Raw genomic sequence first — 68,678 nt, 5'->3', positions numbered from 1 at the left:
GAGTTTACGGCAGTTTTGGGAGATGAACCGGTGCTCGCAGGTAACGTGGTGTTCGCCCCGCTTTCTCTCCGGGACAGAGAGGGAGTTCCCGACGTTTAGGGGTCCCGCGGGTCCGTGCCAGGTTCCGCTGCTTTATTAGGACTGCGCGTTCCGGGAGGCGGACCCTGTAGGTTACCGGGGCGTGGGGGCGCGGACCCTCCAGTTCATGAGGTCTGGGGGGGCGCGAACTCCATAATATAGTTTACGGTGTCGGGGTGGGGGGCGCAGGCCTTGTTATTTATGGGATCGGGCGGGCATGAACCCTGTGGGGTGGGGCTGGGGGCGCGCGGACCCTGTCGTTTACGGCAGCGGTCCCCAGCCTTTTTGGCACCAGGAACCGGTTTCGTGGAAGATTATTTTTCCACGGGGTGGGGGGAGGGGATGGTTCAGGCAGTAATGCGAGCGATGGGGGGGGATGCGGAGCGACAGGTGAAGCTTCGTTCACTTTCCCGCCTCTCGCCTCCTGCTGTGCGGCCCGGTTCCTAACAAGCCGCGGACCAGTATCGGTCCTCGGCCCGGGGATTGGTGCTCCCTGGTTTACCGGGTTGGGGGGAAGGGAATGCTGCGCCCAGACCTCCCCTATGAGGGTTACGAGCTTCACTACTTTAGATCTCTTTTTTATTTTGTGCTCGCCACAAGCTCCTTAAGTACTGAGCCTTTTTGTGTGTATGTCATTGCTTTATTGCCAGTTAGAATTTTATATCTTTAGGTGTTGAACAAGTATTTATTGAGAAGCCTGTTAAGAGTCTTTGAAGTTGAATTAAGTTTCTTTTGACTATATTTGCTTCGTCCTATTTGTATTTCAGTTATTTGAGACACATCTTCTCCCCCACGGTTTGTGAGTTGCTTTTGTCTGAGGTCTTGTTTTTTTCTTTTAATCCCATAAGGCTCAGTGCTGTGCAGCGCATACCTAGATCTGAACAAAATTTTTTGAAAGAAAAAAAGTCTCACAGCCATGTAGGTGATATAATTGTGACCAATGTGTTTTGTTTTTTGTGTGTGTTTAATGGTTTTATTATTTACTTCAAGGTGTATCTCCATGAATAACTTAAATGACCCCCCAAATTGGAATATCCGGCCCAGTTCCAGGGCTGATGGGGGTGATGGAAGCAGATGGAATTATGCCCTGTTGGTTCCAATGCTGGGATTGGCTGCTTTTCGTAAGTCATCGTTTTCCTAATGTGTGTTTTCTGGGCTGAAAGTGTGGCGCTCTAAGATCTTGGGCTTTGGAACCTGACAGATGTTGACTGTAAAAAAAAATGTACAATGTGAGAGCTATGAAGACTGTAGCCCAGGATACAGTCTCTCAGATAGCTGTTAGGAACTGCTCTGAAGAGGCAGGGGAGGAACCAGGAAATACATGTGGTCCAGCATACGTCTGGGTAAAAGATTAGTACTTGTCACAGAAACCCAGGTGTGTCAAGTTAGTGACTTTCGTGCTTACCTATGTATGGGAAGATGCAGGAATTTGGGGTCACTGAAATTCTTTCTTAGTCATGTATCTTAACGCTGTAGGGTCCCATGTATCCAAAACACAGAGTGCATTCACCCTGAATCCCTTTCCGGGTGAACTTGTAGGTCAGTGACTGTGGCTAATGACTTAATCATAAATGGCGGGCAGCAGTCTTTGTTTACAGAGATGCATGTGTGCACCCTAGTTTTTTCGCATATGGTACATTGTGCGCAAATTATTTACCTCTGAGCCTCAGTTTCTCTGACCATCATAACTGCCTCAATGCAAGTGAGGGTTAAATAAGAAGATATTTAGAGGCATTTTGTGTGGAGTGAGTTCAGTAACTGTTAGCTCCCTTCAAGGCTGTACAGCTCTGAGGGGGGCTCCCTTGCTTCAGTTGCCCTCATAAGCACTGATGAGGCAGAATAAAACAGGCATAAAAGAAAACTGGTTTTGTATGTCTGTGTAATGTTTAGGAAATCAGTCTTTGGGAGGCTTCATCCATGAAACCTCTGCTCAGGCTGGCCAGAAATTCTCTCTACTTTGAATCGACTTTGTAATTGGGGAAATTACCAGTCACCAGTCAATTGTAATTATTCCAGCTCTTAGCTTATATGCCTACTACATGATGAATTTCCTGATGTTTAGGGGTTGGTTTTATGTTTTGTCACTGTTGCAGAAGAAGAAACTTTCCTCTACCCTTTTAAGTTCTTCTGGCTGGTCTAAGAATTAAATTGATATGAGACAGATTAACAGGAGAGAATCAAACAAGTTTTTAACATGTATCCATAGGAGAGACTCAGGAAAATTGAGAATGGCATAATCCCTCACCTTAAATACCATCCCAAGCTTAAGACAAAAGAGGATGTTGAGGTTGGGGAGAGTTAGTTACCAGAGGAGACTAGGAAAAGTGCAATCATCAAGGGTAAGGTTGTTATGCAGATATAAGCTCTAGCCTTTTCCTATGATAAGAGTTTCCAGAAATTTGGTCAGCCTCTTCCTGGTACAGCCAGGGAGACACCCTTACAAATGCAGAACTCCCTTATAAATGTAAGTGTTTCTTACAAAAGGGTAACTCCTACTTGGCTTTCAAAGTTTCTCCCATGTCTGCTGTTTCTTAGAAAATAACTAGTTGAAAATAATCCCTATGCCAAAGAGACATGTTATTTCTTTTTTTGATAGGTAGGAAGTGGATTTATTTAGAGAGAAACACACTCCACAGACAGATTATGGGCCATCTCAGAAGGCGAGAGAGGCCCCGAAATATGGAGTGGTTAGTTTTTATGGGCTGGGTAATTTCATAGGCTAATGAGGGGGAGGGTTATTCCAATTATTTTGGGGAAGGGGTGGGGATTTCCAGGAACTGGGCCACAGCCTACGTTTTGACCTTTTATGGTTGGCCTCAGAACTGTCCTAGCACTGGTGAGTGTGTCATTTAGCATATGCTAACGTATTACAATGAACGTATAATGAGGCTCAAGGTCTACTGAAAGTCAGCTCGTCTGCACTCTTGGACCTAGTTGGTTCTAACCAGTTTTTGTCACGTCCCATGGCTGTGTCATTCTTTTGAAGGTTGTGCCCTGCCCCCTTCCCTCCTGTTTCATCCCCCCGTCGGAGATTTTACTCCCATATTTTTGTGGGAAGCAGAGGGGTGATGGTCCATCTTCTGAAGTTGCTTTGAGGCTGAGTAGGGGCATCGACCCCGCCTGTCAGGGAGTAAAAATCTCTAGGATGCCTGATCTAGGGGCCCCAGGAGCAGGACAGCTCCTTGTTTTAAGTCGGTATGGGCTGGAATCCTTGCATAGCCATTGTCTTGATGTGGAAGTGTTGTAACTGTTTCCTTAGCCTTCCCATGAATCTTCTTGATGATGAAGCACTTTTTTGTAACAGCATCAGAGTACAACAATAACTATCTATAAATGACAAAAGACTTAAAAGGCGTGGTTAACCATCTGATTACATTTAATTTAACAAACGAAATAATCCTAGTTAAATGTTTTTCTTTGAGCTACCTCAGGGACCTTCTAAAGTATCCCAAAGTTAGCTGGAAATCCAAAGAACTTTGATTAAAATTTGATATTGGGAAGTTTGTCAAAAAGTTTTAAAAGACTTGGTCAAATAAGATCATAGGTCAGAGACAATACTTACTTCTTAACCAAAGTTAAAACAGATCTTGAAAGCAAATACAGATCCCTTTAAGGCGAAGTAACTCATGTTATTAAAAGCAGTCATTCAAGAAAACTTCGCAGGGAGAAACCAAATCCCGTCTTGCCCCAGCCCACTCCCAACAAAAGCCGTTTACCCAACTAAGTTTAATCCAATCTTAGAGAATCTTGATCATGTACAACTCTTTGTATTTATTATTTATTTATTTATTTTGGCTGCACTGGGCCCTTGTTGTGGCACGCGGGCTCTAGAGCGTGGGCTCAGTAGTTGAGGCGCGCAGGCTTAGTTGCGGCATGTGGGCTTAGTTGCAGTACGTGGGATCCTAGTTCCCCGACCAGGGATCGAACCCAGGCCCCCTGCATTGGGAGCTCGGAGTCCTAACCACTGGAACACCAGGGAAGTCCCAAGATCATGTACAACTCTTTTTTCCAGTATTTTTTTTCTCACTCTTTAACTTCTTTTACTGAAAACATACATCTTTCCTTAAAAGTTTTTTTTTTTTTCCCCACTTCAAGTTACTTTTCTTGCTGACAGATTTGCAACATACAATAAGGTCTTATTTGACCTCTAGTAAACCTAGGTACAGCAGAAGTACTATACTTAACATTGATGACTCTAAAGACATACCTGTATTAATCAAATCAACAAGTTTAAGCCTCCTTCAATACCAGATATTAATTTAATGTTGAATATTTCCTGGATTGCGTGAACCTGAAATTCATTCTGGCCAGTTTTATATTTCTATTTATATAAGCACTTAATTTTTTTAAGTCAATTAAGTAGAGCTTCTTTACAAATTAATTTTGGTAATACTATTCATCTACAACACACATAGATACATACAAAGACACAAACAAACACAGAGACCTTATAGTTCTCATTTGAAAATTTCAGCCCTCAGTCAGGTACAACAAGGTAAAACCCATCAGTTACAAGGGGTTGGATTCAAATTGGGCTTCTGGCAGATGGATCAAATCAAGGTCACCTGTCTAGATGGCTAAACCCTTTTTTCTAATGTTTACAGAAAAGACACTTAGGATTTCTTTTCGTCCTTGACAAGTCAAGTTCCAAATTACCTACCCCGTTTTTGAAATTTGCATTTTATTTTATTTTTTATTTTTTTAACCCAAATTCTTTTTTTTTTAATTTAATTTTATTTACTTTTGGCTGCGTTGGGTCTTCGTTGCTGCGTGCGGGCTTTCTCTAGTTGCGGCGAGCGGGGGCTACTCTTCGTTGTGGTGCGCCAGCTTCTCATCGTGGTGGCTTCTCTTGTGGAGCGCGGGCTTCAGGAGTTGCAGCACGGGTCCTCTGCATTGGCAGGTGGATTCTTAACCACTGCGCCACCTGGGAGGCCCGAAATTTGCATTTTATTTATTTATTTATTTATTTTTTGAAATTTGCATTTTAGAAGGATGCTGGAGATAAGGGTTCCTGGAGAAGATCTGGTAGACATTTGCATCTTAAAGGCATAGGCAAGTGAGGCAAATGCCTCCTAGGATGACTTTGTTCTCTTAAGGCCAGAAGAAACAAGGTTTTTCCCCCTAAGAATTGAGTAGCCGCCTCAATGATATCAAATGACTGACACACCCATTCACCTATGTGGCAAGGTTTTACCTTCCCTCATTTAGCTTAGGAGAGGAGAAGGCCTCCCCCCCAAACTCCTGTCAGGCCCCAAATGTCAGCTGTGGTTAGACCAGTGGCCCCCCATTTTGGTTACTGCTGTTTACGGGGATATTCCCATCCAGGTCTTAATTTAATCGTCACCAGTTGGATATTTCTGGCCAAGCCTAGAACCTTGATATTCTGCACTCCTACTAAGGCTTCTCTTGCAGCTCCAGATTTAATCTGTTACCTTCCGCTTCCGGTTAGAATCATTTGGTGATGAGGGTGGTTCCCTTGCCCCTTGAGAACCTTAGTAAGGCCCAAGGGGCCCATTTAAGGGTGGCATGTTGTGCTTCCCTACATCATACCCCATGGTTCTGGGTAGGCACTTAAGAATATGAGAAACGGGAAAAAGCTGCCCTCTGTCGCAGGGGTGCTTTTATTTTTAAATTATATGGAACACGTCACGAATTTGTGTGTCATCCTCCAGCAGGGGCTGTGCTAGTCTTCTGTGTGTTTTTCCAGTTTTTTGTTTTTTTTTAAGTATATGTGCTGCCAAAGTGAGCAGGCAGTGGTACTTTTTATGGAGTGGCCTTGTGTGCCTGGATTTCTTAGGTGAGCAGGTTTGAGTAGAGAAAGTGGAGGCTGACGAGTAGCATTTATCAGCTTCATTTGTCTGCCTTTACTTTTAGGCTATGCTAGGGGGCTACTTAACACCCATATGTTCGATATGATTTCTTAATCTTGCAATAACACATTTTTGGAGAATCCTTACAAGAAAGCAAAGTTAAAAGTTTCCTCTGATCGCATTACCTAAGCAAGATAACCAAAAAGAAGAAAATACAATATTCCTCAACCCTTCTCAGGGACAAAAAGCATCATTTCAAAAGTATAAGAAAGCAGGAACTTCAAGAATAAAAATTACTATGAAAAGCTGTAGAAGCCGGAGATGAGTCTGCAAAAACAAACGGAAAATGAAAGTCACCTCAGGGCCTCTCCCAGCCTCAACACTAATTAATTAATACGTCAGTCAGTGTAATACTTTTTTTTTGAATTTTATTTTTTATACAGCAGGTTCTTATTAGCTATCTATTTTATACATATTAGTGTATCCATGTCCATCCCAGTCTCCCAGTTCATTCCCCCACCCCTGCTGTCCCCCCTTGGTCCATACGTTTGTCCTCTACATCTGTGTCTCTATTTCTGCCCTGCAAACCAGTTCATCTGTACCATTTTTCTAGATTCCACATATATGTGTTAATATATGATATTTGTTTCTCTGACTTACTTTACTCTGTTTGACAGTCTCTAGGTCCATCCACATCTCTACAAATGACCCAGTTTCGTTCCTTTTTATGGCGAGTAATATTCCATTGTATATATGTGCCACATCTTCTTTATCCATTCGTCTGTCGGTGGGCATTTAGGTTGCTTCCATGTCCTGGCTATTGTAAATAGTGCTGCAGTGAACATTGGGATGCATGTGTCTTTTTGAATTATGGTTTTCTCTGGGTATATGCCCAGTAGTGGGATTGCTGGGTCTTACAGTGATTCTATTTTTAGTTTTTTAAGGAACCTCCATATTGTTCTCCATAGTGGCTGTATCAATTTACATTCCCACCAACAGTGCAAGAGGGTTCCCTTTTCTCCACACCCTCTCCAGCATTTGTTGTTGGTAGATTTTCTGATGATGCCCATTCTAACCGGTGTGAGGTGATACCTCATTGTAGTTTTGATTTGCATTCCTCTAATGATTAGTGATGTTGAGCATCCTTTCATGTGCCTCTTGGCCATCTGTATGTCTTCTTTGGAGAAATGTCTGTTTAGGTCTTTTGCCCATTTTTTGATTGGGTTGTTTGTTTTTTTAATATTGAGCTGCATGAGCTGTTTATATATTTTGGAGATTAGTCCTTTGTCCGTTGACTCATTTGCAAATATTTTCTCCCATTCTGAGTGTTGTCTTTTCGTCTTGTTTATGGTTTGCTTTGCTGTGCAAAAGATTTTAAGTTTCATTAGGTCCCATTTGTTTATTTTTGTTTTTATTTCCAAATCTTTTCAAAAAAGATCTTGCTGTGATTTATGTCAAAGAGTGTTCTTCCTATGTTTTCCTCTAAGAGTTTTATAGTGTCCGGTCTTACATTTAGGTCTTTAATTTATTTTGAGTTTATTTTTGTGTATGGTGTTAGGGAGTGTTCTAATTTCATTCTTTTACATGTAGCTGTCCAGTTATTGAAGAGCTGTCCACTTATTGAAGAGACTGTCTTTTCTCCACTGCATATCCTTGCCTCCTTTGTCATAGGTTAGTTGACCATATGTGCGTGGGTTTATCTCTGGGCTTTCTATCCTGTTCCATTGATCTACATTTCTGTTTTGTGCCAGTTCCATACTGTCTTGATTACTGTAGCTTTGTAGTATAGTCTGAAGTCAAGGAGCCTGATTCCTCCAGCTCCGTTTATTTCCCTCAAGATTGCTTTGACTTAGTGTAATTTTAAGCCTTCCACTTCACTCGCCAAGTTCATTGCCCTAGCCATAGGCAGCAGGCAGCCTTTCCGAGCATTCGGTAGGGGTTTTCAAGATGGCAGGCTAGTGAGTTTCTAAGTAGCAGCCCTTAGGGCTGCAATTGGGTCTTTCACTAAGACGCAGACACTGCAGGTCATTGAATCATAAAAACTACCTACTCTTGTCAGCCTCCTTGGGAGTTGATGTTCAGTTTTTGAAGAAAGTAAAAGGGTGGCGGTACCATTTTGCTTTCTGGCCAGCAGTGTATGAGGGATCCAGGTTCTTGGCATCCTCAACAGCATTTGGTGTGATCACTATTGTTTTTATTTTGCTTGTTCTTGCAGGTGTATAGTGATAACCCCATTTTGGTTTTAATTTGCATTTCCATAAGGGCTAATGATGTTGGGCATTTTTTCATATACTTATCTGCCATCGGTGTATCCGCTTCCTTGAATCCTGTCTTTCAGATTCAATCTATTTTCTAATTGGATTGTTTTTTTAATGTTGAGTTTTGAGAGGTTTTTGTTTTGTTTGTTTTGTGTTTTGTTTTGCGTTTTGTTTTGTTTTGTTGTCACCACACAGCTTGTGGGATTTTAGTTCCTTGACCAGGGATTGAACCCTCGCCCTGGCAGTGAAAACGTGGAGTCCTAAGCACTGGACCACCAGGGAATTCCCGAGTTTTGAGAGTTTTTACTGTGTTCTAGATTCTAGTACTTTGTTGGCTGTCTTGTTTGCAAATATCTTCTCCCAGTCTGTAGACTCTTACTGGAGTCTTTCATGGAGCAAAAGTTCTAATTTTGATGAAGTCCGTCTCATCAGTTTCTCCTTTTATGGGTCATGCTTTCATACCATGTCTGAAAACTCTTTGCCTGGCCCTTGATCCTAAAGATTCTCTCCTGTGTTTTTTCCTACAGTTTTAATTCTACATTTTACATGACAGTCCATGATCCATTTTGAGTTCATTTTTCTGTGAGGTACGAGACAGGTTTTGTCTCTTCCTTTCCAGTCTGTTGGCCTCTATTTCCTTTTCTTGCCTTCTCGCACTGGCCAGGAATTCTGGGACGTCGTTGGATAGTTCCTGATCTTGGAGGAAAAGCATTCAGTCTTTTCACCACTAAGTATATGTTAGCTGTGGCTTTCATAGAGTATCAAGACAAGGAAGGTCCCCTCTGTTCCTATTTTTCTGAGTTGCTATCATGAATGGGTGTTGTGTTTCTGTATCAGTCAATAGGATCATGTAGCTTTTCTCCTTTAGGCTGCTAATTTGTTGGATTACAGCGATGGGTGTTTGAATGTTGAACCAGTCTTACATTTTTGAAGTAATCCCCACTTGGTCATGCCATGTCATTCTTTTTATATATTTGCAGAACTGTATTTGCTAGTATTTTGTTCGCATCTTCATGTCCGTGTTCGCAGGAGCTGTACTGAGTATCTTGGTGGGGTCCTCTTCTCCACACCTGTTTCACATTATGTTTTTTATTTCAGTTCCTGCCTTTGTCAGTTTCAGAAGTTCCGTTTGCTTTCTTAAATATTTTCTATTTCTCCGCTGAGACTTTCTGTATCTTTGCTTAGACTTTATATTACAATGGCTGCCTTAAACTGTCAGATGACACTAACATCTCTGTCATCTTGGTATTGGCATCAACTGATTACCTTTTAAGTCACCTTGAGATCTTCCTGACTCTTGTTATGAAGAGTGATTCCCAGCTGAAACCTGGGCATTTGCGGTATTATGAGGCTGTTCTTCATTCATATCTTCTTAGGCTGGCTTCTTGGACAGGGAGAGGTAGCACTGCCTCCTCACTCCCAGGTGGGAGTGGACGCCCAGGCTCCCCACTCGTCCTCCAGCCTGTTGACACCAAGGAAGGGTCCCCTGTTACTGCTGGGCAAGAGTGGGAGGTCCAGCTCCCCTGCGATCTGCTGATGCTTCCACACGGGAGAATCCCCACATGGCTTCCTCTGCCACCATCACCGCCCCTCAGGCTTTGCCCACATGGATGGAGGTGGGTCACAGTGTTTTCTGTGCTACGTAGCAGGGGCAGAATGGTTATTGTTTAAAAGTTTTCTGTCTTGCTAAGCCCCTTTGCTAGTTGTTTGGCCAGAGAGAGCAGACTTTTGTTGGGGCTTTTAAAGGAAATCTGCATCATTGGCATTTCAGCTTTAAGTCTGGGATCTACAAGGCAAAATGAAGCCCTCAGGGACTCACCAGCACGGTGTTCCTTGGGTGCCAAGGCCCCTCAACAGTCTGCCTGCCGCTCTCCGCATTTCTGGGTCGTCTTGTGTTAGTTTTACATACGACGTCCAGGTTTTTTGTTGCTCTTAGCAGGGAGAATAGGAGAGAGTACTTCTATTCCATTTTCCCGAAAGCAGGAGCCCCAGCGCTTTCACAAGCCTTCTGAGACTGAGGCTCGAAAAAGTTGTGTCTGTGCAGAGTCATGAGGCGGGACGCCCCGAACGGACCAGAGCTGGGTGTCCAGACGTCCGGTCCACCAGGCTGCACTCTGGTCTCCGTACCCCCCGGCCACCTCCTCGCCCAGCCTGTCTCCACGTCCCTGTGCCACCTCTTCCAGGAGGCCTTCCTGATGAGAGGTGTTCTGTGGTCTGAGGGCCGGTGTGTGCCTGGGTGTGTATCGTGTGAGCAGTGTTGCCTTTGGGTTATTATAGCAGGACTGGCGCTCTGCTTCTGGCCTCCCGTCTGCCCCCTCCGCCCATGCCCCCTCATCTTCTCATCACAGCCAGGGCGCTGTCAGATCAGGTCAGTCCGCTTCCTGAGCGGAGTCTGGCTTTCCCAGCGTCTGCTCCAGCGTCTCCTTGGCATAAGCCCTGTGCCCCTGGACAGCAGCTCCTGGAAGCTCTCCTGTACCTGTTCATTCTGCCTAGAGGGACCTTTCCTGCCAACTCCTACTGGCCTTCCAGACTTTGTCCACATTCACCCAAAACTGAATTAGTCCTTCTCTCCTCTCTTCTCCATGCATACCTTTTGCCTGCCTCCAGGGCGTGTTGAGTCATACTATGGCCCCTTCTTTCCTGGTCAGCCCCAAGGAGGAGACAAAGATGGCATGTGCGTTGGAGTAGGAGTTGTCAGCTGGGATAGGACTAGGGGCTGCTTTAGTTGCGGGAGGACGAGTTTGGTCTCCTGGTTGTAGAATCGGGGCAGCAGCACCGCACGTGAAGAGGCTCTCAGGTGCGCGGGAACGCTGTCCTCGCGAGGTGATGGCTGACGTTGTGGACTAGATGGGCTTCCCTGGGACCTGGGGAAAGGCCACACAGCAAGCAAGGACAGCACCTCGGGTGTTGATGGGAAGGGACCAGAGAGCAGCAAGAGAACCGGAAGGGGGACGGACGCCGTAGGGAGTTAGAGAAGGCAGGAGAGAAACGCGTGCGCCGCCTTGGCTGTGTTTGGAGAGCTGGGCATAAGTGATGCTTTAAGTTGCTGCTCTTGGTAACTTTGCCAGTTAGACTTGTTGGGCAATCCTTCTGTTTTCCAGAGGACTTGGATCTGTGCTGCGTTTTGCACGTACAGGCTGGACAGGTTACCATTGTGAGAAACGAGGACTCGGCGTAGCTGCCCCAACGTTTATGAAGTTACTGAGCAGGAACGCCGGTACAGAACACGGTGGAGGTCCTGTAGCAGTGAAAGCCGCGCGCTGACGTTTATCTTGTTACCGGGACACACCGGCCTCTTATTGGCGGGACGGGGAAGGATTGGTGACGACACCCAGACCCAGGCACCTGCTGGCCGCAGGCTTTGTGGTCATCAGACTCCCTTTCTCTGTCCTTGGACTTCTCCGTGCAGCAGAGGCCGGAGGCCTGGTGGCTTCTCACTTTGTGGGGCAGAGCGGGGCATTACCCACCCCAGTTGCCTGCACCCTTCTGTCCCATGTTTGTTAGATTACAGTGGAGCCTCGTCTTAAGGCTGAACTTCCGACTCCTTATTTACATGACCCCCTATCAGAACAGAAGCAAACACGTTGGGCTTCAGCTGTTTACTAGTGATGACCAGGCAAAGCTGAACACGCTTTGAACTTTACTCAGTTCTTAATAGCCTAGCCAACACTCTGTGAAGCACACTCACCCATACTCATTTCTAACCCTTGCCAATAGTATGCTGGGGCACCGTAGCCAGAGTAGGCACAGGGTGGTAGGCTTGGGAACAAAGGAAGGCAGCGGTGACTTTACTCAGCCAGGTGACTTTACTCAGCCATCAGACGTTAGGAGGAGGCTGAAAGGGGTCTCTGCAGCCTTGTTGTGCTTGTCTTTGGGGAGCCCTTATCTGATTTTAAGATAAGAACTTTGCAGTTGTATAGCTTCATTCAAAATGTTGTCTTTTTTGTACCTCTTGGGACTTAAGATTTTATTGAAGTCCCGTCCTTAGCTGCTTTATGTTTTCTGTAAATAAATACTATAGAACTTGAGCTTTGACTTTTCATCGTGTGTGTTTTCCTCCTCCACTTTCTTTGTGTCAGGTTGGATTTGGTCTAGGGAGTCCCGAAAAGAGATAGAAAAAGAGAGGGAAGCATACCATCAGAGAACAGCTGCCTTCCAGCGGGACCTCGAAGCCAAGTACCGCGCCACGATCTCAGAAAGCCGGCGGGCCGTGGCACAGTTGTCCCTGGAACTTGAAAAGGAACAAAACAGAACGACTAGCTACCGAGAAGCCCTCATCTCTCAGGGGCGCAAGATGGTAGAAGAGAAGAAGCTTCTGGAACAGGAGCGGGCTCGGGCCCTGCAGGAGAAGGGGCAGCCCTTGCGGAGCGTGTACCTGAGCTACCTGGGCAAGGAGGAGGAGTGGCAGCGGAGGGCCAGGCTTCTGCTGAGAGACTTCGAGGACGCTCTCACGGAAAGACAGAGCGTCTACTGCAGTCTGCTTCTCCCTCGCCACAAGCGGCTGGAGATCGAGAAGAGCCTGCTGGGCCGAGCGTCCACCGACCCAGTTGCTGCTGACCTAGAGATGGCAGCTGGCCTGACCGACATATTCAAGCACGACACGTACTGTGGTGACATCTGGAACACCAACAAGCGCCGAAATGGGAGGCTTATGTGGCTGTATCTCAGATACTGGGAACTACTGGTCGAACTGAAAAAGTTTAAGAGCGTAGAGAGAGCCATACTGGAAAAGTAAGACGGGGGTGAATGGCTCAGCGTCAGACTGTTGTGTGTTCTGGGTTATCCGATGCTTTCCTTCTGCCAGCACTCCCTGTGTTGTGGCCACGCATGCACACGGCCACCTCTCAGCAGGGGCCTTCCACTCCCACCACCCTCCGAGCAGGACGGCGAGGCCTCAGGAGACTCTCCGTCCCCCTCAGCGGCTAAGGACACAGTCTCTCAGAAGCGTGTTCTAAGCCGTCAATATTTTATTCAGCGGAACAGGATAACCTCATAGCTTTAGGGAAAAATTGTTTCTAAGAATGTGAAATATAATACTCATCCTTACTGTAAGTCGTTTTTTGGTCTGTTTTTATCACTCCCTAAATAAATTCTTTTTTTCCTCAAATTATTGTTCTCTCTCCTAAAATTACAGTTAGAAGTTGTCAGGTAGTGGATAGAACTGCCTAATAGATGAGAAAGGAAGGTAGTGATACCGTCAAGGTTTTGTGGTGTTTTGACGCTCTTTCCCGCCAAAGGGGAAAAAGTGTTTCTTATTTCCAGTTGATACCCTTGTGTATATTTATAAGCAATGACATATGATTAAAACACCTCAATTTAAAAGCAACAGTGCCACTTTTTATGTGTGTAATTCCTTACTCTTCACATTTTTAAACAGATTATCTCAATTTTTACTGCAAACTTAGACCCATTTTCCATAAAGTTAATATGACTCGGCCTTTGCGCACTTTACGCACATCACTCACGTCACCTTGACCCCTAGTGCTGTGCCCTGAGCACTGTTCTTACCCTTGGGCTCCGGGTCCCCAAGGCCACCCCACACTTGCTCAGGACGCAGCACATGGTTGTACTCACAGCTGAGACTCAAGGGACAGGCACATGGGCAACGCGGGGAGACGAGGTGCAGCTTCCAGTTCCCTCCCAGGGGTCACACGGCCATGCGGACGCTCTTCAGAAACAGCGTCCAGGGTTTCTGCGGAGGGCCGGTCCCACAGGCACCCTCTGCCTGGCACAGGCCCAAATTCCAAACTCCCAGAGGAAAGCAGGTGTCCAAGCTGTTGGCAGGGTTTGGTCTCAGTGATCCACTCTTACCAGTTGATGGTGGAGGGAACCCTCCCAAATCCAGGTCCCAGATGCCAGCCGAGGGCCGACCTGTCAGCAGGCCTCTCAGGCCCACGGTCTCAGGCCTGTGGTGTGAGCCCTTCTCCGCAGCCCTCATTCTACAGGTGAGGGGTGGGAAGTCAACCTGCCCGAGGTCACACAGATGGTCCTGGAGCTAGTATGAACCCAGGCAGCTTGGCTTCAGAACTGCCCTGATCCATGTGAAACCAGGTCCTTTTCGAGTGACTGAGCGGGTTTTCTGGGCTGATGCCAAAAGTGCTCTTCCCCGCCTGGCATACGACAAAAATAGCTGTCCTGCTTCCCTAGACATCAGGGCTTTGGTAGCAAACAACAGGGGTCAGTTCTGCTACTTACACAGTTAGGGGGCATTTGTTTTAAGGCTACCTTGTGGCACCTCAGGGCAAGGATGGAGAGTGATGGCCGGACCTCAGAGGAGAGCCAGAAATGGCTAGAAACCAACACTGGGAACCTTGCAGTAATGACCTGGCCTCAGATGTCTGCGTGTCTGTTTAATCTTCTCTCCCTGCAAACCAGCTTTCTCTCCCCGGGCCCCATGGTGAGAACAGCTGCCTTGTTCTACTCCCGTGTGTGGCAAAGCCTGGGAACCACTGGGTTGTGCTGTGCCGTGGCTTGTGAGCGCGGTGGGAGCAGAGAACCGAGAAAGCGGGGCTCAGACGCCAGCCACTGGCTTGGGCGCTCCGAAGGAGGCGGCAGGCCCTCCAGCAGATCGAGGATTTGCGCTCACCCGTGGGATTGCCAGCGGCTGGTGGAGAGAGAAGGGGATTCCTGGGATGTAGCGGGTGGCAGCTGATGAGAGAGGGAGCTGCAGGCTGACGTCTCCGGGTCTCTGGACACGGCCACTGCACAGAGGGTCTGCTGGGCCTGCAGGTGTCTCCTAGTCTCTGAGTATATAATTGGAAAGAACCGTCTGGAACAAGAGTTGCTAAGGTAGGAAAGAAAAGTGGAAGTCCCTGAATCTGCATCCCCTCCTTGCCAGGATGGTCAACAGGAAGCACTGCTGAATTCCTGGAGGAAGTGCAATGATAAGTCCACCACAGGGGACGAGGGGAGGCGAAGACGGTGGTCCCAGAGTGTCCATCATGGTCCCCATCATGTCCCCATTCAATGCGACTTCTGGCCCCTGGGAAGACCAGGTAGGTTTGTGCAGATGATAGCCCGCCCAGGCTCACCGGGAGGAGCCCAGTCAAGTTTGCCGTGTGGCATATTCACGCCCTCCTGGCCCTTGGCACTCTGTTCTGCTCTTCACCTGCTGAGCGTGTTTCCTTTTCCCAGTTTGCCTTTGCGTGAGAGCCACGCCGTCTGCAGCACGAGAAGCACAGGAACGCTCCTGGGCCCTGACAGATGCCCACGACTGCATTCGCAGCCAACGTCACCTTGGGCATCCTCAGGGCCACCAGTCTCGGGCTGGGCAGGTACAGGTAAAACCCATCGTGGCTGCAAGTGGCACATTCAGTGTTGGGGCTGAGCGGGTCCACAGGAACAAGTGAATTACATGCACTGGGGTGAGTGGGAGGCGTGGTCCCACTTGGGCTGCTCCGTGTGCCTCAGAATTGCTCCGACGAGCCTCCCAGCCTCTCCAGCTTCACAAGAATGGGTTATTCCTCAGCGTGGGGCGGGGGCTGTCAGGGACATTCTCCACTAGTAGACACCTGTGTGCCCAGCCCTGCCCCAAATTTCAGGTCCTGGGTCACCGCAGCATCCCTGGGCTCTTCTCCACCACAGCTGCTGGGCCCAGCCATGCCCATGCTGGGTCCTTCCTGCTGACCACCCAGAGGCTGGGTCTCATCAAGAAAATTCCACAGACACAAACAGCAGAAGCTACTCTACTCTTTAGAGTTAAAATCAAACCATTTCCAAATTTTGCCCTGTGCCTACTCTCTTTCCAAGAGCTTCTTGCAATAGCAAAGTCCATGTGGCTGAAACAGGGTTCCAGCATAACACAGCTAAGGAGATATGCAGAGGTGAGCAAAGAAGGCAGAGCCCAAGAGCACAGGGAGGTAGAAGCCACCACGTCCCTCCTTGCTCCTGCCCACCTGGTGGCGTCTCTCCTCTCCTGAAGGCCCAGTAGGAAGGTTACTGCCTTCCTCAGCAGGCAGATCCTGAGAGGACTTTCACTCCATTGTGGGGGGAAAGGCACGGGCCATACCTGGGGGAGGGGCTGGCACAGGAGCACCTGCAACGGGGACGTACCTGCGGAGACGGCAGCATGGCGTTGGACCTGAGGGCAAAGCCCACTCACAGGGTGATGCAAACCCCCAATGACCACTTGGGTGGTTCTAGTGTGAGGAGCATTTGGCCACATCAAGCAGTAGCCACTCTCCTGAGAAAACGTTTTCTTCTCAGACACTTACATCCTTTTTAAAATTCTGAATTACATTAAAATGTCATTTGAGTAATCAAAAACCTTCCAACAAACAAAAGTCCAGGACCAGATGGCATCACTGGTGAATTCTACCAAACATTCAAAGAAGAATTAATACCAATCCTTCTCAAACTTCCAAAAGAGAGAAGAGGGAGTTTTCCAAACTCATTTTACGAGGTCAGCATTACCCTGATACCAAAACCAGATAAAGATGCCAAAAGAAAAGACAATTACAGGCCAATATCCCTGATGAACACAGATGCAGAAATCCTCAACAAAATACTAGCAAACCAAATTCAACAATACATTAAAAGCATCATATATCATGAGCAAGTGAGATTTATCCCAGGGATGCAAGGATGGCTCAATACCACAAATCAGTCAATGTGATATACCACATTAACAAATTGAAGAATTTGAAAATCATATGATCACTTCAATGAATGCAGAAAAGTCATTTGGCAAAATTCAACACCCATGTATAATAAAAACTCACGACAAAGTGGCTATAGAGGGAACGTACCTCAACATAATAAAGGCCATATATGACAATCCCCGAGCTAACATCACACTCAACCGTGAAAAGTGGAAAGCATCCCCTCTTAAGATCAGGAATAAGACAAGGATGCCCACTCTCGCCACTTTTATTCAACAGCATTGGAATTCCTAGCCACAGCAATCAGAAAAGAAAAAGAAATAAAAGGAATCCAAATTGGAAAGGAAGAAGTAAAACTGTCACTATTCGCAGATGACAATACTATATACAGAAAACTCTAAGGACTCCATCAAAAAACTGTTACAACTAATAAATTTAGTAAATTTGCAGGATACAAAATGAATACACAAAAATCTGTTGCATTTCTATACACTAGTAATGAAATATCAGAAAGAGAAATTAAGAAAACAATCCCATTTGCAACTGCATCAAAAATTCTGAATAAATTTAACCAAGGAGATGAAAGACCTGTATGTTGAAAAGTACAAGACATTAATGAAACAAACTGAAGAGGACACAAATAAGTGGAAAGTCATTCTGTGCTCATGGATTGTTAGAATTAATATTGTGAAAATGTCCATCCTACCCAAAGCAATATACAGAGTCAATGCAATCCCTATCAAAATTCTAATGGCATATTTCACAAAAATAGAACAAAAAAATCCTAAAATTTGTATGGAACCATAAAAGACCCTGAATGGCCAAAGCAATCTTGAGAAAGAAGAACAAAGCTGGAGGGCTTCCCTGGTGGCACAGTAGTTGGGAGTCTGCCTGCCGATGCAGGGGACGCGGGTTCGTGCCCCGGTCCGGGAAGATCCCACATGCCGTGGAGCGGCTGGGCCCATGCACCATGGCCGCTGAGCCTGCGCGTCCGGAGCCTGTGCTCCACAATGGGAGAGGCCACGGCAGTGAGAGGCCCACGTACCGCAAAAACAAAAACAAAACAAAAACAAAACAAACAAAAAAGAACAAAGCTGGAGGCATCATATTCCCTGATTTCAAACTATATTACAAAGCAGTAGTCATTAAAACATTATGGTACTGGCATAAAAACAGACACATAGATCAATGGAACAGAATAGAGAACCCAGAAATAAATCCATGCATAGATGGTCAATTAATTTACAGCAAAGGAGCCAAGAATATACCACGGGGAAAGGACCCTCTCGTCTATAAATGGTACTAGAAAAACTGGACAGCCACGTGCAAAAGGATGAAACCGGGCCACTATCTTATAACACACATAAAAAGTTAACTCAAAAATGGTGGCGCAGTGGTTGGGAGTCCGCCTGCCGATGCAGGGGACACAAGTTCGTGCCCCGGTCCAGGAAGATCCCACATGCCGTGGAGCGGCTGGGCCCGTGAGCCATGGCCGCTGAGCCTGCGCATCTGGAGCCTGTGCTCCACAACAGGAGAGGCCACAACAGTGAGAGGGCCGTGTACCGCAAAAAAAAAAAAAAAAAAAAATTAAAATGGATTAAAAACTTGAACGTTAAGACCTAGAAGAAAACATAGGTGGTAAACTCCCTGACATCAGTCTTGGCAATGATTTTTTAAAAATCTGACACCAAAAGCAAAAGCAACAAAAGCAAAAATAAACAAGTGGGACTACATCAAACTGAAAAGATTCTGCATGGCAAACAAAGTCATAAAACAAAAAAAAGGCAAACTACAGAATGAGAGAAAAATTGCAAATCATATATCTGATAAGGGGCTAGTATCCAAAATATATAAAGAACTCATACAACTCAACTGCAAAAAAAAAAAAAATTCAATTAGGAAGTGGGCAGAATCTCTGAAGAGACATGAAAAGATGCTCAACATCATTAATCGTCAGAGAAATGCAAATCAAATCCACAATGAGATATCACTTCACACCTGTCAGAATGGCTATTATCAAAAAGACAAGAGATAAGTGTTGGCAAGGAAGTGAAGAAAAGGGAAACTTTGTACGCTGTTGGTGGGAATGTAAATTGGTGCAGCCACTGTGGAAATCAGTATGGAGGTTCCTCAAAAATCAAAATTAGAACTACCATAGGGTTCAGCAATTCTACTTCTGGGTGTTTATCTGAAGAAAATGAGAACACTAATTCAAAAAGATATCTGCCCTCCATGTTTATTGCAGCATTATTTACAATAGCCAAGATATGGGCAACCTAAGTGCCCATCAATAGATGAATGGATAAAGAAGATGTGGTATATGTATACAATGGAATACTATTCAGCCATAAAAAGAATGAAAGTCTGCCATTTGTGACAACATGGATGGACCTGGAGAGCATTATGCTAAATGAAATAAGTCAGAGAAATACAAATACCATATGATCTCACTCATACGTGGAATATATATCTCCAAGTTAATAGATGCAGAGAACAGATTAGAACCAGAGGTGAGGTGGCGGGGGGGACTGTCTGTGGGGGGAAGGGAGAAGTGGGTGAACTGTTTTTGTTTTTGTAAATAAATGAAATTATTTAAAAAAATAATACAAGTGGGCAACAAGCATATGAAGACATGCCCAGGGACTTCCCTGGTGGTGCAGTGGTTAAGAATCCGCCTGCCAATGCAGGGGACACAGGTTCGAGCCCTGGTCCTGGAAGATCCCACATGCCACGGAGCCACTAAGCCCGTGCACCGCAACTACTGAGCCTGTGCTCTACAGCCTGTGCGCCACAACTACTGAGCCCACGTCCTGCAACTACTGAAGCCCGCGCGCCTAGAGCCCGTGCTCCGCAAGAAGCCACCGCGATGAGAAGCCCGCGCACCGCAATGAACAGTAGCCCCCACTCGCCGCAACTAGTGAAAGCCCGTGCGCAGCGACGAAGACCCAACGCAGCCAAATAAATAAATAAATTTATGTAAAAAAAAAAAGAAAAAGACATGCCCAGTTTCATGAACATCTGGGAAACACAAATTAATGCAAGATATTTTTTTCGTCCATTAGATTGAAAAAGAAAGAAAACCACATCTGAATAAGCCACACTTTATTCGTACTTAATTACCCTAATACTCAGCACTGCACAAATCAGATCTCAGCAGAAACCAAGTCCAGACGTTGGCATTAACCACTCCTCAAGCACCAGGACTCAGCTTCCCGGAGGAGCCTTCCCGCCCTCCCCGCAGCAGCAGCCCCCGCCCGCCGGGCCTAGAGTCGGTGGAGGTGGGAGTGGGGGCGGCGGCGGGCGGGGCACCGCGGTCGTGCCCTCAGAGCCAGAGGCCGCCGGAGCCCGGGGCTCAGCCTGGCACCAGCAGAGCGCACGCCTGCCGCCCAGTGGCCCGAGGGCAGGGGCAGAGCCGTCAACTACCAAAGCCCATGTCCTCGCTGGACTGGAGTTTGTAAACATCCAGACAGGGCAGCGCCGCACACCCGCGACGGGAGGGCGCCGGGCCGGCTCCCTGCCCCCCCGGACCCAGCCGCTGCGGCAAAGGGATGCGGCTTGCCCTCGGTTTTACTCTCTCCTCAGCTGCTCGCTTTCATCGCTGTGCCCCGGGAGGTGTCCTCTCACTTCCTACCCGGCTCACGCCGGCCGGTCGTCCAGCCGCCCCGTCCCCCGCCCCGCCCCCTGCGGCCCGCACTTCAGGCGGCTGCCGAGGCGCCGCGACCGGGACGGCCGCTCGCCGCGGGCCGCTTCTCTGGCGCCACCGCCGTGCTGGGCGCCGTGCTCCGCCACAGCTCCTGGGAGGCAGGGCCGTCGCTCCCGGAGCGCCTGGGGGATGCGCGTGCAGCTGCCACTAGGAGATGCGTCGGTGGTGGCGGGGGCGGAGGCTCCGTCCCAGCGCCGCCGCCGGGACCCGCCTCGTACAGTCCAGGGCCTACTCCATTTGCTTCAGCGCTCTGGAGAAGTTTTCCAGAGCAGTTTTGAAGGCTTGCAGCAAGAGCGTTCCGAGTTCATTGCTCGTTTCTTGAATGTCCGGGTCGAAGCTTCCGAAGAGGGGCGTGGAGACCCGGATGTCGTCGCGGCCGGCCCGCAGCAGCAGCGCGCGCAGGTCATCTGCGATCGCGCTGTATTTCTGCTGGTCGAATTTGGACATGGCGAGCTCGTCCTGTGGGTAGGCGCTGCCCTCGGGGTAGCAGTCCCTGGGCACCGGGAACTCCACGCTCTGCAGCCGGGGGAGCCCACAGAGCGCCACGAAGAGGCGCCGGAGCGCGCGGGCCGACATTGGGTTCCCCAGGAAGCGGAGCTCCTGCAGCCGGCGGCAGGGGCCCAGGGCCAGGCTCAGCGCGCCCACGTGCCGGTCCGCGAGGCCGCACTCCTCCAGGGTCAGGGCCCTCAGCGTCGGGGCGGCCTGGCCTAGCAGCCGGAAGAAGGTCGAGGGGAACAGGTCCACCAGGCAGTGCCCGCTGAGGTCCAGCACCTCCAGGTGGGCGGCGTGGGTGCAGTTCGCCAAGAAGGCCATGTCCGCGTGGTTCAGGGCGCAGTTGCCCAGGTCCAGCACTCTCAGCGGAGTCCGGAGGGGGCTGCGGGCAGGGCAGGAAACAGCGCGGTGAGAGCAGGCCCGGCAGGCGCTCTGGGGGCCACACACACCCGCCCTTGATTGCATTCAGCCCGAGAGCTGAAATGGGTTTTACCTTTTTAAGTAGTCGAACAAGTCAAAAGAAGAAGAATATTTTGTGATACGGGAGAATTATATGAAATTCAGGTTTCAGTGCGGGTAAGTAACGCGTAATCAGAACAGCCACGACCTTCATTTACTTCCCGTTTGTGGCTGCCCTGGGGCAACGGCAGAGCTGGGTCAGTGTGAGACCATGCGTAGCCACTGGCCGCTGTAAAGACTTAACTTCACCCAAAGACAGGCCTGGCCTTTGTCCTCAGCAATTAAAGTGATCGATCTGTTTTGTCAGCAAGGCGTTGTGTGTTCCCAAGCTTGCTAAGGGGGCAGTGAGTTGCCTGTGGATTGGCAGGAAATGAAACACTGGCTTGGCTCTGCAAGAAGAGCCTGAGCCCACAGGATCAGGGCCGGGAGGGCCCTTGGAGCGCCCAGTCCACCCTCAGCACTGCCTGGGACCTCAGAGACCCTCCGTGCTCTCCTGTAGGTGTGTAGGGGGCGGCCACGCGGAAACGCACAGTCGGTGGCTCCCTGCCCAGAAGTTCTCAGAGTCGGGAACAGACCCATAGTGGCCCTCCGGGATCCTGGGCCTGGGTCTGGGGTCACCTGGCTGGGCACTGAGTGCCGGGGCCGGGGGGGTCCGCTCTCTATTCGCCTGCTGAGGCTGCCGCTCCCACCACCTCCTGCACCTGTACTCTGGGCGCTGAGGGTCGCGGGCCCACCCGCCGCCTCCACAGTCCACGCCGCAGCGGGCTCTGTGTCTCCTTGCCCGGCTCTGAGGAGGCTGTGGCTCAGGTCCTGAGCTGTGGGGCGTGTTTCCACCTCCATCTCTCACGCCCACATCCATCCATGAGGGACCCTCTCCCCACCTGCACTGCTCGCAACCCCTTGGGGGGCTTCCTGTGTGGACAAGGGTCAGAGGACAGGCCTGACTGCGAACCGCGTCTGGGAGCTTGGATTTGGGGAGGGTCCCTCACTCAGCTGATAAGGGGTCCCTGGCCTGAGCTGTCTGCACAAGCAACGTACGTGGTCCCTGCCGACACCTGCCTCCTCTGGGGTCTGGAATCTCAGCACATGCCAGGCTGAGGCGCCCACGCAACCAGCCCCCAGGAAAACCCCTGGCCTGGGTCTCTCATGACTCCCCCGTGGACGGCACCTCCCACGTGCCATTACAGTCCGTGCTGGCTCCACTGCGACAGGACCCTGGACTCGTGCCCCGTCTCCCCGAACCCCTCCCCACAAGCCCTTTCCCTTGGCAGATTCTGCCCCGTCCGTCTGCTGTAATAAATCTTAGCAGTGAGTCCTCCCAGGGAGTCAGCAAACCTGGGTGGTCTCGGCGTGTCTGCTCTGTCTGCCACTCTCCCTGCCCCTCCAGCTGGGTCTGCTGTGTGGGCCAGGGAAGCCAGAGTGAGCTCTGTAATATGAAGCTGATCACCCACTGCCCTGCTCAGAGGCCTGGCTCTTCCGTCCTTCTCCTCCGCTCCCTGCTCCCTTCTTCACCTGCCCAGGACCACAGCCCCCGTCCCCCGCTGCCCCAGCCCCGCCCCATCCCTGCCTAGGCCCTGCCACACCCCCAGCTCTGGGCAGCCCCGCCCCGCCCCACCCCTGCCTACAGCCCTGCCACCCCCAGCTCCGGGCAGCCCCGCCCCGCCCCACCCCTGCCTACGGCCCTGCCACACCCCCAGCTCCTGCCCTTCACCTGCGGGGTTCCTGCCTAGCACACGCTTTCTGGGCCCTCCGCTGGCTCACTGTGCCTGGTCTCCGCTCAAAGGTCACCTTGGGACCTAGCCTTCCCTGACCACTCACCCATCTCCCTCCCACTTAGGCCTGACACACTCCACGCCTGGACCTTCTGGGGCCTTGGACAGGCTCTCAGCAGCCAGCTGACTGAAGACCGAGCGTGTAGAACAGGTCAGAGTGTGATAGGCGATGTCAGGGCCAAGCTAACAAGATAGCCCTGCAGGCTTGTGACGTGTCGTCTGGCTTGTGGAACACGTTTCCCCAGAGCACAGGCACCTCTGGCTGAGGGCCCAGGCCAGCCAAACGCAGTACTGTCCTGAGGGTCCCAGGGAGCCGCCACATGGCAGAGTCGTATTTGTGTGTGGGCTCGAGGACCACCCCTTCCCCAATTGGGCGACTGGGTTCCAGGCGGGGAGGAGCAGGGATGGGGGATGGCGACGGGATCCCAGGTGCCCCCCAGGGGAGGAGAGGCAGTGTGGGCCCTGGCCAGCTGCGGCCAGCTACTTCTGGGTTTCCTTTGTATAGAAGAGAAATTCCTGTAAGCCACGGACTCCCTAAGCCAGAAAAGACATCCTTACACCCACTCAATGAGAAATGAGAAGAAATGAGAAATTTGATTCTCATCAAATTTCTCAAGAAATGAGAAGTTTGATTTTCCATAAATTTTCATGAGCATATTCACAGCTGGTGGCCGCCAAGGTGGCCCAACAGCCCTTGGGTATTGGGACCCTCGGTGGTGCCTCCCGTGGCCCAGTGACGGGCCCTCACCACGCAGTGTGCCGAAGCATCAGCACAGTGCTCTCCAGGGAAGGTCACGGGAGGCGGGCCTCCCTCCGGAGGGCCTCTGGCCCTCTGATCCGCAGCCTGTTGGGGGGCCCACGGGCCGGGCAGCCGAGGCCACCTGCCGACAGCCATGAGAATGAGCGTGCAAGTGGGTGGCTCCGCTTTCCCGCCCCGACAAGCCTTCAGGGGAGACCACAGCTGCCCCCACCCGGCTCCTGTCTTGCCCTCGTAAGCCCCAGCACTGGGGTCATTTGTTACAATGACAGGTAATTAATACAAGGTAATGGAGTTACTTCTGTGTTGTTTGCTTGCTAATGAGGACTCTTGTCTTTTTCTTACGAACTGGAGGCGGTCTCCTTTGGGTTCTGGTGCTCCCGGGTTGCACCCGACACCAGCCCCAGCTGGGCCACCTCCCCCTCCGTCTGTCCCCTCCGGCTGCTCTGGGCTGGGCAAAAACCGAGGGGACGGGGGCTCGTGGCCTTGTGAGTAACCAGGTCTGTTTTACGGTCCCCTAGTGCGTCCTCAGCCCGGGCCCCGAGTCGCCCTGACCTGGGCTGAGGGGCTGTGAGCAGATGCCCTCCCCCCGCCGCCCTCCTTCTGCTCACCCTCGACTCACCCGAGCAGTTTCTGGAGCTTCCCGGTCAGCGTGGAGAAGGCCACGCTCAACTCGGTGAGCTGCGTCATCCGGCTGAGCTCCCGGGCGATGGAGGTGAGCAGGGCGTCCTCGCCGTCAGGGGCAGGGGTGCTGGTAGGCGGCGCGTCGAAGGCCTTGGCGGGCAGGGTGAGCGACACCAGCCGGGGGAAGCCCAGCTGGGCCAGCAGCTGCTGCACGTGGCCGGCGTGCAGACGCACGTTGTGCACCACCTCCAGCCGGCGCAGCTCGCCCGGCCCCGCCAGACGCAGCACGTGCAGCAGCTGCCCGGGGCCCAGGCTGTCGGCCCGGAAGGAGAGGCAGCGCACGCGCAGTGGGGCAGGACCATCTGGCCCCAGGGCCTGCACCACCAAGTCGAAGTTACCCCCGGTGACGAAGATATCGGCGAGGACCTCTACGGGGCGCCGGGCCGCACGGGGCTCCGCCTGCAGCTCGCAGCAGGTCCTGGCCAGCAGCTTGGTGCGGCCCCACCTGCCCAGCGCCCTCCCACAGGGACAGCCCTGCACCTGCACGTCTCGGATGCCCGTGAGGTCGGCCACCCGCAGACGCCGCCGGCCCCCGCCCCAGAGCGTGTGGTCCGCGAGGCCGCGCACGCAGGCCTCCAGGCAGGCCCTGCAGGCCCGGTCCCGCAGGTCCCCGGGGTGGTCTGCGCTGGGGCCCAGCAGAGCACCCAGCCTGAACTCCTCTAGCGGCCAGCGCTCCAGCAGAACGCGGATCACCTCCGCCTGCTCCAGCAAGTAGCTGGCTTTGAAGAGCAGCGGGTAGAGGTTGTGGGCCACCCCGTCCAGGCTCTGCAGGGCCGCCTGGGGGTGGGACGCCAAGGCCTCAGCAGAAATGAAGCGTAGTGACTGCATCATGCCCACCTGCAGCGGCTGGAGCCAGGACAGCGCTCTCCCCTGTGCTTCTGCCGAAGACGCGTCCCCTTCTCACCTATTTTTAGTTGCAGCTGCTGTGAGCAGCTTGCCTTGGACTGCGGTGAGCCAGCCCTCTGGTCATCTGACGGCTATTTTCGTCCTGGGTGCCTGTATGGCTTTGGCTGTGGAGGCGTCTGGTGGTGGCCGGCTTGTCCTGCTGGCGCTCAGCTGAGGAAAGCAGAGGTGCCTGAGTGCTTGGCTAGGGGGAGGGGGCTGGGCCCCTGGAATTACCGCCGTGTCCACTGCAGGGGTGGCCTGTCCGGGGGGTACCTCACCCCTCCATGGCGTGGGTCTGCCCCAACCCTGGGCCATCCCACAGGCCGGGAACTAACAAACCTTTTCTTGGACTCCCTTTGCCCCACGTCCAGAGTTAGGGACGCGGCAGTGGGCATGGGGTGGCACCTCTGATAACTGTTTCCTGACTTCAAGAGAAGCTAAATAAAGGCCCCATGAGGCGCCCGCACACTGCTTGGCACCCCCCTTCCTTTATCGTCACTGAGGACCGCGGCCGAGGCTTCCCCACCGTCCATGGGAGGGAGCTTGGCGCCCTCCAGCTGCAGGCCTCCCTGGGCTGAGCCCCAGGACCCACGCAGTGGGCGGGGCTGCAGATGACGTGCGGGGCCCCTAGGAGCCGGAAGCTCGCTCGCACGGCCTGGTGTCTGGTTCCTCGCTCTGGAGGGTGGCAGAGCATGTGCCCCAGACCACGCCGCTTTGGCTGAAGGAGTATTTTGAGCTAAGGGCGCTTGGCCCCCCCGCACCCCGTTTCTTCCTGAACGGAGATGGAATTCCGGGCAAGCCACCCTCCCTGAACCGGGAGGGGAGACATTCTCATCACCGGAGAGGGCGTCAGGATAGTTCACTGTCAAAGTTACTGTCCTGTGTGTTGTAGTTACTTTTTCACAATCAATCAATCACCTCCTCGCTCAACTTAGTCCAGAAACACTTAGGCCACTGGGGTCTTCGTTTCCTTATGACGGCTCCCATGTCATCAAAAACTTATATTCAGTAAATCTGCGTGCTTTTCTCTCATGAGTCTGTTCTTTGTTACAGAGCCCCAGAAGAGAACCCAAGATGGACAGAGAAAAATTCTTCCTCCCTCCAGCTCCAGCTCTGACGGGTATTCGATCATCTCTGAATGACTTGACCTCCGCCCCACCCCCATATCACCATCATTGGAGGCAGGGCTGGAGCACTTAGCCTGACAGGCTACCCGGACAAGCGCTGCTCTGGGAGGGACCTCAGTGGGACAGAGAGAGAGACCGAGACAGTAAGATAGGGAAAGACAGAGAGACAGAGACCCACAAAGACAGAGATCAAGAGAGGGAGGAGGGGAGAGGCAGACAGAGGCACTAGGAGGGAGAAAGAGTCAGGGGCCAGGGGACATGCTGGGCTGTGTGTAGGGCTGTGGATATGGACGTGGGTGCAGGGGGTGCAGGTGCCGCTCATGGGGACCCACACGGGCCGGACCCCCCAGACCCCCCAACCCTACACTCAGGTGGGACCCTCCGTCAGACACAGTCCGGCTTGCCGTTCCCTCAGAGCCTCAGCAGTGCCTCCCCTAGGGAGGGGGCGGCATCGTGCTCCAGGGGCCCCAGCGTTGCCAGGCAGGCCAGGTGTGAGCGGAGACGGCGGGAACCCCCCCTGCCCTCACCCCCGATGGGAGGCAAGGACGTGCACCAGGCAGACCCCAGAGGGCGCTCTGCTGCCCACGCCCTGCCCCCTCAAAGTCGCAGGGGCTGCGCTCCCTAGGGGAGGCTTGTTGGTGACGTCCCTGACACAACAGAACCCCGTAGAAGAAGCACGACCATGTGGTAGAAAAAAATGTCCCATTTATTTATGTTCCTAAAGTTCGGAACAGTCAGCCCTGAAACAGGGTAACAAGGAAGAGAGTTTACAGCAGCCGGCAGATCACAAAGGCGAGGGCCGTGCCCCAGCCACCTGCTCCTGTTCTGGGTGGATGGTAGCTGATGTCGCCGCTGCCCCAGGATGGGGTCTGGGGGGAGCACCTGTGGCAGGAAGTGCGCTGAGTCCTGCATCTACCCAGGCTCTCCACCCTTGGGTGAGGGGGGGGCCCTCTCAGGGCCCCATCCACACGACAGGACCTCCCAGCACAGGCTGGATCAGAGCTTCCGGCCCAGCTGCTGTGCCCCCAACTCCACCTGGGGTCCACCTGGGACGCAGGGACCCTTGTCCCAGACTCACAGGTGGAGCCCAACTCGAGTGCCGCTGGCCACACACAGCTTGTTGAAAAGAAAACGAAACCGAGATTCCAGCTAAACTCAGGAAAGCTCCCCCTGTGTCCGGGACGCACCCCGTGGGGGCTGCACCTGGGGACTGCCGTCCATGGCCTGCATTGCCTGGAAGGCGGGGGAACACGCTCCCAGAGGGCCCCCTGCTCTGAGACACCCCACGTCCATCGTGGGACTCTGCTCGGGGGTCCACGTGATCCTACCCGGGCCTCTTGCAGCCTAGGAGTGTGGGAGCGTCCAGGGCATCACAGGGCATCACGGTCGAGCAGCCTGGGTGGTGGCAGCGTGCCCAGCGCCTCAGGGATCACGGTGGAGCTTGTGGCCTTCCAGTCAAACCACCGTCCAGACGCCCGAGACGTGAGGGGTTTTGTCCTGGCAAAGGGATCAGGTCACTGTGAGTGACCCAGGGTGTGAGCACCAAGGACTGGTCCCTGGACTCTGGCTCAGCACACACTTAAAATCGGACCTCCCCTTCTGGTGCTGCCCAGGAGGGGGCCGGAGGCATCGCCCCAGAACCTGGGACGTGCCTGCAGAGAGGAGAGCTTTACGACCCCGTGTGGGTGAAGGCACTGAACCGGCAGGCCCGGCTGGTGACGAGTGGCTTCCTGTGGGATTGGTCCCCTCAGTCTCTCCTTTTCAGGGGATGATGTCTCTGTGTGTGCGTCCAGGGTTTCTGGGGTCTCCTGTGCTCCCTACTTGCGGGGTTAGGTGTCATGGCTCTCCTGACACCCCTGAAGGTAGAAACACACGTCTGCATCAATGCAGGGAAATACTGCGTCTTGCCCAGGACGCGATCCCGTCAGAATGCGGGACTGGGGGCCGAGCAAGCATCCCAGGGAGGGCAGAGCCCCTGAGCCTGGTCCATCTGGGGCTGGGTTCAGAAACCTCCTTGGCCAACCAGTAGCCCTCCTTCACCCAGGACTGCAGGGGCTCTAACAAGGCCCGCCTGGAGTCGGGGCTCGGACGAGCCTGGAACCAGCACATGCCAGATGGCACAGGTGCAGCCTCCGCATGGCAGGCAGAGTGCGGCTGATGCTTCAGGAGGCCTGCAAACCTCTCTAAGTGACTCAGAGTCGCTGGAGACGGAGCCAGGCCTCTGGATCACAGGCAGCCCGCTGGGTGCCGGAGTGTGCGTGTGGGGTTGATTCACACACAGGATGGCCCACGAGGGGGGCTCTGTGTGGTCACCGGCGGCCCAGCATCTCTTGGGCGGCTACTGACCCCCCCACCCAGCACCTGGGCCTCTCTCGTGGGGGCCTAGAGGAGGGGTACTCACGGCCGTGATGAACTGGTCCCCGTCAGGCTGCTGCCGTGAGCCCTCCCGAGACACCCTGACAGTCCTCGTCGGACGACAGCTCCGCAAGCGGCAGGGACGGCCTGCGAGGCTGGGGCCGCTGTCCCCTGACGGGCGGTGGGAAGATTCGGAATTCCCGGTCTCTGCAGAGAGAAGCCCAGTGAGGACCGTCCTCCGGCCTGGCCGGCTGCCCCTCAGGCCTACTGTGCCCGGCACTCTGGCCCTGAGGCTTGTACAACGAGAATGATTTACAAGGTACAGATTTATAACCAGATGACCCGTGATGCCGGGCTAAAGCAGGAGGACGGCACTGCCGGAGGTCAGACACCACTTTGCTCATGAACAAGAGGTCTGTGACTTCGCTTTTCTGAAATCAGGAGGCCCAGTGCAGCCGGAAGGGGAAGACCGGGAGGGAGGTCGACCCCTCCCCCAGCAGGAAGCCTCACCCTGGGCGGTAAGAGTGAGCCCAAGCAGGGGACAACACAAAACGCGGCAAGAAGGGCCACGCGGCTTTGACAGAAAGCGGGACAGGACGGGACGGGAGGCGCGCTCCCAGGGGCGTGTCCTGTGCCACCCCAGACAGAGTCGCGGCCGCAGAGCCCAGGCCCGTGGGGTCACTCCCCAGGGTGGGGCCCCTGCCAGGGTGCAGCCACAACCTCGAGTGTGGCTGGCGGGTGGCTTCTGCGGGCCGTGCTGGGGATGGCAGACCTGGGCCCTCCGACACCCTTCCGCCTGGTCTTCCTGCCGGGAGAAGTCCCGCCTCCAGATCCGGGGCTGACCAGAGGCTGCCGCAGCCCGGATGGGGGCCACCCGCGGTCCTGGAGCCTGAGGGGCGTGTCCAGGAGAGCGCGGCCGCTCTGGGCGGGCGATGGTGCGTGCTCCCCGTGGCCGCTGCCTGTTCTGAGCAGCCCCCGCCCGGCGCTTCGCGCAGAGGCACCTCTGCGGTGGTCGGGACGCCCTCGGGGTGACTTCACGGCGGCGGTGGTGCGTTTTGGGCTTTGGAGGGCACTTGGTTTGCTTTGTCTGGTTTCTCTTTTTGCTTGTTTTAAACTTGTTCCCTGTTCCCTTGTCTTGAGTGGAAATGGAATTTTTTTTTTTAAGTAAATGAAAATTTCTAACCTGGAAACCTTTGGCAGCGTACGCAATCGGGGAAACGATGAGCACGTACGCCGGCCCCAGGCACTCATGCACTCTCACGCACACACGCACTCACGCACTCTCGCACTCATGCACTCACTCACGCAGGGAAGGTCGGCCCCGCCTCCTGCTTCAGCTCACCCTGCTCCGTGCAGGTGTGCACGCCGCACGGACAGGGGTAGCGGGCGGGACTTGTGGGCGCGGGCGGGGGGCAGCGGCCCCCGGGCAGAGGAGGACCGGCTGCTGGAGGAGGACGTGCTGCTGTCTGAGAGGGTGGAGTGCAGTCTCTTGAGGGGGGCGGTGTGGTCACAGGAGGGCACAGCTGTGGACGCTCGGGTCCGTGCCTCTGGACGGGGACAGAAAACGAGGCTTTTGGCCTCTGCTGTAGAGGTGCAGCCTAGATTCAAGAACAAGATGGCCAGCCAGAAAACTACTAGGTTCCTTCCTCCGCGGTCACATCGGGCCTCATGGGGCCGCCACCCGTCCAGCCCGACGTGTTGGTCCGTGGGGCCCGGCGCACTGCGGCGCCTGCGTCTGAGCTGGCGGGGCCGAGCGGGAGCTGGGGCTGTGGCCGCTAACCTGTTCCCTTCCCGGTGTAACTGATGGCCCGGTCGCTTATGGCCGCGTTGCTGGGCTTGACGTCCATGGATGGCTTGCTGCCTATCCCAGTGGACACCATCTCCTGTGTCCTGAGTTCTAAGATAGGAGCGTGTGGGGGAGTTTTCTAAGCAGCTCCCTGGGTTTAAATTCCACCCTGAGTGTCTCTGGGGGACTGGACAGGCTGAGGTGCCCGTTCCGGCCTCTCTCAGGGAGCCCAAGGGGGTGAACCAGGAAAAAGGAAGACGTGGGACCATAGAAACTGGGTGTCCAACCGGGAGGGGCAGGTCTCCGTCTGCGGATGAAGGGACATCCACTTGAAGTGGGACAGAGGCCTCCAGGCAGGGCATGGCTCCGGGAAAGACAAACTGACAGGTATCCGCCACGCTTGAAACTGAGAGGGGATCCAAGCACAGGGTGAGGGCCTGAGCACGAATGAATGCTCGGTAAAGCAAGCAAAGAGAGAGGATGGCGATTACAGCGGGGGTGCCCAGAGGGAGGGGACACCAGGCCTTGGGGACGTGCTGCTCCTACCGGGCGCCCCGAGCAAGGCTGCTGCGTGCGTGTGTGCACACGTGTGTACATGTGTCTCTGGGTGTCTGCATGTGTCTCTGTGAACATGTGTGTCTGTGCGTGTCTGTGCGTGTCTGTGCATGTCTGTGTGCCTGTGTCTGTGTGCATGGGGGGGTCCATACTTAGAAGGACGTGGCAATGAGGAGGCCGTGAGGCATCGCTGGTGACAGGTCAGGGCCCTGGCCAGGGTGGTAGCCTCCGAGTGCCAAGTGGTCGTGTTTGGATGTCAGGGTGTCAGCATATTAGGGTTTCTCAGGCCCAGCGGGGTGGTCAGAGCCGCCAGAAGGAGGGCCAGCTTGGAGGGGTTGCGATGAAGATGGCATGTGTGGCAGCCAGCCTGGATGAACTACCACTCTGAAGTAGACAGAGGTGTCCCAGTGATGAACTCAGGGGAGAGGAGGGACTGGGGGCAGACATGAAGGAGGAGGGAACGAGGTGGGGGCGTCTTACCTGTGGGGAGACCACAGGCTGGCCATCGGCGCAGCGTCCAGGAGGCCGGGGCCTTGACCACAGGGAGAGCAGGAAGCTGACGCCACGGGTCTGAGGGCGTCTGGGAGCTGGGGCTGAGACCTCTCTCGGAGCGTGGGGGCCGGGGTCTTGCTTGTTGTTTTAAGGAGAAGTAAGTGTTCGGTGCTGATGGGCGGTGCTAAGGAGCCCCTCGGACCGACCACGAGCCCTGCGCCCAGCCCGAGCCCAGCCCGAGCTGGCCCTGCACGCCGAGCGCCCTCCAGCCGCTCTGCCCACCTCGGCTCCGCAGAGCCTGCCACCACAGGACCTTCCCTATCACGTCCGTCCAGGAGGTCTTGACCTCCGCGGAGCTCGCCTGGCGAATGTAGGTGTCCTGGGATTTCCGCCGCCTGCGGAACCAGATCTCACACCTCAAGCCACTGTCCCCGACGTTCTCCGTCATCCTGATCTGTGCCATCTGCAGCCACGAGCACCGCGAGGGACCTCAGATCCTGCCCTTTGGACAACTGACCGCTCTCTGGCTGACGCTTGACCCCAGCGCCTCCGTGCCGGAGGTCCCCTCACCCAGACACCGAGTGGTGTGGACGAGGCTGGGCCGGGAGCCCGTCGCCCCTGCCCCCCGTTCCCCCTCGCCCCCACCCCCGCCATCCACACTGGCTCCCTTGTGAGGGCTCAGTGCCCCCCCCAGAAGGGCTCCCTGGCGCGTCATCACAGGAGCCCTCCGATGAGCTCGCTGGCAGGGAAGGGGTTGTGGTGGGGCCTCTCCCGGGGGACTTCGCCCCCAGGGCCTGTCTGGGGGAGGGGTGAGGCCCTGAGACCGCCCAGGGGAAGGCCGCCTCTGTGCTCTGCCCACCTTCACGCAAACCTGAAATGGAGTCACCGGCGAGGAGACATTTGTTTTCTAGCCCCTGGGCTGGCACGTGGAACACGAAGGACAAATGGCTCCTTGCGGCTTCTAGAGGCCCCAGGCTCCAAAATTCAGCCTAAGAGCCGCAATAGCAAATAACCTGGCGTTCCCTCCGGCCCCCAGCGCCCTCCCTGACGCGGTACCTTGAAGGACTGCTCGCACGCGTACACGTCGTGGCCTCCGTCCACCTTCTGGGTCTTGCTGAACAGGATGAGGTCTTCAAACAGGAACACGCGCCTCAGGTGCTTCTTCCCTCGGCAGCAAACGAGGAACTCGTCCTGGCATATCAGCCACCCCTGTTCCTTCAGATCCACCTGCAGGCAGGCCGGCCTCTCTCAGGGGGACGGGGCATGACCTGATCCCAGCCCTGCCCTCGCGCCCCTGTAACGAAGCCTCCACAAGGCGACGGCTGCGTGAGGGTCAACTGCGCCCAGCCAGGCCGCCCCTTCATGGGAGGTGCCCCCCCTGCCTCCCGTGGACGGCCCTGTCCTGGGTGACGCCTGGGCTGTCCCAAATCGCTGGGCTGAGCTCACTGGACAGAGGGCTCGGGGGCCTTCGGGTCTGCGGTGGCCGCCTGGGGCCGATCTGTCGTCTTGGAACTCTTACTAACGCTGCTCTAACAAGGCGACCGCGTCTTCACTTGGGACGGGGAATTCGGGGCGGTCCTGCCTGACCGGGAGGTCCGCTCTTCCTCCTGGCCCTGGGCGCTGGCCCCACCATGGCCCCCACAGGGGGCGAATCGGTAGGCTCAGGCCCACAGCCTAAGGCCAAGCTCAGTTTTTCCCATATCCAGTTATTTCAGAGTAGCCCCAAACACCGACGTTTAACGTTGAGAGCCCGCCTGCCTCTCCTCCCGTGGCTCCCGCCCCAGCAGCCTCTCCCGGGCGTTCCCTTCCCTCTGGGCGGGGGTCTGGGGGGTCTCAAGTGTGGGCGCCTCCCCGCAGGCCTGTCCTATGGCCCTCAGCTCGCCCAGCGCCTGCTCACGGGCGGGGCAGCCGCCAGCCTCCTGGACCAGGGCCCGGAGCAGCAGTGCGTACTTGCACACGCGCTGCACGGGCTTCAGCAAGTAGGAGGCCAGGTCCATCTTGTCACCCAGCTCCTGCTGCTTGTTCTGCAAGGCCGGGCGATAGGGTCAGCCCGGGCCAGGCCAGGCAGCAAGGCTCACGGGCGGGGCGACGACCTTGAAGAAGGCGTTGCCATGGCTGCAGAGCAGGGCGTCCGCCCGGGCTTGTTCTTGCTGTACAGCGCGTTCCTGCCAAGCTGCTCCTCCTGCGAAGGGAGGGCTGGGGTCAGAGGCCGCCCAGCTCCGCAGGGTCTCGCCGCAGTCGGGAGCGGGCACTCGGCTCCCCGGACGTGGTGGGAGCCCTAGACTCAGTCTCAAAATACCAGTTTTCAGGGAAGAGGCAAGAGGGGTGCTCAGGGGGTGGGCGCGAGGGAGGGTTTGAAATATTCATTAACAGTCAAGAACCAACTTTGGCTAAACATTTAAAATTCTCAAGATCACTGTCAACATAAAACAACACGGAAGCTGCACACAATGGCTAAAAGCATTTTTTAAGAAATAGCTGAAAAGACACAACATGTGGGACGTGCTCCAGCACCGCTGCTATTGTCATATTCATAGTTAACAATGCTGAACCAGGACTGTCACCTGCCCCCAGCACAGACGCTGCCCGGTGCCCCAAACTGTGTTTGGTAACTAACTACTTGTTGAAAGAACCTTCTTTTCAGAGTAAATTAAGAATTTTATAAAGACTCAATATTCATGGTTGAGAAGAGACTTATCAAAACCTCAGGTCTCCTCGGAATGATCTATACACCGATGCGGCTCTCAGAGCTGGTCAGGAGGGTCTGGCGCTCCTCTGGAAGGGGAGCTGGGCAGGCTCGCAGGAAGACCGTGACGGGGACCAGGTGGGCTTCCTACGTGCAGGGAGCAAACCGATTTTGGACGCTGCTTTGCGCCAGCTAGCTGTGAGGGGTGGGTTGTGGACAGATTAGGTGTGATGACACAGGTGCAGCCCCAGTGCTGAGGGGCTCTCGACCAGGGTGCCGTCTGCTGACCCTGAGGCCCAAGTGTCCAGAGCCAGGTCATAACTGGCAGGGACGTATCTCCTGACCTGGACACAAGGGATCCACTCGCCTGAAACGTGGGCCGCTCCCAGCACGAGTGGGGCTGGCCTCACCCTGTTCACACAGTGGGCTGGGGACTCACATATCTCAGGAACGCGTGGCCCACGGCCCAGGGGCCGTGCCGGCAGTGCTCCAGCCCCGGGAGGAAGCGCCCGTGGTGGAAGGCGTAGAGAGTCTCCCAGTTCCCGAAAATGACGCTGCGCTTCCCTCGGAGGTCCTGGGGCAGGTCCGTCCTTTCCATTTCTGGAAAATAGTTGTCGATGACATATCCTAAGGACCTAACATACTGCCTCTCCGTGGAGATCATCTCGGCCATCACGTGCTGCGTCGGCTGCTGAAAGACAGAGAGCCGAGGGGACGCTCAGGCCTCGCGTCATCAGCGTTATTCCTGCCTCGGAGGAAACCAGAGACTGAAACTCCAGAGTGATGAACGCGGTATGCACAGACGGGAGGCGCACAAAAGCACTGTCTCCCGTGGTTTCCCGTCTTTGGGGACGAGTAATTTGGAGGCGCTTCGCACCTGAGCTGTCCTCTCACCGGTACTGGAGGCGCTCCTCTGGCGTAGCGGAGCGCAGGGAGGTCACAGCAGAAGGAAAGCTGTGGCGACGTTTCCACGCTGCCGACCACGGCCTTTTCAGAAGAGAGATCCCTTCGGAAACTGGAAAGGAGAGATTCGCAGGCTCCCTAACTCCAACCCTGAATCCAGACGGCTTGATTCCAGCACCGTCTTAGCGGGCAGCTCTGGCAGGAAGAAGATTCGCACGCCCGCAGCAGGGAGCCCTCTGCCAGGAAGGCTGTGCTGGGGATTTGCGGGAAAACCGGTTTCTGGCGCACACCGGCGGCTAACCTACCACAAGGCGTCCCTGAAAAGTCAGCTTTACTCAGGGACCTCTGACCCAGATGCACAGAAGCCGCTGCAGCAGAGGACGGAGAGTAGGCCTGGGGGCCAGTGTGCTGCGGAGATGGACAGTAGGCGGAGGGGCCTGTCTGGGCTGGAGGTCCCCACGCACACTACGCGTTTCTTCCCTATTTGAGAGCATCCCACCAGCCACCTTCTGAAACTACTCCATCCTAATGACACCAGTGGGGGTTGGTAGAGTTTTTCCTGCCATTATGTCTTTTTTTTTTTAATTGGAAGAAAAGCAGCTAACCATAGGAAATGCACCGTGGTCAGAATGCTGTGAGTTCACCCTGTTTGCAGCAGACCCTGGACGGCCCCTCTCACGCCTGCAGCACGGATTTTACAGGTGCTCCTTGTTTCTGGGAAGACGGCGCCTTCTGGCGGTGGGGGCCCTGGGGCCCTTGGCGGTGGCAGTGCCGACAACCACAGCTGCTGCCACGCGAGGTGCCCTTGTCACACCCACGCACGGCCGCCGAGTCACCTCCTGTAGACACTCGCCGAAAACAAGTGTCTTCTTCAATATCCAGAAAAAAAATACACACTAGCATGGTCTGGGCATCTGGACCAAGTAAATGGAAATTGACTCATAAAGGATGGAAAGTTCTGGGGAAATGACTGCTGGCCAAGCGGCAGGAGCTCCCTCCAGACAGCTGGGTTTCCGGGAAGACGGGGCGGTCCACGCAAAGCTCCCGCCCTGGCCCCGGCACGTGGGAGGACTCGCTCCCTTGAAGGTTGTGTGCGAGGTCCCCACCGCCAGGCCTGGGCTTGGTGGGTCTGAGGCCCGTGAATGGCGGGAGGGGGACCCATCCCCAGCGGCAAAGGCAGGACAGCTTCGCCAACCTGCTCCCTCCCAGACCCAGGACGTGCACTCTGGGTGGCCAGGCGGCTCCCGGTGAGTGGACCACGCCTACCCCTGCCTTCTGCTGCCCAGACACCTTCAAAATGAGCTGGAAGGCCATCCACAGACACGCAGCTCTCCCTGCGCCTGCCCACACCCCACAAGGTCCACCTTTAACAAGGTGGTTGAAGGTTGTTTCAGAAGAGCATTTTGTAACCGTCTCAGTTCAGATTCGAGCTGCTCTCTGGAGGAAACACACGTGGACCCATCCGATGAGCAAAGGACACCAGGGGATGCCCCTCCAGCCAGGGCTCACTGCAAACAGGGACAAACAACCCAGAGGCTGGGAGGCCAGGCTGGCGTCACGGACTGTCACTGGGGTGGGCGGGGCCCTTGACCACTTTTTACCCAGACAGTTAACAAGAAGTATCTTTTTGCAAACATCTTCCTAAAGATTTAACAAAATAAACGGACATCTTCATTTGGGCAACAGATAAACGGGCACACACCTCTCACCTCAATACTTAGAGACTTTTTTTAAAAGCAATTTTTAAAGTAATTTCTTCACGTTGTGGGCTTGGTTTGCTTATTGTAATTTTCTAGAAATGGGCTCTAAACAACTAGAGTTGGTTGTTTAACCATCAGAGCGGGTGCGCTAGGTCACTACACGCCCCGAAAAAGGAGGCAGCTGTCAGAGATTCTGTTCTGAGCACAGGGAGATCACTAACGTCTTGTTTAAAATCAGACGTGAGTGCTTCAGCCTGGACCTGACGCGGAAGGCCCGGGGGGCGTCCGTGGGTTTCCCACGCTGGGGAAGGGCATTTCACGGCTCTGGGTCTCTAGACCCCACTGACCACTAGGCCCACAGGTTGAGGGCATCTGCCTCACCTTCCAGCTTGCCCTTCCCATCCTCCTCGGAGGGGTGGGTCCTGGAGGGAGAGGACAGACTCCGGTTCCGAGGGAGCCGAGGGCTCTCGGCACGTGGCCTCAGCGGGGGCCGCTTCTCTGAGGCCACAGCAGTGCCGATCACCTCCAGGCCTTTGATGAAGACCCCAGTGTGGCCCAGCCGGAGGGAGTCCCTGGGGCCACTGTCAAGCTGAGGAGTCGCGAAGCTTTGTGCTTTCTTCCTAATTTTCTGCGGGGGGTGCTTCCTGGGGTGGGCGGGGAGCAGGTGCCGCTGCTGTCCTGTGCGTGCACACCTGGGCGCAGGTGCTCGCCCTGCCCACACACAGCAGCTTGTCCGGCGAGGCCGGGCAGCAGTCAGGCCCACTCCCCAGCTCGGCCCTCGGGGTCAGCAGGAGGGGTCCAGGAAGGCTCAAGGGGCTGCCCCTCGGGTCCCTGGGCAAGCTCGTGCTTCAGGGGGCTCCAGCCCAGAGGCAGGGTGCCAGGGCCCGGGGCCTCTTCTCCAAGGGCCTCTTGCCAGTGGCGTCGGGTCTGCCGGCTCTGCAGCCACAAGGTTTGGCCCCGTGGCAGCGCCCACTGGCCGCCGGGGCCCACCACCACCACGCTCGCCCTGGGGAAGCTCTGCACGGCCTGCCGGCGACACCGCTTCAGATCCTCGGTGACCAGCTCTGGGTCCGGGTGCTCTAGGCACTGACTGCACCGCAGCGTCCGCCCGCTCACCTGCCCGGCACAGGAGGGCACCGGTCAGTGCAGTGAAGGACGGTCACGGCCAAGGCGGCCTGGGCGTCCTGAGCCAGCACCCTGAGTAAACTCAGGTCACGCTCTGCCTGCTGACCAGGTCGCCCAAAGCGAGGACCAGGGTGAGCCAGAGGCCAGAGTGAGAGGAAGACCCTGTGCTCGCGGTGGCAACTGCCGGCCGGACTCGACCGTGGGCATCAGGGCTGGAGAGGCCGTGAGACGGTCCGCCTGGTGTGCGACCCATGGGCCAGGGACCTCGGGCCGAGAGTTCCAGGCCTGCCCTGGCCTCTTGGGTTCTGTGCTCCTGAGGAGTCTGGCCCTGGCGCCCTAACGGCAGGAATTCTAGGGCGCTAGCGAGAGTGCGGGTGCGGCTGTGCTGCAATCGTTCTGGGATCTTTGACAGTAAGTGGACTTTTATAACTGAGCCGGTAAACAGAAAGAACAGTTCACGAGTCCTCGTGGCCTGTCTGTCCGGTACAATAAATAAACCCCTCACAGGTCTACGGAGAGCCTGGCGGGGGGGCGCCCACCTCGCAGCGAATGTCCGCAGCAAGGACTGGGCAACGTGTGCACACCCTGGGAGGGACTGGGCCGGGGCTCTTACCGTCTCGCAGAACTCGGACCCGAGGGCCTGCCTGGCCAGCTCGCCCTCCCTCCGCTCAGCCAGGCCGGCCTTGGCGCTCAGACTCCTTCTGAAGTCCTGGGTCCCTTCCTCTGCACCTTGCAAGTCCTCTTCCATCAGCCGTAGCCCTTTCGGACGATATTGCTGCGGCCCAAGGAGCAAAGAATCAGAACAAGCCCCAGCAGTGCCCTGGGTGTCCCTGCATGTGTCCTGGTGGGCACCCACCGTCAGCCTGTCCGGGAGAGCCTGGGACGCCTGCCACTGCTTTGCATTCCCCAGAGACAGCAGCTCCAAAGGCCCGAGGAATTTCTCTCTTTCTTTTTCAAACCACGATGTGATCTACGTAGGAAAAGAAGGTTTTACTTTTAAATGTGCTAAGGAGTCCGGCCCTAAGACTTCGGAGGACAAAGGAGGTGTCAGATGCCGCCTCGGGGCCGGTGCATCTGATTCCTACAGCCACACGCCTCGTCTGAACGGCGTCTCCTGAGCGCATCCGAAGGCTACTCGGCCTCAGTCTGAACCACGGTTCTCACTCGTGACTTTTCAATCTGTGAGTGGGAGTGACGCTTGGGTTGGAGAGGGACTGGGATGACCACAGACCTCCACGGCTCACGTTTATAACTTTTAATTGTTTGGAGGTGGAAATTAAGATCATTGAAAAATGGATCCAGAAGTTTCAGTTTCAAAACTTGTTACTATGCTACACCAACTCCAGAAACATTCCTCAGGCTGGTGGCACCTGGGAGGGACGGAGGGGCGACGGCAGGCCTGCCTGCACCTACACAGTCCGATGTGGTCACGGTCATCACTTTAGAGACGCAGTTCCCATGGCAACAGCACTACGCTCACTGCAGGCACGTCAGAGGCAAACCCTCACAGGGCAATGCGGGGGCATCCGGTCGTTAGACACCCAGGAAGAGGTTTGCTATTAAAAAATGGAGCGATTGGGCTGGATCTATCAGGACAATAATTGCATTTAATGAACTCAGATGTATGAGCAGAGGAGAGAGACCAGAGTACATGCTCTTTGTGGACAGAGTCATGGAAAAAACCCATCAAACCTAGATTTTTGCAAGGAAGCACCTGCAGTCCTAGAACTGCCAGGTAGAGAAGAGGAAATGGTCAGCAGGGCAGAGGCGCCTCAGAGGTGGAGTCCCACTTCCGACCTCGAGAAAAAATAAATTCCAGTCGGTTTGAAAAATTAAATGGAGAAATTCAAACCACGAAAGTCTTATAATGGAATACATTAGTCATTCTGTAACCGAAAGACAGGAAAAGCCACATAAATCATAAGCAAAGTTAAAGGACAAATTACAAATATCTGCAACACAATCAAAGGATTAGAAGTGACATAATGAAACTATTACAAGCAGTAGGGAAATTGGCCAAGTACACGAAAAAGCAATTTATTAGGGAAGTAAAAATAACCAATAAATGTAGGCAGAAAAGGTTCAACTGCAGCATAAAAGATCCGAATGCAGACAATGATGAGACACTTTATCGTCACCTGTCAGATGGCAAACGAGAAAGCCGGCCTCCGAAGGCTGCCGAGAGCCCAGGCTGGGCCAGCTGTCTGGAAGGCTGCTGGAAGATGTCTGAAAACCTCAGGAGGTGCGCCCTGACCCTCCAATCCAGCCTAGGAATTTGCAAACAATCACCAAGTGTGAAGGATGTGCAGGTGGCGATGTGAAGGATGTGCAGGTGGCGATGTCTGTAATAGCGAACAGCAGGGCAGAGCCCCGGGGACTCCCACCGGCGTGCGTGCCCATGCGGCCCCACCTCAGGGCCCGCCAGAGGAGCGCGTGAGGCAGGATCTCACTGTGGTTAAAACCTAGGTCCTCTCTAGTTCTTCCACAGTGTGCGTGCAATTCCTTAGGAAAAAAAAGCAACTTAACACACTATATAGGATGATCCCATTTTTAGGTTAAAGTGTATTTAGTTTTGGGTGAAGACGGCAGGCTAAAACATGTCTAACTTTGATCCCTCCTGGAACACTGCTAAAGCTTCAGTAACCTCTTTCAAGGTATAAAGGATGGGGACAACAGACAGGCTGGGAAGGAGGGACACTGGGGGCCCCGGGCATCCTGCGCAGGTGGCGCAGCTGACGAGGAGGTGAGGGAGACCTGGAGCTGCGAGAGGTGGGGGCCCCAGTGCACGCGCCGTCCACCCCGCAGCGCCCGGGTGCTCTCTGCACAGGGGGAGGCAGGCAGAGGCCACGGGAACACGGAGTCTCACCTCCTCCCTGACGTGCAGCCAGGCCCTCCCCTCGGGGGTCGGAGGCCGCATCTCTGGAGGAGCCCACGAGCCCAGGAGGTGGGCCCAGCAGGGGCCTCCAGCGGCCCCGCCCCACTCGGCAGCTGGGCAGGCAACCTAGGATCACCAGGAGAGCCTCCAGCCAGAACAGGCCTGCAGAAGCCCCCTCGGAGGGGAGAGAGGCTGGGCAGACACCACGACCAGTATTTCAGCCAAGAGTAAGTCAGGTGCTGTGAAGAAGGTCCATTGAGAGGAATAAACAAACAAAACCCCCATGGAAGTTAACAACGTTAGAGCAGAGGCAGAAACACACAAGTGGGGTTAGAAGATAAAGTCGATAAAATCTACTCTGAAAGTAGAGGAAAAGGCCAGCGACATGGAAAATGGAAAAGGAAGAAAACGAGCGGACCAGCAGGAAGCGTGGAATTTGGGAAACGGGGGTGCTCATCAAGAAACCCCAGAATCCCCAGAGCCTAGGGAGGCAAAGGAGGAGCCTCTGCTCACCAGGCGGAGGCGGCCTGAGGACCAGAGGTGGACGAGGTTCCCGGGAGAAAGCAGGGCCCAGCCCAAGGCCGAGAGTGCAGCAGAACAGACTCTCCACCGCAACCCGTGAGGCTAAATGACCAGTACGGTGCCTCTGCTCCGGCGGGAAAATAAACTACTGAGAACTGTGAAGGAGAAGAGACAGCATCGGATGTGCAGGTCTTAGAGTTTCCATCCTTCCTCTGGGAAGTCCTGGAGGGCATTTTATAATAAAATACATAATATATAAGAAACAGTAGACCCCATAGGATGGAGGAGGCCCCAGAGGCCAGGGAATCGACCCTACGGGTAGACGGGGGACCCCACAGGATGGAGGAGCCCCAGGCAGGGCCCACCCCCAGGCTGGGGTGTCTCGAGTCAGCCATGCTCCAGGCTGCCACCACCGGGCCCAGGTGAGCTGGTCAGCCCCTTGTCTGTGCTTCCCTGCAGCCTGGATCAGCTGGGTCACCATCTCCCACCACCCAGGCCCCCCACTGGCCCGTGGCTGGGCGCTAGGGCTGTTTGTGGGGAGACCAGGGAGGGAAAATACACAGTGTGCAACCCCACTGTGACTGCTGGCTGTCCTGGGGACCAGCCTGGGGTGCCCTGGGGGTGGCGCCCCTCCCACCCTGACTGCCCCACGGTGACCAGACACTGGAGGACGCAGGGCCAGCTGAGGGTCCAGAGAGTCTCCAGCCACTCTTCACTGCCCCTATGCTGCTGGCTGGGCGGGGGGCCCTGGCTTCACATTCACTAACCAGGAAACAATGGCTGATAAAATAATAAGGATTTTACTTGAAAAACATAAGCTTTTGGAAATCGTTATATGCATATGAATATAAAGAAGATCTGGATTCAAATAGTGAGTGTTACACTGGTTATGTCAGGTAGCCCAGTGCCATACCTCCTGGAGCCCTGACTGTCACCTCCCCCTGGAGCCCTGACTGTCACCTCCCCCTGGAGCCCTGACTGGTCACCTCTCCCAGGACACTGACCTGGTAGCCTCCCCACTGGAGCACTGACTGTCACCTCCCCCTAGTGCCTTGACTGGTCTCCTCCTCCTGGAGCCCTGTCACCTCCCCATGGAGCCCTGGCTGGTCACCTCTCCCGGACACTGACCTGGTCGCCTCCACCCTGGAGCCCTGTCACCTCCCCCTGGAGCCCTGACTGGTCACCTCCCCCTGGAGCCCTGACTGTCACTTCCCCCTGGCTCCCTGACTGGTCACCTCCCCCTGGAGCCCTGACTGGTCACCTCCCCCTGGAGCCCTGTCACCTCCCCCTGGCTCCCTGACTGGTCACCTCTCCTGGACACTGACCTGGTCGCCTCCCCCCTGGAGCTCTGACTGGTCACCTCCCCCTGGAGCCCTGACTGTCACCTCCCCCTGGCTCCCTGACTGGTCACCTCCCCCTGGAGCCCTGAATGTTCACCTCCCCCTGGAGCCCTGACTGGTCACCTCCCCCTGGCTCCCTGACTGGTCACCTCCCCCTGGAGCCCTGACTGGTCACCTCTCCCGGACACTGACCTGGTCACCTCCCCCCTGGAGCCCTGACTGGTGTCCTCGCTCCTGGAGCTCCTCCAGTGCCTGCAGACACCTGTTGGAGGCGAGGACCAGCCTGTGGACCTCTTCGTCTACTTGGTCGTACAGCCTGCAGGCAGCCTCGATGGTGTCCCTGGAAAGAGAAGGCAGCTGTCGGAGTGTTTGTTCACAGCAAGCCCCGAGTCGGTGACACCTGGTTACAAACACCAGCTGCACTCTGTACATCTGACAAAAACGGAAGCCCCCGAGGAGGCCCACAGCCTGAGCAGAGCATAAACACGCCTGTGAGCTGCAACACCCTGCCGGCCACAGGTGCGGGCACCCCGGAGGTGGCAGGGAAATGTGGGTGGGTGGACCCGGTGCCCGGGAGGCAACAGGCAAGGAAGCATTTGGTTAGGACGGATGCTGAATCCCAGGAAGTGACCCTTCTCCACTTGAGCCTTCCAAGGAATCTGCTAGGCTTCCTTCAGTTACAAAGGGAATTAATCTCTGGTCAGTCACAGTGTGTCCGTCAGAGGAATGGAGGTTTGAACTCCTTGGAGACACTGCAGGTGATGAAGACGGGCTTCCCGTGACTGGGCAGAGCACTGGGAATCGCCCCGGCTGGGCTGCGGTCCAGCGCTGCCCCAGCGGGACACTCACTGGTGGTCGTGGCCGGCGCCGTGCCCCTCCCTCCTCAGCCGCGCCAGCATGGTGCCGCCGTCCAGCCGGAGGGCCACCAGCCGCGCGTCTTCCAGGACATGCTTCATCACCGCCCTGTGCTTGCCGATCAACTCTGCGACCTCCTGCCCGGGGTAGGAGAAACGTGCTTGGAAGCCCTCCTCCAGTCCTCCCACGCCTAGCGCTAATGGACACGTCAGTGTGACCCACGTCCTTGCTCTGTCAACCGAGCTAAAAGTGGGTGGGTTTGGCACACCCCACACGCCGCCCAGTCCCCGTAGGAACGTAGCACAGCTCCAGATGCCCTTGCCCAAGGGAAGGGAGATCTGAGGGCAGAAAGCAAGAGGGAAGCTTAAAGGCGGCAGCAGGAGGAGATGCTGGCATTTAGACGAGGCCGTGGATTTCACCGCGCACCCTGGGACCGGGAGGCATCTCCAGGGCCCTGGTTCCTAGGCTGTCGAGGTCCCTCCAGCCAGTCCACCTCTGTGTCTCCTGACAGCAAATCACTTGTGCCTCGGTGGCATGTCAGCAAATGTAGTGGTGATGTTTCTTTTCTGGGCAGAGTGGGATTTTTTTGGTCACAAGGGAAGTTTTTTGCTAATTGAAAGGGATCTATGAATGAAAAAGGGCTTGAAAATTTTTGCTGAGGATGACGGTTTTGACCCAACTGTTGTGTTCCCACCTATCTGTCAAATAAAATAAAATACACGAGAACCTACCTGTGCTGTGCTTGGGGTCCTGTGGGTGTTCAGGGAGTGGACTGAATTTTGTAGGAAAACAATGGCTTCCTCGCAGTTTGAGGTGAAGGGCTCCAGCTTCTATTGAGGTTTGAGAGCCAGGAGACATAAAGACAGGTTCTGTTAGATGTTGAAACAAGCAGCTGTGAGTTCCCACATTTAAACCCATCTCAGGTTGCAAAGCCTGCCTTGCGGCCGCCCGGTGACCTCTGCACATCAATAGAAGTTCCTCCCCTGCCCAGGGAGGGGTTTCAGTGGCATTCTCAAGGGTGCCATGGTGGCTGTCCAGAAACAGACCGTTGATGGCGACTATGACAGGTGTGACACTTGGTGGGGGGATGCCCTTTTCTGATTTAAGTAAAAAATCCATCTAAGGAGAAGCCCAGGAGACTGGCACGTGCAGCAGCTGCGAGTTGCACCTTACCCGACGGAAGCAGATCCAGGCACCGTGGCTGTAGGGAAAGGAGCCCTCGAGGTCTGCAGTCAGCTGGGAGCTGTCGACAAATCTGTGCAGGGCCTTCAGGGAACCCACCAGCTCACACTGCCAAGGAAGGCATTCACGGGTCATGGCCATGGACGCAGCTCTCGGGAAAAACCACTAGAATGGCTCACTCCTGGGAAAACTGCGGGGTTACCCGGTTGAGACGATTGAGAAGCAACTTTAGGGTTCAGCTATCCTGCCTGCTGGTGGCATTACTGGAGTATATGTGGGTGGACACAGGAATCTAACTGAGACGTGAAAGGAGAGACAGCAAAGAGAAATAGAGGAAAGACCAAAAGAATGGAAAAGTTGGGGAAGAACAGACGGCAAGATGTTAACAGGAAAAGGGAAAGGGCAGGACGAGGAAGGGAAAAGTGAGAGGATGAATAAAGGATGAGCTACTTCTGGTTTGGCAGAGTTGAACCTCCCCAGACAAAACCAGACTCTGGATAAAGTATAATGACAGCCATCCGAAAGCTCTGGAGGGTGAACAAAGCCACCATGGAGGCAACTGAAACTGGGTAAAGGGACTGGCATGGGGTGGCTCCCTGTCTTTGTGGCTTTGGCCTGAAGGCAGGCTGCCAATATGGTGAGGCTGGAGTGGCTGAAGCTCTGATAGAAAATGGGCATCTTTCTGGCCTAAACAGCCAGAGGATAGAGCTGGGGCAGAACGTGAAGGTCAATATCTACCCCACGGAGAAAGCTGAGGAAAGGGAGCTCCAGTTGTGTGCAATTGGACCTACTCAGTCTAATCAAGTTAAATGCATGCTAAAACAGCATTCTCTGAAGGTTTATAATAGAATCCAGAGTCTCTACAACAGAATATTCACAATGTTCAAAAGATAATCCAAAATTACTTGACACACAAAGAATCAGGAAAATGTGACTATTCTGAAGCTTCAGGAAAAGACAATCAACAGAGATCAACCCAGGAAAGACCACAGATGTTGTAATTAATTACGACAGGACTTTAAAACAGCTATTATAACTATGTCAATGATGTAAAGGAAAAGATGCTTGCAATTAATGAGACAATAGGAAATCTCAGCAGAAACATAGAAAATCTATTTTAAAACCCACTGAAAATTTTATAGCTGAAAAACACAATATCTGAACTAAAAAACTCACTGGATGGGCTTAATAGCTGAATGGAGTCAGTGACCTTGAAGATAGGTCAAGAGAAACAATCTGATCTGAAGAAAAGAGAAGAAAAAAAGTGAAAAAACCTCCCAGATTCTCAAAGACTTATGGGACAATATCACTACTGTATGTGTAACTGAAATCAAGAAAGAGAGGAGAGAATGAGCAGAAAAGACTCTTAAGAAATAATGATTGAAAACTTCCTAAATTTGGTGATAAACATAAACGTAAATGTTCAAGAAGTTCAGCCAAACTTAACAGGATAAATAAGGAGAAAACCATGCCGAGTCACGTTATAGTCAATTTGCTAAAAAAGAAGGAGAAAATCTTAGACGTGGCCAGAGAAAAATGACACATTTCCTATAGATGAACTTTTTTACTATGAACTTTTCATCAGAAACTAGGAAGGCCAGAAGACACCAGAACAACATCTTTAAAGTGCGGAAAAAACAAACAAACAAACTACTGTCAAGCCAGAGTTCTATATCTAGCGAAAATATCCTTCAAGAATGAAGGCTGGGAACTCCCTGGCGGTCCAGTGGTTAGGACTCTGTGCTTCCACTGCAGGGGGCACAGGTTCGATTCCTGGTCAGGAACTAAGATCCCGCAAGCCACGTGGCATGGCCAAAAATAAGTAAAGAAAAATAAAGAAAAACAGAAAAGAAATCTGAGGGGAAGAGAGAACATTTTAAAAAAATGAATGAAGGCAAGGTAAAGACATTTTCAGATAAAAGAGAAAGAAGCAAGAAGAGAAGGAAAGAAAACAAATGAGGTGGAGAAGAAAAACCAGATTTTTACAAGTTTTCTAATGTTATGCTCTGCAGGGGTCCTGCAAGAATTCAAGGCATTGGAGACAGGTTTCCAGGCTCCTGTACGGAAGCAACTACATCTTACAGAAATTCTTTCGTGCGTTATCTCATCTAGGTGCCCTAATATTTAATTTTATGCATCACTCAGGGTCTATCTGTCAGAGTCATCAGTCAGTCTAAAACCATTACCTGAATTGTTGCATCCTTGTCAGGCCTAAATGCTGATTCTTTATCCACCAGCAGCAAAATACTATGAATTAAGGGAGGAGATGTGTTCTGAAATAAGAAATACTGATTAGCTTTCTAATTTTTAACTTCATTGAGTTAATAAAATTGTCCAATTTTTATTGGTTCTACTTTGATATGTTCCAAAAGTTCCTAAAATGCATAAAATGTAGTTGCCTTTGCTGTGAATATAAATTATTTGCCCTTATGAATTTTAAGGTAATCAGGTTTATTGATTATAATTAACATAGGATAAATTCACCCTTTTTTGTGTACAGTTCTCTAAGTTTTGACATAACTTATAGTCAGGTAACCACCACCACAATGAAGAAGTAAGACAGTTTAGCATCCCGCACATTTCTTCATGTGCCTTGTAGTCCAGCTCCGCAGTCCCTGGCAATCACCCATCTGTTTTCTGTCTCCGTAAACTGCCTTTCCATATATCATATGAGCGGACTCATGCAGTGCAGTATTGGCTTCTCTCACTTAGCACACTGCCCTGAGACGCATCCCCATTGCTGGGAGGTCAGTAGCTCACGCCTCTCACTGCTCATCATGTTACCTCGACTGCAGGCACCACAGTCTTGTCGTTCACTCAGCAGATGAAGGACATGTGTGTTGTTTCCAGTTTCTGGCAATCATAAACAAAGCCTGTAAACACTGTGTTTTCATTTCTTTTGTGTAACTATGCAGCCATTGGTTTGCCGGGTGCTATGGTTAAGTGTATGTTTAGCTTGTGACTAACAGCCAAATAGTCTTCCCGAGTGGCTACACTGTCCTGCATCCCACCAGCAACACCCCGGTCTTGTTCCTGTCAAGTTTGTGGTTGTAGTTGTATGTGTGATCTCATTTTGGTTTTAATTTGCATTTCTCCAGTGACTAAAGACGTTGAACATATATATATATTTTTCTTTAGCGGTACGCGGGCCTCTCACTGCTGTGGCCCCTCCTGTTGCGGAGCACAGGCTCCGGACGCGCAGGCTCAGCGGCCGTGGCTCACGGGCCCAGCCGCTCCGCGGCATGTGGGATCTTCCCGGATCCAGGCACGAACTCGCGTCCACTGCATCGGCAGGCGGACTCCCAACCACTGCGCCACCAGGGAAGCCCTGACCATATTTTTATGTGCCTATTTCCCGTTCATCAATTGTTTTTGGTAAAGTCTGTTCAAATATTTTGCCCATATTTTACTGGACTTTTTTTCTCTTTCTATTGAGTTCTGAGACTTTATATATTCTAGATACAAGTCTTTTATCAGATACGTGTTTTGCAAACATTTTATCACAGTCTTGGCTTTGTATTTTCATTTTAGTAACAATGTCTTCTGAGGAGAAGTTTTAAATTTGGATGAAGTTCAATTTATCATTTTCTTCTTTTACGGATTATGCTGTTGGGGTCAGAGCTAAGAAATAGTTGACTAAACCAAGGTCATGAAGATTTTCTGTTTTCTTCTGGTGGTTTTGCAGTTTTAGATTTTACATGTAGGTCTAAGATCCATTTTCAGTTAATTTTTATATATCATATGAAGTATGTGTTGAAGATTTCTTTTTTCTCTTTTCTTTTGCATACAGATGTCCAATTGTTCCAACTCTATTGGTTGAAAAAAATCTTATTTTTAGAGAGTGTTTATGACTTTAATCAAACTCCTGTTTCTGTCTGCTAGATTATACTGAGGCCAGATCATTCCGCAATAAGATGCTTTTATTTACCCAGTGTTTCTTCATTCATATTCCCTAAGGCTTTACTTTTTAATACTTTCTTATAAACAAATTTTAGGCTTTTTTGTAATCCCCTAGTTTGAAATGAATTTACTGGATGAGCCTCAGGACTAACTGATATCTTATCTATTTTAAGTTCATCCTATGTACTTATATTTTTGTTAAGTGGCTTCTTGTGGATGACACTTTGTAAATATTTGTTGAATGAATAAGCCATAGAAAAGCCACAGAAAAGAACAATCTTGTTTTCCTATTTTAGAGCCATATTCTATTTCTCTTACTCAGTTTAGCTAAAATTTTGAGTTATCCTGCATTAAAACTACAAACAGTTTGGAAAAGTGTTTTATATTTCTTATATATTCCTATTTGAGTGAATTTTTACTATTAGGATTTGTTACTATTCCAAAGAGAATTAATGTTAATTCTCAGATAAGAGAGAACAGTTAATGATTTATGACAATTACCATGTTAATAAGGTAATAGTTACCTGCTGTGAGTGGGGTAAGGGATGCGCAAAGTCTCAGGAGTTTCTTCCACCAAGGGAAAAAAGTCACTATTCCCTTTTCAAAATGGAAAGCTTTTTATGGTATCTGAACTTTAATAATTTAACAAATTTGAAGTATACTTACTTGAGGTAAATATGAAGAACAGCTGAAAGTTTTTGCCCTTTGTAAAAATATTTAAGTACTTTTATACATCCCTCAAAATTTAAATTGAAAATAGGACACATGATCCTTAAATTCCAGCTCATCTCCATTCCTCTCATTTGCATCGGAAATCTTGCTGTCAGCTGAGCCAAAAACAGGGCAGAGGTCTGCAGGCCAGCTTTCTCTGCAAGGCCCTCAGGGCTGTCTGAAAGCCAGCTTTGTGGAACAGTTATGTCCAGACATGGAAAAGAATTGGATCTCCTCTCGTAACCCCCTCATGAAGCTCCTTAGACTATTCGCGTGTGATAAAAGGTCCCAGACGTAGCTGACGTTTCCCCAGCTCCTAGCTTCTGCTCTGGGAGTTGCGTGGGTGGTCAGGGACCACCGCTCTCAGGCCTGACTCCCGCATGGGACCCGAGTGGCCCAGGATTTAAGGGAAGTCTGAACAAAAAGAAATGCTGGGGAAACCGGTAGGTGGCCAGGTCCGATCTGCCTAGATCTCAGGTCAACAGCGAGGGTGGGGAAGCGCGGCAGACTTTCTGCGAAGGGCTCGCTCGTCTCCGCCTGAGGCTGGAGCCCTGATTTCCACGGGCTCTTCATGGTTGATGATATTCACGTTCCCATCGGATGCCAAAGGAGCAGAGCTGCCAGTCCTCCCGCTTTAGGAAACGCCTGCAGGGTGTGCAGACGTGCATCTGCGTCTTCCTGGCTGTCTGGCCCTGCTCTGCTCCGTCCCGCACACAACACACACGCGGTACAGCACGCGGCACGGCATACAGCACGCTGTGCCCACCTCTCCCGTCGCCTGGAAGTTCGGAGCCTCTCCCCAAGCCGCTCCGGCCTGGCCTCCCCCGAGCCCCGCCCCGTGCAGAGCCTGTCTGCTGGGCCCCTCTTTGCTTTCCCCAGACTCTGCTCTCCAGCTGGTCAGACTTGCTCCAACCTCACTCACTAAATCTTTCCTTGAAAGAACTTCTGTTCGGCGTCCCTAAAATGCAGGCGCCTGGGTGAGAACAGTGACCAGTGCTGTACCATTAGAGATGGAACAGAGGAAACGGTGCTCAGGAGCCGCCGGAGCAGCTGCAGCTCCAGGTGCCTCTGAGAGCCCGGACCCCAGCACAGCGCTTGGCACACAGGAGCCCTGTGTGCACACATCTGAGGGAGACTGAATGTTCTCAGGCTCCCATCTGGCCCTGGGTCCCTGAAACATGCAGTGGTGCCTCTCTCCCTGTTCCAGGGACTCCCTGGATTCTACTCATGACCTGGAATCCAGGCTTGGGGCTTCCTGAGGCCACCGCTAGACCACTGGCCTTGACCCCGTCCCAGAGGGCTCCGGGACTCCTGGCCGCCCAATGACCAGGGCCCGCACCCCACAGTGAGTGGCGGCCGCCCCTGCAGGCCTCCATTCCTGTCTGGGAGGGTGACTAACTACCCTGCACCCGGATTTAGTCGGACAGTAGACACGGAGACGGTGTGAAGGGACGTCATCACCATTCCTGCTGAGTCAGAGCACAAAGCAGAACGTCTGCACGGCTGACCCTGGCCAGCTGGACTTGAAGGTCTGCAGCGAGGCCGGGAGGGGGCAGAAGCAGGAACCTGCTTTGCTCCTCCCACCTCTAAGCACAGGCCCCTCCCCACGTCTCCAGATTCACACGCGGGAGGTGGCGGCCGCTGACCCCCTGTGCCCAGAGAAGCTCAGCGCCCCAGGACGGGACCCGCCTGCTCACCTGCAGGGCTGCCAGGGCCTGGGAGAGGGCGGGGGCGGCCAGGCTCTTGCGTGCGTCCACCAGGATGACCAGCCCCAGCTCCCGCACCTCCTTCCTGGAGAAAGAAAGACAGGACGTGTTAAATCTTGTCCAGAGCGAGCTTCCCTGTCTCTCCACGAGACGCGTCCCCACCGAGATGCTCTTGGCTCTGCGAGTTCGGGACTCTTGGCTTGATACACATCCGCCTTCCGCTTCCTGAGGAATCAGCTGCTCCTCAGTTGGAGGTAGGGCAAGCGGGACTCACTGTGGTGGACCAGCGGTGGGGAGGTCTGCTTTCTCTCTCCTGCCCACTGACATCCACGCAGGTGCAGCTCTGGGTGAGTGAAGCAGGGCCTTCATCCAGGAGCCAGAGGTTCCTGGGAGTCTTTGTACTCGTTTGTGTGTTTGGGTTGATGCAGGGCTGCAGAGCATCCCCTGAAACTAAAAGTCTCGCCACGTGCTTTTGAAAACCCCGTTGTCTGTATCGTGTGATCAGAAGCTTCAGTTCCAGATTCAATAGGAAAGAATAATAGGCCGGGACAAGTTGGTATATTCATTCTTCAGAACTTTCAGTGTCCCTGGGAACCGCCTTCCACTGTAGCTTCCGGTGTCAGCGAGTGTTCTAACTCAGCTGCCTGTCTGGACGCTGATCTCTAGATGCACACGCAGCAGTGCTGAGCCCGGGCCCTGATGCCTGCTTACACAACGCTGCAGAGCTGCACAGCTTTAGTGCCATGTTCCTGTTCGCCCCCCAGTCAGGTGTGTTCCATTTGGGGTAAAACTGCTAAAGAGCATTTGAAGGGTGTTTCTTGGGGAGGCCAGGTACGAGGACAGAAGTGGGGCTGCGGAGGCCAAGCTGACGCGTCTGGTGCTGGCGGCTCCTCGAGGCCCAGGTGGGAGCAGGCAGGTGGACGCTATGTCTCTGCCCAGGGACTTTTCGGTGCCCACCTGCTTGGCCACACGGGTCCTGGTCAGTGCTGTCAGGAGCTGGGCGAGATGCTGCATTTCGTCGGAGGGTCTCGTGTCCACCCTGCCGGTCAGACCGGAGGCCTCCAGCAGGGATGGCTGGATCTCACTCTGCCGTCGTGGGCCTCCCTTCTCTGGCGCCCCCGGCCCTGGGGTTTCCCTTCATCTGCCAAGTCAGTCGTGGCCCCAGAGCCCGGCAAGTGGCCTCACCAGGACCACAGGGGCAGTCGTACTCAGTGACTCACAGGCTCTCCTCTACGACGTCACCCACTTGGCGGCTGGCAGGACAGCCCCGCCCTTCCTGGGGGCTGTTCCCGGGGTCAGACGGCCGCTGGACCCTGGTCCTGAGTGGCTGAGATGGACCCCTTTGCTCATTCCTGCATCCACATTGGTACCAACTGGAACCCCAGAGCAGATCCCCTCCCCTTCTGCCTGCCCCTGCTCTGGATCCCCTGACGCCTCTGCTTCGCCCTCACTCCCAGCGGCAGGCAGCCTCCAGGCCCCCCAGTCTGGCCCCTTGGGGTCCCTGATCCACCCCAGGCCGCTGTGCAGACCTGCCTGGATGTCTCGGTCTGCATTTCTGCGGAAGCCTCCGAACTGTCTTCCTGAAGCTGCAGGCCGCTCAGCCTGCCACACGCCATGGTCTTCGGCCCAGGGGGGCCTGCTGTCTTCACAGCGTCTTCCGTCCTCACAAAGTGCCCGACGGCTCCAGGCCTTGTGTGTGCTCTTGCTTCCCCTCTTGTCTGCAAACCCTCTCCCTCCTCCAGGACACAGTATGTCTGGGAAGTCCCTCTCGGCACTGTGGGCTTGTCTCACCATGGGAGCTGCGACAATTCGGGTTCACCTGTGTGTCTCCATCAGGGCAGGAACTTCTGCTGTTCCCTTTTGTATTCCCAGGTAAGTGTGGATGGCAGGATGGATGGGTGGATTCCTGCATGGCGCAGGAGGGTGCATGGATAACAGCCAAGATCCTTTCCGAGTTTAAGGTTCTGTGTATCTAAGAGTTTGATGGCAGTCCTTTCACGAGGCCAACTCATAGGAATGCGGGGCTCCTTGTAACACACCTGCAGGAACCGACGATGAGACTCTCCCGGGCGCTCCTCCCAAAGGTGCGGCATCTCAGGTGCCTCTTCCCAAGAGCTGAGGGCAGTGGCTTCTCCCGGTGCCGCTCTCTATCAGGACGTTCACGGTTACAGCCCTTGTTGGGGAATAACCAGACAAACCTTCGGGCTCCAGAACAAGCTCCCCTAAGTCTTCAGAAACATTCTTCTCCCAGGTCTTCATGTGCAGGTGAGCAGCGGCACACTGTCTGCACCGTCTGTGGCAAAGTGGAAAAAGCAGGGGTCTGGACGTCCAGCTCAGCCCCGGTCCCACAGACTCCACAGCAGTCTCACTCCTTTCTCTCGGGGGGCCCTGGTCAACCAGGACCTCCCTGCAGTGGTCAAAGGAAAGCTTCTGGTAAATAGAAAATGTCATTATTCTAGGGCTTTGAAGGTGTTTACCTGAGGCTTATAGAGTATGAACTAGTGCAAGGATGAAAGTAATTTTTTTCAGAGTCGTTTCCTTATGTTTTGAAATCTCTGCTGAAAGATAAGTTTGAAATCCTAGGCTCAGCGCAGTGAAAGTAGGCACTGCAGATAACTGCGAGCCTCGCTCTGCGAAGGAGCCTGGGGGGATGCGGTATTTTAAGTCCTTTCCTGCCTATGTGTCCCCACACTGACTGTACCCGTGCTACTTCAGAAAAAATTTCAACAGAAAGTCAATACTCCACAAACAAGCATGAGGTCACAGGTGGTCCTGTACCAGGAACGCTCCCACGTCACGCGAGGGCACACCAGGTAGCATGTTCCCACACGTGCGCACACGTGGCCATGAGTCACCCAGCACGCTCTCACGTGAGGTCATGTGACTTCACTCTAGGGACTGCAGAGAGATTATTTCTAGCCCCTCTAGCACACCCATGAGATGGCACACTACCGACTCCAGCCAAGGGCAGGGCTGGGACTCGGGGCCGGGATTCAAACCTGGGCCGTTGACCTTAGGACTGAGCCCTGGGGCTGCGTCCACCCGGCACCGTGGAGGCTCTTGGTCTGATGGCCGTGAGGGAGCCCGAGGCCCGTCTGCACCCGATGGGGGTGAGGGGCCCCAAACAATGTGCGTGACTCCGGTTCTCCATCCGCCCCCATCTCTGTCCTTGGTCCGTGGAGAGCCCTGGGGAGGGTCACCCAAGCGTGTCTGCTTCCTTGTGTAGGGCGCAGGAGGCAAGGTCCCCTGGAATTCCACACCAGGAAGGTGCGGCTCTGGAGGGGCTGGTGCACTTTCTTCCTGGCGCATGTGCTGCTGGCTGCCCGGAGGCCCAGCGATGCCACAAGGCCTAGTTTGTGGTCAGTCTTTCCTGCTTTCTGGCACCAGGTACCTCCTATTTGTACAATTTCTTCACCTGGTTATACTAAATATTCTGTTTCTATCAGCTCGTGTCTTTAATCAAGGTCACTTCAAATCTTTTTTAGAAAGACGTGGAGCATAAAACATGTAGACAAATAATGCTTAAAGCCAGTACTGCACAAGGAAGAGCAACGCAGAACTCAGGCCTGCATTCGGAGGACAGGGGTCCAGGTGCACGGGAGGGACGGGGTGCGTGGGGGGCGGCACGTGAGAGCCCGGCACGAGGGCCCGGAAGGAGGGGGAGGTGGGAGACGGGACCTGCCGCAGTGACGCGCCAGACGGCAGAGCCCGGGAGCCACCCGAGATTACACCTCAGCTGGGTTTATCCTCAAAGGGTCTGAAAACTGGAGGCTGGCTCAGTCCCACCTGGGGATGGTGTGGAGGTACTTCAGCAGACGGGTTAGCTCGGCACTGGACATGTGTTCGCTGGACCAGAGTGGGCCCCTTGTACAGACCTGCACCACCGCTCTTCCCTGACGGTCTCGGGTTCCTGCAGAAACAGAGGTGCTGGAGGAGGTCACTGAGAGGATGCGACCGCTAGCCGACCCCCGAGCTGGACCCAGGCCCCTGTGCTCCTCCGCCCTCCTCGTTCCCGGAACCTGCCTCAAGACGCACCTTGGAGATAACGGTGTGGCATCCAGACCGACTGGAGAGTAACATGACTGAGCCCAGTTAAGGCCTCCCTCCAGGTGAACTTTAAGACTCTGGCGGGCGGGACGGAAATCTTGAGGCCGCCCATACAAGCCTAGTGTACAAGTTACCTGCCACCTGCCAATGTGGAGCGTGGCCTCTTTCTTCGGTCTCTCTCTGCCCTCTGTGGGCAATTCCAGATTCCACCCGGGAAGGTCCCAGAGGCTGTGAACTAACAAGGGGCCACCGTGAAAGGGGGCAGCCCCCACAGGGACACCCGCGGCTTCAAGCTCGAGGAGATGGAGCCAGGATCTGCAAACACTATTTGAGTTACCGGCTTAGATGTGAGATCTGCTGGGAGGGTAGAGCCCGGCATTCACCTGGGCAGATGACAGCCAAGCTCACCTGGGAGGGTGAGGCCCACTGCCATGCTCTGACTGTTTGTAACCCCCCAAATTCATATGCTGAAATCTTAATACCTGATTTGATGGAATTTGGAAGTGAGGCCTGTGGGAGGGGCTTTGGTCCTGAGGGTGGAGCCCACATGAATGGGATTAATGCCCTTATAAAAGAGACCCCTTGCCCACCTGCCATGTGAGGACACAGTGAAAAGGTGCTGACTGTGAACCAGGAAGGGGCCCTCACCGGCACCCACCACGCTGCGCCTTGACCGTGGACATCCAGCCTCTAGGGCCGTGGTAAGTGAAGTTGTGTTGTTAAGAAGCCGCTGGCCTGTGGTGTGTTGTTAGCAAGACAGCCATGCTCACCTGGGAGGGTGACCGCCCCGGACTGCAGTAGCTCCTGGTTGAGTTCCAGCTCCTGCCTGGGCGCCCGGCTGGGCAGGTCTCCTGTGCCAGGTGCCCACGCTTCACCCTCGGGGCACAGCGGCTCAGCAAGCAGGTCCGAACACCGGCTGGGGCTGCTTCCTCGGACGCTGCTGCCCTCTGCAGACACATCAGCTGCACAAAGCAAAGAGACCTGGTCAACGATAACGTGCTTCTCTGGCCTGAAGGCAGCTACAAATGCAAGGAGAAAACAGGAGACCTGTGAACTTGTCCCATTTCTGGTGGGAAAGGTCAGTGAGCACATATGCAGGTCAGGCTTTTCCTGAGGAGTAATGAATAAATCACATAACTAAACGGGTTCTCAGATCCTGACAACCAGAAAACACCCAAGGGAGAAACATTTTATACCGAATGATGTCACGGATCGTGACCGCAACCTCCTGCATCACCCCAGAGATTGAGGCCTCGAGCTCACACATAACCTCAGAGGGGGCGTCCTCACCCTCCACGCTGTGTAAAAGAAGGGATTCTCCCTCGGCCATCATGTCAGAAGGGGGCCTCGCTTTCACTCGTCCCCTCAGGGAAAGGGTCCTTGCTTCATACATCAACTCAGAGAGGAGGCTTCACCCTCACACATCCGCTCAGTGAGAGGAGCCTCGACCTCAGGAATCACCTCAGACAGGTGGTCGCTGCCTCACACGCCTCTCCACAGAGGGAGGCACCACCCTCATGCATCTCCTCAGTGTGGGGGTCTGGCCATATACATGCCTCAGAGAGAGCTTCCTCGCCTCACACACCTCTTGAGAAACGGGATCTTCACGCACGTATCACCTCTGAGACGGGGGCCTCATCCTCCAAACACACCACTTCAATGAGAAAGGTTTCTTTTCGCCCTCACACATCTCCTCAGAGAGTGGGTCCTCGAGTCACTTGTCACAAAAGAGAATGGGGCCTTGCCCTCCAGTGTCACCTCATAGAGGGGTGCCTGGACCTCAAGAATCACCTCAGAGAGGGGGGGTTGCACCCTCACACAACACGTCAGAGAGGGGTTCCTCATCCTTAAGAATGATCTCAGAGAGGGTGTTTCACCCTCACAAATCTCCTCAGACAAGTTCTCACCTCACACATCTGCTAAGACACAGGGTCCTCGCTGTCACACGTCACCTCAGAGAGGGGGGCCTTGTCCTCATGCATCATCGCGACTCCTTTTTGAGCATCACCTCAGGGAGAAGGGGCCACGTCCACCAGCATCACTCAGAGAGTGGGTTCCTGGCCCTCACACATCACCTCAGAGAGGGGGGCCTCACCCTCACACGTCACCTCAGAGAGGGGGGCCCCCTCCTTGAGAATCACCTCAGAGAGGGGGCTTCACCCTCACACGTCACCTCGGAGAGGGGGGCTTCACCCTCACACGTCACCTCAGAGAGGGGGGCTTCACCCTCACACATCACCTCAGAGAGGGGGGGCCTCACCCTCACACGTCACCTCAGAGAGGGGGGCCCCCTCCTTAAGAATCACCTCAGAGAGGGGGGCTTCACCCTCACACGTCACCTCGGAGAGGGGGGCTTCACCCTCACACATCACCTCAGAGAGGGGGGCCTCCTTTTTGAGCACCACCTCAGAGAAAGTGGGGCCTCAGCCTCACACATCTCCTCAGAGATGGGTCCTCGCTCTCGTGCATCTCCTCAGAGAGGGGGGCTTCACTCTTACACAAATGCGACCTTATTTGGAAAAGGCTCTTTGCAGAAGTGAACTAGTGAAGTTTAGGGTGGGCCCTAAATTGAATGATAGGTGTCTTTACAAGAGAAAGGAGAGGGAGCTTGGAGGCACAGTGAGACACAGGGTGAAGGGCAATGAATTTGGCCAAGGGATGCCTGGGGCTCCAGTAGCCAGAAGAGGCAGGAAGGACCCTCCCCTGGAGCCTCTGGAGGGAGTGGGACCCTGGGACACCTTGATCTTGGACTTTAGGACCAGAACCGTGAGGATAATTTTCTGTTGTTCAGAGCCACGAAGTCTGTGGTACCTTGCTGTGGCAGCCCCGGAAATGAATACATGTAAACATTTTCAACAGTTGATACGGACATGGAGACAGGCTTCTACTGAATCAAGTGACCAGACCAATTGTCACAGGTGGGAGAGGGGAGGAGGAGGAGGGGAGTGTGGGGGGAGGGGAGTGTGTGGGGGAGGGGAGGGTGAGGGGAGCGGGGGTGGACATTTACCTTCCTCTCCTGTGCAGCTGGGACTCTCCACTGTGCCTGGACAGCTGGAGCCTGTGGTTCTGGTCCCCACAGCTTGTCCTCCCAGGAGACCCCCAGGCCTGGTGCTGGCTAAGTGCTGGGAGGCCCGCCAGGTGTCACCTCGGGAGCTTCTGAGGGACCTATCCCAGGATCGAGACCTCCTGGGAAGGGTCCTCCCTGCAGCTCCTGGACCATTCTCTTGTCTCGGGATCTCCTGGGGGTCTCCCGCAGGGCCAGGGATCTCTTTCTGGGTAAGACTGGCCGCTGCCCCGGCCCCCCTGGCCCTGTGGCCGTGGGTCTGGGAGCCACAGGCCTCATCCCCGATGGATTCCTCAGAGCTGGAGCCCAGGGGCATAGGGTTCTGCAGGGCCTCCATGTAGGACCTCCTGAACCAGCGTCTGGCCTCCACACTGGCTGGGGTTCTGGGCGGCCGCCTCCTAGAGCTCGGGCTGCCCCCCTCTGCGTGGAAGGCGAGGGAGGGCCTTGGAGCCGTCCTTCTTGTCCATGGGGTCCAGCCTCCCTCCTGGTCCTTCAGGGCTCTCAGGACACTCCCAGGGGTCCTGCTCTGAGGGGCCAACCCCCCTGAGGCCTCCACTGGGACTCCCGGACAGGGTCCCGGGGCTTTCGCACTCAGCCCTTCTTGGGGAAGGAAGACGGCGGGGCTGGTTACTGCTGGGATGCCCACCGCAGTGGGGCAGGGTTCGGGTGTGCTTGGAAGGTGTGCCGCCCTGGGGAGCGGGGCTGGCCACGGTTGGCGCCGGGGCTGGAGCCTCCGAGGCGCTGTCGGGTGGTGGCTGCTGAGGCCCAGGACCGCTGGGGCAGCTGGGCAGGCTGGTTCCGGTGGTGGCGACAAAGACAGGGTCTGTGACGTTGCTCCAGGGGGTGCGGTAGACCACCGAGCCCAAGGTCAGCAAGCAGTTTTGCAAGGGGACACCGTTCTGCTCCCCGTTCACCAGTCCCAGGAACTCTCCCGTGAAGACACAGCCGTACATGGTCTCCGGGACAATGACTTCCTCCGAGCCTTGTCCAAGCCGGGAAAGGCGTCTCAAGACCCGTCTGGCGGGCTGCCTCCCCGCCGCCACAGTGACCTGCAGGCAGAAGTCCCCAGGCCGGAGCCTGACTCCGCGCAGGGGCGCCACAGCTGCACCACCACCTTCTCGTGGATGCACAGCGGCCGCCCTTCGTGCAGGAAGAGGAGGCCTGCGCACCTGGCCTGGGGCAAGAGAGGGATGCCGGGAGATTAGCGGCTGACGCGCAATCTGCCAGAGCCCCGGCCTCTGTCCAGCAGGAGGGTGGGCGACTGGGCCTCCCAGCACCCCAGAACAACAAAGGGGTCAGGACTGAAGACAGGGCGTTGGAAACGCATTTGTACTGCTCAGAACCAACAGTGCTTCTATGGATTTCTATTGTAAATTAAAAATGCAAGGAACATGTTCATGATATCATTTTCATGATATTCTTTTAAATTATCATTTTCTGGGATTAGGATTACAGGAGCAAAGGCTATGAATGTCTTTTATGATTCTTGACAGTATGACCAATTTGTCATCAAGAGACATACTGTCAGCAGTGGGGTATCACAGTAAGGTATCACCGTGCCCACTGATTAGCAGCGTAAGGCTTTACATCAAGAAACTGTTTCCTGAATTAACACGTATGCTGTGGAATATTGTTGTTTTAATTCACATCACGTGACTGTGAAGCCAACGGTTTCCTGATGCTTGTTTTCTGTGAATTCTCATGTACTTTTGCTCTTTCTATGAATTGTGGTCCTATTTTTGCCTTAGTTACTGCGAGATTTTAAAAAAACATTTAACAGACAGTAATTTTTTTGCCCTCATCGTTAGCGGACACGTATCCACCACAGTTCTGAAAGGCAAACTCTCTACAGTTTTGATTGTAAATCTTTCTACTCCTCTGGAATCCAAATTCAACAGATGCTATAAATATAGTCATGTTCTGAATAGTTCCAGTTCTGAGAAAACTCCAGGTTGAAAAGGAGCTTTCTTTCTCCCATTTCTCTTTCTCTTTCTCTAAATGGTTGTTTGAGACTTCCCTGGCGGTCCAGTGGTTAGGGCTCCATGCTCTCACTGCTGAGGGCCCGGGTTCAGTCCCTGATCAGGGAACTAAGATCCTACAAGCCGGGCGGTGCAGCCAAAAAAAAAAAAACCCAAAAAGAACCCAAAACAAATCAAAAAAAGGTTGTTTGAGGTGTTTCAAGGAAGAGGTGTTAGAACCAAAGCTTTTTTATTCAAAAGGAGGTGGGTGGGCTTCACTGTTTAAGAGCTACAGTTCAGCTGCTAAAAACAAGTGCAGAGTCTTTCTTTATAAGGAGCTTTCACAAAGCGGTTCAGGAACCTGTATGTCACAAGATCACAGCAGGTTTTCAATCATCATAGACGCATCACATCAGTTATTACAATATTCCAAAAATCTCAGCATTCCTTTCCCGCTTGGGTGACTAAAAACAAAACAAAACACAACTTTTCTGGTCCCTTGGAAAAGCCAGAACAGGGGCTTGGCTGTGGATTAAATGTGAGAACTACTGCTGAGCTTCCCTGGGCCCTTGACAGCTTCACACACTGCTGCTCCGTGCAGACCATCCACTGTCCAGGCTGTCCTGGGCAAGGGGGCAGGCGACCTTCCTGGGCCTGACTGGGCACAGCGGGACGAGCTTCCCTCTGCGTGTGTCCATGGAACACTGTCCCAACTATCTGCCTGTTGGGGTCCTGTCTCCCTGACCCTGTGGCAGAGGATGGTGCCCAGGTGGTCCGCTCAACAACGTATTACCAGGCTCCAGAAGCACCTGAACATATTTGTTCAAATTTCAGGAAGACTGACCAGCCTCCCAGATGGTGACTAGGTGTTCTTCAACGTGCCCTTGGCCTGAGCTCTGTGCATGGGGTCTGGCTGCCACACGCAACTTGCTGCCTCCTCAGTGTCTGTATGTTTCAGCCAGGGCTGAGAATTACACACCCAGGTCCGGAGCAGTCAGTTAAGGCTGCCATAGGCTACAACATCACCTTTTATCTCCAACTTTTTAAGGTTTCCTTTCTATCTTGCTAATTGGGGGTGTTTCCAAAGTGAAGAAAGTAGAACAAGCAGAACTGCCCTGTATCCACACTCACGGGCCTTCAACAGCACAACACGCTGAGGTCACTGCATGTCCTCTTGTGCTTGTTTTATTTATTTATTTATTTGTGGCTGCGTTGGGTCTTCCTTGCTGCGTGTGGGCTTTCTCTAGTTGCGGCGAGCAGACTCCTTGTTGCGGTGGCTTCTCTTGTTGCGGAGCACGGGCTCTAGGCACAAGGGCTTCAGTAGTTGTGGCACGTGGGCTCAGTAGTTGTGGCTCGCAGGCTCTAGAGCGCAGGCTCAGAAGTTGCGGCGCACAGGCTTAGCCACTCCGCGGCATGTGGGATATTCCCAGACCAGGGCTTGAACCCGTGTCCCCTGCATTGGCAGTTGGATTCTTAACCACTGCGCCACCAGGGAAGTCCCTTGTGCTTGTTTTTAAAATGTATGTTAAAAAACACAGGTATAAAAGAAACTTACAACCTTTTTTTGGCTTAATATTATATCACAATCTGTGTATACTAATCCATCATATTTATACATTATTGATTTAACCTTTCTCCTAAAATGTATACCTGTTTTTTACTATTATAAGTAACATTGCAACACATATTATTGGGAATGAATCTGGACCTGCATTTTATTTTTGTTTGTTTGTTTGTTTGTTTGTTTGTTTTTGCAGTACACGGGCCTCTCACTGCTGTGGCCTCTCCCGTTGCGGAGCACAGGCTCCGGACGCGCAGGCCCAGCGGCCATGGCTCACGGGCCCAGCCGCTCCGCGGCATGTGGGATCTTCCCGGACTGGGGCACGAACCCGTGTCCCCTGCGTGGCAGGCGGACTCTCAACCACTGCGCCACCAGGGAAGCCCTGGACCTGCATTTTAGATCACTTGCTGTGGCTAAACTTTCTGAGTCAAATTGTGCATGACAATTTAAAGATTCTGCATTCATTAAAACAACTGCTTTCCAGAGAGGTCATCTCAATTTTCACCACGATGAGAAGAGCGTCACCTTGTCTATCGTACTGAACTCTCTCTGCTCTGAATACTAACCTGTCTATTTTTCTGCTCATTAGTAAGCAAAAATTTGTGTCTTGTCATTTGCTTTGCATTTCTCAGACCACATGGTATGTCTGTTTTGATTCTTTTACTTTCAGTCTTTGGATTGTCTTTGCATTTAAAGGGCAATTCTTATAACTAGCATTTAGTTGGTCTTGCCTTTTTTCCAGTCTGACAATCTCTGTATTTTAGTTGGAATGTTAAATTCACTTAATGACATTTAATATAATTATTGACATGGCTGGATTAAATCTATCATCTTGGCATAAAATTTCTATTTGCCCTACCTTTGTACCTTTGTTCTTCCTTTTATCTCCTCTTCTATTTTTTAGATTCCATTTATTTCCTCTATTGAACTTTTAGTTATACCTATCTGTGTTATTTTTAGTGGTTGTTCTCAATATTACGATATGCATCTTTAACTTATCACAGTCTATCTTAAAGCAATAGTTTATTATTTTAAAACAATGTAAGAACCTTACAGCAGTAAGGTAAAATAATGACGTTTCCAGATAAATAAAAGAGTAGACTAGCACAGATGCTATGCGAGAAATGCTAAAGCTATAATTTCAAATTTATAACTTTAGCATTATAAAGCTATAATGCTAAATGCTATAATTCGATTTACTCCCTTCCGCAGTTTGTGCTTTTGCTGTCATATGTCTTATTGCTACATTTGTTATAAATCCCACAATATATTGCTTTAAGTGGTCAGTAATTTTTTGTGTGTGTGTGTGGTCGCTAATTTTTAAAAGAAATTCACACTTACAAATTTAACCTTTCTTTGTGCTCATTTTTCTGTAGATCTGAGCTTCTGCCTGATACCATATCCCTTCAGACTCTAGACCTCCCTTTAGCACTTCTTGCATAGCATCTGTGCTAGCCTACTCTTTTATTTATCTGGAAATGTCATTACTTTATCTTCCTGTTGAAAGATATTTTTTGCTGTATATAGAATTTTAAGTTGACTTTTCTTCCTTTAACTTTTTAAAGATATTTTTCCATTGTCTTCTGAAGTCCAATGCTTCTGATAAAAAGCCACCATCATTCTTATCGCTGCCCCTGTATGTTAAGATTTCCCCTTGATGATGGGTTTTCAGCATTTAATTACAATGTGTCTAAGTGTTGTTCTGTTGGTATTTATCCTGCTCCGGGTCTGATGAGCTTCCTGGATCTATGTGTTAGATCTGTGTTTTTTAACAAATTGTTAAATTATCCAACAATATTTCTTTAAATATTTTTTCGGCCCTATTTTCTCACTCCTCCCCTTCTGGGAATCCTCTTGCACATGTGTCTGACCTGATACTCCCGTAAGTCACTAACGCTTGCTCACCTTTTCCCCTCCTCTCTCTCCTCTCTGTGCTTCCATCTGCTTCGTTTCTTCAGGCATGTCTTCAAATCATGTATCCTATCTTTTGCTGCATCCAGTCTGCATTAGTCCCATCCAGTAAGTTTTTTTTTTTTATTGCAGATACAGTATTTTTAGTTCTAAGATTTCCATTTTGTCCTCATTTTACAGTTTCCAAATCGTTCCTGAAATTCTTCATCCACTTCATCCATATTTACTTGTAGATTATTTAATATGTTTATCATAGTTTTTAAAAAGTCGGCCTTATAATTCCAAACCTGGGTAGTCTGTGAGTCTCTTTCTATTGACAATTTTTTCTCCTTTTTATGGGTTGATAATCTGGTGCCTTTGCACATTTTGTAATTTTTAAATTTTATGCCTGAACTTTTGCCTAAAGCTGATAGTTTTTAGAAAGAGGAAAGCTTTACTCTGTTAGACAGCTAGGATGAAGGGTTTATCAGTTTAAAGCACTTAGAAACAGAGCAAGTTGGGGGTGGGTTGTGGCTTTAAACTCTCCAGGAGTCCAGTGAGGTATCTCTTCACTTTTCAGCTCAGCCCCGACTCTCTTGGCCACCAAGAATAGCTTATAAAATTTACATTGCTTGAGGCTTGGTTCAACTTTCAGAAATTTCGGTTTACCAACTGTTTCAAGTGCTCCAGTGGTTGGGTTCACAACTCTCCATCCAGGGAGGCCTGGTACCAACTGCTGCTGGACTTCTGAACTGGGACATGTTAAAACTATGAAACGAAAATTTTAAGACCGTGAGACCATGAGACCATGAGACCATGAGAGTTGGAAATCACACTTTGAAACTGTGTGATTTTAAGATTTTGATATATTTTGCTTTCTGGTCCCACCCCTCGGTCTCCACTTATTCTGTCAGAGAATTTCTAGGGTTGGTGGAGAGGATCATCGTTACATTCGAGGCTCCTCCAGACTCCAACCTGGTGCTCCAGCCCTGAGGTCTCTGAAGCCCGGTTCCTCCTGGTCTAAGCAGAGACGGTCCTTCTCTGGCAGCTCGTCGCCTGTCCTCCCTGAAGCCTCAGTGACTCGCCCCAGGGATGAACGCGTCTTCTGCTCTTTGCTCACTTAGGAAGGCACTGCCACTCCACGGTTAAGTTCTTTTAGCTCTTTGTGTATCCACAGGTCTTGGATGGCTTTAAAGGAAGGTGTAATTGTTTGGTTCATATCAGAATTTCTTGTTGTTTTGGCAAGAGTAAAGGTCTTTCATACACTTCTACATCCTAGATGGAAATACGACTCACCTGTTCATCAGCTCTGTTTTGCCAGTTTCCTTTGTGGTTCTCTGTTAGGAGTACCTTTACAAATTTCCAAATAGAAGGGTGTCTTTTAAAAACTTGATTTCTAGCTTTATTGCTTTGTGGTCTTAAGAAATCAATTCTTTGGTATTTGTTACCATGTTATTGCTAATGGTCAATTCTGGTCAAATTTGGTAAATGTATATGAATGTTTAAGAATGTATGTTCTTTAATATTCTCTAATTGTATACATTCTTGAGATAAATGTATATCTTCTAATGGTAAAACATGGCTAGAATTTTATCAAATTTGGTTAAGTTTGGAGAAGGTTCCATCTGTGCTTGGGAACTATATGTATTCTAAAATTGCTGGGCTCAGCACTCCGCGCATGCCCGTTAGCAGAGAGAGCTATCGTGTTCAGATGTTTATCTTAAGTAATATGTGGCTGCTTTTCCTCTTTGCTTTGGAGGGAGGCGAAATCTCCCACTTGTAATTCCCTCAGTTTATGCTTCAAGCATTTTCAGGCTGTGTTGTTAAGAGTTTACGGATTGTTACACCTTCCTGGTTGTTAGCAGTATTATTATCGAATGGTCCTCTAGCCCTATCAATGCATTTGCCTTTTACTATATTTAGTTTGTTATGAACATCGCTACATCCATTATCCTTGGTTAGAATTCTGCTGGCCTACCATTTTCAACCTGTTATTATATATGTTGTACTTTTATTTCCATGTTTTTATCTTGTTTATTCCCTTCTCCTTTTCTGATTTCCGTTTGATTTCATTTTTTAAGTTCTAATCCCTTGCCCCTGCTTTCCCCCCTTGCAGAAACATTCTGTTTTATATCTTTCTGATTACTTTTCTTTTTCTTCTTTCTTTTTTTTTTTTTTTTTTTTTGCGGTACGCGGGCCTCTCACTGCTGTGGCCTCTCCCGTTGCAGAGCACAGGCTCCGGACGCGCAGGCCCAGCGGCCATGGCTCATGGGCCCAGCCGCTCCGCGGCATGTGGGATCCTCCCGGACCAGGGCACGAACCTGCGTCCCCTGCATCGGCAGGCGGACTCTCAACCACTGCGCCACCAGGGAAGCCTTCTGATTACTTTTCTTTAAACTTCTCCAAGCATTTTTTTGACACAAACCGTGATGAAACAAAGTTACAAATAAGTCAGCCAGTGATTTTAAGCCTGTCTGGTTTCTACAGAGGGATGGGAAAATAGTGGTCATCAAACTCTCAGGTTAACATAGAAACTTATCTTAAAATTAATATGATTAATAATGATCTCCAAGCCACATGCTTCGATGACACTTGGTAAATGAATAAAAAGTGCATTGAATTTACATTAACTAAAGTATTTTTATATTCACAGTTGTCAAGATAAGTTCATTTTCTCCGATGTCATATTAAAGAGTAACATTATTCATATGGCTTTTTCAGAAGATAAGCAGTTTGGAAGTGGGAAGGGTGATGACTTGTTAAAATGGAAGGAAAAAGAATATTAGAAGAAAGAAGACAAAACATTAGCTCAGAACAGCTCTTCAAGACACGCCTTTGAAAGGGAGCAAGTGTTTTCAGATCCAACTTAACGCAGCTTGGTTGTGTGTGCTGCTTTTTTCTCCTGACAGGCAAATTTCTCTGCTTCTTCCCTATCAATAAACACCCTTTACATGTGCAAAAGGTACATAATCATGAAGGAAATACCCTAGGCAGACTACTGCGAACCAAGAATTAAATCGAGGATATCCATGGTCATTTCTCTACCACACTCAGTTAAAAGGCATTCAAAGAGTTTAAGAAATCAAAGTAGCCCAGTGGTAGTTTTTCAAAAAGCCCTAATTCAATATGAATGGAGCAGTAGAAGGTGCTGATTAATAAAGGTCTTACTTTTTAAGATCTAGCCATGAATCTCTGCAGCAGTTCACTGCAACATACTGCAACGTGGCTGTCATTAGTTTTAACACTGCCTCAGAAACAACCTACAATAAAAATATCCTCCCAATAACTAAACACATAAGAGATTCACTCAGCAGGGTCTGTCTGTGTTACTGGAACTGCTCCCGTACGTCCTGAGATGACTACTCAGGAGGGGGACTCAGTCCCTTCGTACATAGACTGCAGCGAGAGTCCCCTGGGGCACCAGAGAGAAGCCTGCGGACAGTGGGCTCCGTGCTCACTGGCAGGTTGAGAAGCCCCGGTTCTGGGACATAGGCCTTATTTCACCAATTATTTGGAACCAGGGAAAGGTGGAGCCAGAAGCCAAAGGGAGTAAGCGGAGCCAGTGCCCAAAGGACCAATGCAACAGAGGAAAATGGGACGGTTTCCCCAGTCGTGCGTTTAAATGCTACCAAAACAATGGCCGAGACTACAATTTATTTTTATTTTTTAATAATACCCTGCTTTCTTTCAGAAAGAAATCAACAAATGCTCACTTGAAGGATGTCCGCTTAGCCCCTGGATTAGTCTGAAATGCACAGAAGCATATTCTCCTCCTTTGCTTCCTTCACCAGTATATTTCCCTGGATCTAAAATCCCTACGGCTCAGATGAGGTATTTTCCAGCTACCAGATTAAAACCCTGCCTGTCTCTTCTCCCTAGTCAAAAGTGAGCGGGCGGGCCTCACACGGGCCCCATCCCCGAGGAGGTACTCACACGGGCCCCATCCCCGAGGAGGTACTCACACGGGCCCCATCCCCGAGGAGGTACTCACACGGGCCCCATCCCCGAGGAGGTACTCACACGGGCTCCATCCCCGAGGAGGTACTCACACGGGCCTCCCGCTGCAGGTGCTGCAGGGCCCTCTTGGCTGGGATGAGGAAGTTCAGGAGGCAGCGCAGCCCGTCCCCACCGTAGAGCTTCTCGGCCACGCTGAGCAGCTGCCAGAGCACCGTGGCTGCCGTGGCCTCAGAAGGTGGGTGGAGGGCAGAGAGCGTGTTCTGTATGTAGGTGTCGAGGGATTCCAGGTCCTGAGGTGGAAGAGAGGTTTGCGAAATTTAATACATCTAATAAGACAGGTCCGGACACCTTCACAGGCTAGCACTGAGGTGTCCACTGTGAAGGCACCTGTTGTACGTCCGGGGACGTGAGTTATCTTTGTGAAACACAGGAGGTATGGGCGAATCCCCAGCACAGAGAAGAGTTCCTGTCGGGGAGGATCGGTTGGTCCTCACGTTGTCACAGAGCAGAAGCATCTGAGGAAGTGCTCATGTCTGTAACGGGTACACCTGACACCTGTGCCCACGAGGGGAACCCTATCTAATGCCTGTGAGTGACGGCTGTCATTGTTATCACGGGAGGCACCACCAAGTTTGGTCTGACATAAGTTCCATCCCATCAAATTCTGAAACACGCACCTTAAATGATGCTTTTTAGGATCTTCCGTGGAGCGTGGGAAATTTCTCAGGGGCTTCCCCCTTCCCCAGCACTCCTGGCTCTGCATAGGGAATGGGGGGCCCTTGTGGGGAGGACAGAGCTGGTCCATATGCCATTTTATACTCAGAAAAGAAGTTCATCCTAGGAAATACATTTTACTTGTACTGATGATTTTTTTTAATTTAAA

General features: G+C 52.7%; 3 protein-coding genes and 1 non-coding gene across 6 annotated transcripts in view; 1 reads left to right on the top strand and 3 right to left on the bottom strand.

Moving 5' to 3' along the window:
- Positions 1–13,456, top strand: part of CCDC127 (coiled-coil domain containing 127) — a 13,622-nt gene extending 166 nt beyond the window's left edge. The window contains exons 1-3 of one of the 3 annotated variants that reach the window (XM_060146790.1): positions 1–40; positions 1,069–1,199; positions 12,226–13,456. The exon at positions 1–40 is cut by the window's left edge and continues 147 nt beyond it. In XM_060146790.1, the coding sequence (XP_060002773.1) occupies positions 1,079–1,199; positions 12,226–12,881 (777 nt within the window). In that variant the 5' untranslated portion in view covers positions 1–40; positions 1,069–1,078 and the 3' untranslated portion in view covers positions 12,882–13,456. Of the gene's footprint in view, positions 41–1,068; positions 1,200–9,522; positions 9,763–12,225 lie in introns of those variants that run through there. The other 2 variants (XM_060146791.1, XM_060146788.1) reach the window with 2 other exon arrangements.
- Positions 5,709–5,820, bottom strand: LOC132518916 (U6 spliceosomal RNA). Its single transcript, XR_009540034.1, has one exon. It is a non-coding gene; the product is annotated as a U6 spliceosomal RNA (small nuclear RNA).
- Positions 13,457–19,844: 6,388 nt separating the features above from the next.
- LRRC14B (leucine rich repeat containing 14B) lies at positions 19,845–25,997 on the bottom strand. The gene is made up of 3 exons (XM_060145964.1): positions 25,838–25,997; positions 24,552–25,669; positions 19,845–21,323 (listed from the first exon to the last, which is right to left on the bottom strand). The coding sequence occupies exons 2-3, from the start codon at positions 25,442–25,444 to the stop codon at positions 20,678–20,680; spliced, it is 1,539 nt and encodes a 512-aa protein (XP_060001947.1). The 5' UTR covers positions 25,445–25,669; positions 25,838–25,997; the 3' UTR covers positions 19,845–20,677.
- Positions 25,998–27,995: 1,998 nt separating this feature from the next.
- On the bottom strand, positions 27,996–58,766 carry PLEKHG4B (pleckstrin homology and RhoGEF domain containing G4B). Its single transcript, XM_060145954.1, has 22 exons — positions 58,583–58,766; positions 56,136–56,327; positions 55,105–55,228; positions 51,310–51,403; positions 44,993–45,109; positions 43,814–44,157; positions 43,157–43,304; positions 38,841–39,002; positions 37,866–38,218; positions 37,484–37,746; positions 35,620–35,770; positions 35,394–35,514; positions 34,939–35,190; positions 33,924–33,995; positions 33,568–33,837; positions 32,870–33,040; positions 32,096–32,276; positions 30,761–30,877; positions 30,323–30,527; positions 29,087–29,187; positions 28,217–28,277; positions 27,996–28,122 (listed from the first exon to the last, which is right to left on the bottom strand). Exons 1-22 carry the CDS (start codon positions 58,764–58,766, stop codon positions 27,996–27,998), a joined length of 3,810 nt encoding a protein of 1,269 aa, XP_060001937.1.
- Positions 58,767–68,678: the final 9,912 nt, after the last annotated feature.

Source organism: Lagenorhynchus albirostris, chromosome 3, assembly GCF_949774975.1.
Source record: "Lagenorhynchus albirostris chromosome 3, mLagAlb1.1, whole genome shotgun sequence".
Classification (NCBI taxonomy): Eukaryota; Metazoa; Chordata; class Mammalia; order Artiodactyla; family Delphinidae; genus Lagenorhynchus; species Lagenorhynchus albirostris.
The sequence above is the reverse complement of the archived record's forward strand: the minus strand, read 5'-3'. Positions and strand labels throughout refer to the sequence as shown.

Coding starts and splice junctions, on each gene's coding strand:
- LRRC14B (XM_060145964.1), bottom strand. CDS start 25,444: ATGATGCAGTCACTACGCTTCATTTCTGCTGAGGCCTTGGCGTCCCAC. Junction 21,324..24,551: donor AAGCTCCAGAAACTGCTCGG/GTGAGTCGAGGG, acceptor CCCTGCCCGCAG/CCCCCTCCGGACTCCGCTGA.
- PLEKHG4B (XM_060145954.1), bottom strand. CDS start 58,766: ATGGAGGCCCTGCAGAACCCTATGCCCCTGGGCTCCAGCTCTGAGGAA. Junction 55,229..56,135: donor CGGGGCGGTCACCCTCCCAG/GTGAGCATGGCT, acceptor CTGTTTCTGCAG/GAACCCGAGACCGTCAGGGA. Junction 28,278..29,086: donor GCTGTCGTCCGACGAGGACT/GTCAGGGTGTCT, acceptor TCCTCTCTGCAG/GCACGTCCCAGGTTCTGGGG.